General features: G+C 39.5%; 1 protein-coding gene across 1 annotated transcript; it reads left to right on the forward strand.

Moving 5' to 3' along the window:
* The first annotated feature begins 19883 nt into the window (after positions 1–19883).
* Positions 19884–34416, forward strand: LOC131255796 (uncharacterized). Its single transcript, XM_058256670.1, has 9 exons — positions 19884–20324; positions 21087–21273; positions 22733–22866; positions 24640–24752; positions 25493–25739; positions 31166–31321; positions 32835–32914; positions 33133–33182; positions 34014–34416. The coding sequence occupies exons 1-9, from the start codon at positions 19923–19925 to the stop codon at positions 34157–34159; spliced, it is 1515 nt and encodes a 504-aa protein (XP_058112653.1). The 5' UTR covers positions 19884–19922; the 3' UTR covers positions 34160–34416.
* Positions 34417–72089: the final 37673 nt, after the last annotated feature.

A 72089-nucleotide genomic window follows, 5' to 3' on the forward strand; every position in this document is an offset into this window, starting at 1 on the left:
ACCATAAAAATGGCCGAAGATATTTCCAAAGCTCAGGCCTCGATCGTGCTTTCTGAACCTGCGGCTATCCCGACCGGCATCAAGTTAGATGGTTCCAATGGATGGTTCTAACTATGCTTTATGGTCTCAAGTTGTCGAGATGTACATCTCTAGCAAAGACAAGTTGGGCTACACCAATGGTGAATTACCTCTGCCATCTCCGACGGATCTGTCCTTCCACAAATGGCGTACTGACAGCGCCATTGTTAAGGGATGAGTGATTAACTCCATGGATCCGACATTAATTGACAATTTCATTCGATTTCCCATGGCCAAAAAGGTTTGGGATTCAGTTGCTAGCACCTATTTTGATGGTGGCGATACCTCTCAAGTCTATGATCTCCGGCGCCGCGTCTCACGTCTCTGCCAAGCGGGTGGCTCCCTGAAAAAATACTACATCAATTTGCAAGGACTCTGACATGAGATTGATTTTCGACGTCCCAATCCAATTGAGTGCCCTGCCGATATTGAACGTTATAATAATCTTCTTCAAGAAGATCAGGTCTATATATTCTTGGATGGTCTTGATGACAGGTTGGATAATATTCGCAGCGACGTGTTGTATATGCACACATTTCTCACCATAGAGCAAGCATATGCCCATGTCCGTAGGGAGGCTCTTCGCCAGGTAGTGATGAACGCCGATGACCACGAACCACTTCCAAGGGCGGTGCTTGCTTTAAAAGGCCTCAAGCTTAGCCTATCTAGATCGGCTTCTCAGCATACTGGGAAACGTTCTGATGGTCTCAAATGCTCTCATTGTGGCAATACGAAGCATACACGTGAAAACTGCTTCCAGTTGCATGGGTACCCCGATTGGTGGCACGAGCTTCAATCTAAAAAAATGAGACGGTACGGCTAAAGGCGCGGGAAAGACTGCTGTGTCTGCAGCCGAACCTTATCTCTCTCTCTCTCTCTCTCTCTCTCTCTCTCTTTCTCTCTCTCGTCCTGCCCACTGCCTCACCTAAACCAGATTTCTCTCCTGTGGATCTAGTAACCTCTGTCATGCCCTGCTTAGTCGTCGCCACGATGTGGACAGTAGTGATTGGCTCCTCGACTATGGGGGCATGGATCATATGACGTTTGATCCCATAGATTTCTCTCATCACTCACCTCCAAGGCGCACCAGCATTGCGAATGCTAATAAAGTGACCTCACCTGTCATAATGGTCGGATCTATAACCCTCTCTTCATTTACCCAACACTCTGCTTATTCCCTCTTTGTCTCACAAACTAGTATCTGTCAGCCAAGTTACAACAGATGTAAATTGTGCGGTGCTGATGTTTTTCGATTTTTGTCTTATTAAGGATATTCTCACCAAGGAGATAATTGGGCGTGGTACTAAGAGGAGGGGATTATACTACATGGAAGATTTTAGTTTGGGTTGTGCGCATCACGTGTCTTCTTCACTTGGTTCCAAGGCTCGACAAATTTGGCTGTGGCATCGTCGTTTGGGACATCCGTCATTTGGGTACTTACGAAATTTATTTCTTGATTTATTCTCTAATGTGGAGACTTTTGAATTTCACTGTGATATTTGCATTTTAACCAAAAGTCATCGTGCCATTTATCCATTAAGTATGAATAAAAGTGACACACCTTTTGCTTTAATTCATTCTAATGTATGGGGACCCTCTCCTTTATCTACTATATCTGGTGTACGGTGGTTTGTGATATTTATTGATGATTACACCTAGATGACCTGGTTATATTTGATAAAAAATAAGGATGAAGTGTTTAGTATCTTTCAGTCATTTCATGTAATGGTTCAGACCCAGTTTTTCGCTTCGATTCGGATTCTCTGCTCTGACAATGGTGGTGAATATGTTAATCACCACTTTCATTCATATTTTCAACAACATGGTCTTATTCACAAGACCTCATGTCCTCAGACCCCTCAACAAAATAGAGTCGTTGAACGGAAGAATTGTCATATTCTTGAGACTGCCCAGGCTCTTCTTTTAGGCGCTCATGTCCCCACACAACATTAGCTCGATGCTATTACCACTGTCGTACATTTAATCAATCGTCTTCCTTCCAAAATATTAAAATTTAAGACCCCATTACAGTCTCTGTCAGCCTCGGTCTCTCTACTTACGGCCTTAATGCTCCCTCCTCGCATATTTGGGTGTGTGACGTATGTGCACCTTCATAAGAACCAGTGCACCAAACTTGACCCATGTGCCCTTCGGTGCCACTTCTTGGGCTATGCTACACATAAAAAGGGCTACCGCTACTATGATCCTTCTACCAAGCGTACCTATGTGACTATGGATGTCACCTTTTTGGAATCCGAATTGTTCTATCCTTCTCTGGCATCCACTTCTTCTCTTTAGGGGGAGACACTAGATGAAGAGTTGAATTGGCTGAGTTTTGACTGGCTTGAAGATCAGAATGACACACCAATAATTGGCGAGAAATCAATAAATACATCCTCAGGACCTGACATATCCTCTGAATCTAGAGAGTCTTCGGCAACTGAGCTCACATCATTAGGAGAAGAACTCGAATCCCCCATCTCTCACTGCTTGCAGATCTATCTCCTGAAAATATTCTTGAGGTAAGCAATTTCATTACACCCTCATTTATGAATAACATAGATACGTCAGCTGGGTATACCTTACCTTTCAAGCACCAAAAAGATTCTCTCTAGACATTGAGGAAAGAAGGTCGAGGTATCCAATTGCCAACTATGTTTCCACTGAAAAGCTACCTGAACCTCTCAAGACATTCTCACACGAGCTGTCCGTATGTCATATTCCCACTACAGTTCAGGAAGCTTTAGCAGATCCCAAGTGGACACAAGCAATTGAGGAAGAAATGGGAGCACTACTAAAGAATCAAACATGGACCTTAGTTCTATTGCCTAAAAGGAAAAAAAACAGTCGGGTGCAAATGGGTCTTCTCTATTAAAAACAAGGCAAATAGATCTATAGAACGATACAAGGAAAGGCTAGTTGTAAAGGGATACACTCAGATACATGGCGTAAATTATCAAGAAATTTTTTCGCCGGTAGCTAAGTTAAATACAATCAGGGTCTTGTTATCTCTCGCAGCCAACTTGGACTGGCCACTGCACCAGTTTGATGTAAAGAACGCATTTCTCCATGGTGACCTTGAAGAGGAAGTCTACATGGATACTCCTCTAGGCTACACAACATCATCAAAAGCTGAAGTTGTGTGCAAATTGCAGCAAGCACTGTATGGATTAAAACAATCACTACGAGCATGATTTGGGAGGTTCAGTCTGGAAATGTGTTCACTCCCCAAGTATAGGGTTGTGATGTAGTAATAAACTCGGTAAGACCGAGGTCGAATCCACAGGGACTGATACCTGTACGTTATCTGAAACCAAGTAGAACTAGAACTAGACTAACATGTGATCTAAACCAAATAGAGTTTAAGGAATAATTGTGGAATAATTATCTAAAACTTTAAGGAATTCAGAGGAAGAAACTAGGGATTCAGAGGATCCACTTGTAGAGATCAGGGAGATCTTATGCTTGCATCAGGAATCATGGAAATCAAACTGAACTTACTTGATTTAGGCTTTACGAGATGAATGGTATATGAATTAGAATGGATTCCATCACCAAACCATATCCAGGAGACAAAGTTAACAACAGAATTAAACTAATCACCAACCAATCAACATGTTATGAAGGTTAGGAAGGGTACTGTCATCCAACCATGCCCAGGAGACGATGGTGAACAACAGGGCCTCCTGACGTCATAAGCATCAAAAGAGAAAAAGAAATATTCAAAGCCATTGCAAACCCATTGTAATTTCAGTCACAACAGACCATTAAAGACTGCGAAAATATTCTTTTAATAATCAATTTAAAACCAAGTTCAGTTCAGAAATTTAAATTAAATGCATGAAATAGTGTCTCCCATCTCGCTACAGGCTCCACCTCTTAGCCCTAGCTAAGGGGTTTAGCCACACACAGGCATGATGCGGCTAGAAAACAAAGTAAAATAAAACAAAAAGAAAAAGAAATAAACAGAAAAAGAATGCCAAACTCCACTGCTCGTCCAAGCTCCTGTTGCTCACGTCCAGCCTTCCAAATTGAATGCCCCATCTCTCTCCCGCACCTTCCTTTTTAAAGATGGAAAGCTCCCTCCACAGCTGCTGTGGAGTCCTGAAAGGATTAGGCTACGGAAACAGTCCTTCCGCAGCCAGGAACGCCCGTCCCTCTGCTGCGAAGAACCTCACGCAGTCTGGAATACCGCGTCTCCACGCTTCTTCTTCTTTGTTTTTTTTCAAAAGGACAACGTCCTCTGGGAGTTTTCGTGCAGTCCTACATGATGAACGGTTCAGATTGTCCGTCCGATCGTTCCCACGAGTGCACAATCCGCCGCAAAAATCGGACGGCTTCCGGTTGCGAAACAGAGTAGCGTCATTGACGCTGTGACGATGGTGGGCCCCACTTCACTGTCTTTTTGGAAAATCCAAGCCGTCCACTGCGTTCTACTAGAAAAACCAGGTGGGAATCACTATTTTTGGACCAAATTCTATGTGGCCCACAGTACCTTCTACTCCGTCGTCCATCATGCCTCTAACGGTTAGGATTCTGCAATATTTTACATGGTCTCTAAAGGCCGCCTTGGTGAGGTATATACCCCACCTACGCACACAATAGACGGTCCCGATTGATGCTATGCATGATGTGTGGGGCCCACTAACGAAAAACGGACGGACAGCGTAAAGACGCTATCTGTTTTTTCCGCAGAAGAGAGAGGGAGACGGGTCGCAGTCGGTTTGACCAGACCGGCTGGTCCGGTGCTCAGCGCATGTACACTCGCTGTGTACAGCCATCACGTGGAGTGGGGTCTTCCTTGATGTTTGCGGGAAATCAGATCCGCTCATCCCTTTTCTCATCTCATTTAATGGATAAGGCCCACATTTGAAGCATATATGAATATCAGGTGGGCCTCAGCTCAGTAATTCATGGGCTGATCTGACCATTGGACTACTTCCATAGGGATCCAACTACTGAAATTTGACGTGTACGGTTTATTTAGGGTCTTCAGGCCATGTATGAAGTTTCGAGCCGAGTGGATGGTGGAAACCCTGTGATCTTGCATTCTGACTAACTTTCAGGCCACTTATTACATTGATTTCGGTCCCCTGGAGTCCATTCCTTGCTCTGGTAACTTCGGAGCGTTAAATCCATGCTTTTAATACTCTTTTTCAATCAAAACTCCTTATTACATCCTGCAACAAAAACACGATTAAATTATAATATTAGGCATTATCGTGTACGTAAAATCAGGCAGTAATCGGGTTCTGATATGCAATATTCGACCCCCAACACAACCCCCAACCAGCATTTTGCTAGTCCCGAGCAAAGTATGCGAAAAGTAAGTTGAGAATTATAGAACAATTTCTACAAACTTGAGAGATTTATGAAAAACAATTCAGATATTTGAATTCTAAGATTCATGAATGTTGGCATTACTTTCTCCTAGAATCAAACTCACGGTACTTCATAATCAAGCTCAAATATTAATCCATTAATTAGAACGATTCTAAATATTGAATTCCATGGATGTATAGTCTAATCTCGACTTGTCAACATCAAGATTCACCTTGATATTTAAGGATATCATTGGTAACAACTAAGATAATTCACGATAACCCAACTTGGCTTACACATTATCTTTTTATTCTTTTAATTTTTGATTTTTTCATTAGAAGGAACGCCAAGAAGAGGGATCAGATCCTCACCTATAGGGAGCAAACCTAAGGTAAAGACTGTACACCCAACTTTTTCACATATCATTCATGGGGAATCGAATCCTCACCTATAAGGAGCAAACCTATGGTAAAGACTGTTCGCCCAATCCATTCGATTTCTCAAGTTGGTTCCTTTCATGTTTAGTGATTACCAAGTTAATCCTTTAATATCGAACTGAAACCTTAATATGCAAGCGAGATGTGTCCTGCGAATTCATGACTCAATCAATGTTTACAAATTCTAATAATGGATTAACAATTCAAACTTAGCTTCGAAATTTAATAGATAACTGAATCCAAGAGTCATGAAGTACCAACATCACGCATCTTGAAATTCTAAGTGTAACACCCCATACTTTCAGTACTCGGGTGTCACCACGTAGATCCAAATTAGCTTACATATATGCAATTACCCACATAATTTACCTTACACGTCACTATCCAACAACTCTCAATCTATATATCCATCTTAAACCCTTAGATTTTAGACTATGACAACTCACAACATCATAATAAGATTTAGAATCAATCTGTCCATTTGACTATCACAAGTTAAACTGTATTTAAATAAATAAAAATCTTATTTGTATAATCTTAAGTGTGATGACATCTCATCATACACCTATTTAGTACAATCGATCTGTATGAAACCAATGTAGGGATCAAAATCACAAGATCCACCATTCATCAGTTTACAACGCTCCGTAGAAAGATCCTTTCTATTCAACTCCCAAATCTCACCTAAAACATTCATTAGGACCCCTAGGGTTATCAATAATAAAATACTAGGCAATCCAATCGTTGGATTGGTTTATAATGGTCCTAACTCCTAATGACCTACAGTGTGGCCCACATCATGAATTATATATATAGTGTGCAGACAATAATAATAATAAATATAAAAATGATATAAATACATGTATACACATAACAAAATAAATGAAATAAAATAAAATTATAAGTATTATATGGGCAGTAAGAAATCTTGAAGAGGTAGACAACTCATAGGGCCACTTTAACTGTTGACGATTGATATGGGGTAAATCTGACCACCAGAACAATTATAATCATCCGTTAAGGGTCAAGATCTGGTTGGCACGGCCCACCTGGGTCTCACCATTGACCTGAAATAGGCCAGGGTCACTATGAAGGGTTCCCAATGAGAATGGACGGTATGGATTATTATACTGACATCTCAGCGGGCCCCTACATGGTGCATGTGCACTAAGGACGTTGGTACACGAGCCACACTGGGACCAAGCCCTTTTGCAAATAAGAAATATCTCCCGCCTTTCTCTCTCTGTTTTAAACCGACCTACTTCAACCCTATAAGTGGGCCACCCTGATCGCTTTCCGAGCTTTGTAAACCGTTCAAATCCTTCATGGGACCCACACGATTAAAACGGTATAGCCGTTTGACCATTTGTAAACGGACGAAGGAGATTGAACGCCACCGTCCATTTGAGCCTATAAATCGCCCGACCAAGAACCTGCAGTGAGAGAGAGAGAGAGAAACCGACTTCCCCTTTGGGAAGGGCTAAGCTCGGCCGTCCACGATAAGGACGATCACAGCCGTCCATCTCTCTCTCGCTGACTATAAAATGAGGTTAGTGTAGCCCTTGAATTCGCACCAAGTGAGAAGGAGAGAGTGTAGGAGAAACAGGGAGTTGGGAGCTGAGAATGTGAGAAGGTGAGATAGGCTACAACCATTCCGGGGGGAAAACATTTTTGTCTTGTCCATTTCTCATTTCCTGATAGCTTTTCCTTAGGTTGTTTCTCATTTTTTTCTCCTTTGTAGCATTAGCTAGTAGTGGTGCACACCTGGAATCGAACGATGGCTGTAACTCGGGTCAGAGATTAGCCAAGTAATGGCTAAAATCAGACCAAGAGATAGACTAGAAGACAACCCAGTCTCAGACCCTGATCAAGCCAATCAATGGCTGTGTAACGGTCTGAGGAAATAGTGATGTTGGGTCTCTGTTTTGAACTAGGAACTGAGCCAACCCACGGCCCTGTTCCGGGCTGAAATCCAACCCAACTGAAACCCTGTTTCAAGCAGGAACTAGGCCAATCAATGGCCTTGGTTCTGAGCTAAAACCAGGACCAAATGTTAGTCATGCGGAGCTCTGTTTTGGAACAGGAAGCGTGCTTCAAACAGGTCCATTTGTAGCTTTATTTTGAGCTCTCTGTAGAGCTTCGAAACTAGCTCGGGTTCGGGTTGGAGACCAGCCATTCAATGGTTGTGAAACAGTTAAGAAAAACAATAGGATTGGTCTCTGCTTTGGGCTGAAGACAGGCCTCATGGCGACCCTGTTCGGGAGCTGAAAACGGCCAAACAATGGTTGGGTTTCAGACAGACTACGGGCCTTGATGGCAGTGGAGAATGAAGCCTAGCAAGAGCCCTGGTTGTGTGAAGACAAGCCAAGCAATGGTTGTCTTCCCAATTGAGCAATCATGGCTCGTCAATGGTGGTGAAGATGGACTGGAACCAGCTCTTTCAGCTGCTGCCGAGTTGCATTCCAGATAAGGTTTTCATCAGGCCCTGCTTAAGGTCGATCCACGACCCAAATGGTCCCAGCTTGGGATTAAATAACGGTCAAGATCGGACCACGTTCATGCTGAAAATCAGGGCTAGGAACCACTCCAACAACATGCAGTTGGAAGACGGTTTCCACGTCTGAAGGCTGTTGGGCTGTCTGGCGTTGGGCCCTGCAAATTGCAGGTGGGCCTCACCCAAAATGACAGTGGGCTGCACCAACCAGGGGCCCTATGCTGACTGTAGGCCCCACCAATGTACTGATGGCTTGCACTGGTCATAAACCCACCCTGAGGTCAGGATCCACCCCAACCGTCCATCAAGGGCATTGCAAAGATCCCTGGGCTGGACGTCCCTCAAAAAGCCCACCTGTGAAGTGCATAAGTGGTGTGCGTGCCCCAGAACGTGGAAGCAGAGGACGCCGAACGCTCCTCTGCCAATCAGTTCACCTAAACTGATTTGCAAAAAGTTGAGATCTCATCAGCTATGATGAGTCTGGGAAATCCGAATGGTCCACATGAAGCAGCACCTCATAAAACCCCTTGGTTTCAAATTTTACTTTAAACCGAAACTTCGGTGGGCCGCAAGGAATAAAAACAGTTTCTTCCTTTAAATTGAAATTATTCTTGCTATGGCCCACCAGAATCTTAGATCAGGATGAAAATTTACCTCCCAGGGTTTCTTGGGATTCCACATCTTATGGACCGTTCGGATTCAGAACCCATGTCACAAGTGTGAAGGAACGCACGTATATTTATATTTGCATGGTGAGTCTTACATGTGTGGGACCCACTTTTGTGCACGCTGGATACAGACCGTCCCGGGGTCTGAATGTGGTGTGCCTGGACACACATCCACACCGTCCACATAGAACTCGTGTGATACATGTATAATACACATATATATGTACGTACGTACTGTAGGTTTCAATATCAAATACATAACGGATATAGGGATACATTGTGTGATGCATATGTACTGTATACAGTGTGTACATGTATACCACGTGAGATGTTATGTATGTGGTGTATACATTATATGCCATCGATACATACCTCGGATATATAAGGTATGTATATATATATATATATATATATATATATATATATATATGTATATATATGCTATGTGCTACGTATGTAATGTATACATGTATAATGCATGATGCAAATATATTGTACATAATGTATACACAGATATACTATGGGATGTATATAGTGGGCAAGCTCATCTATATGGCAGTGGGCCACATATGGGGGTCCCTCCATGATATAAATGTTTATCTGCCCGTCTTGAAATGGACCCCACCAACTAGGTAACTGTATCTTGTGCCCACTTATTGGGACAAGTATTATTAGGCTTGTACCCTCCCAAATAAAACACCAAACCATCATGATTTGGGCCATTCGACCAACTAGGGCGTCCTAGAATCTTAGAACTTATTAGCTAATGCAAGGGATTTCTCTAGGAATCTGTTCAAGTGACGCAGAAACGCTAGCTTCTCGAGAGGGCTCACACCAAAGGATGCCCTACAACTTGTCTGGTGATGATTCTTCCCTTTGAGCTTTCCATCTTCTCATTAGCTTAAATTATAGTTGTTATTTAAGTTCATAATTAATATCTCTCTTTATAATCACATGTGTTAGCTAGTTAAAATTGAATTGTTGTATTATATGCTTTATGATTATCCTGTATAGCTGTTCATGCTTGTGGATTGCTTATGGAACTTAAACTGGTACATTAGTGGGAAATTCTCACATATGAATGTACACCCATACTTGGGATGTAACTTGACAAGTTGTGATCGTAATGGACCTTCGACTTGGTGGTTATTGGGCGGTGGTCTAGATGGACCGTTGATGTGGGCCTACCATCTAAGGTTGTTGTGTCCAATGGCTTTCAAGGATGGTCTTTTATCGCACAGTTCTGATACTCGCCCTATGTGGCCTACTTTGATATCGCCCTATGTGGCTTTGTTCTAGTATTTCCCTATATGGGTTCGATGTTTTATTCTGTGCAACCATGCGATGGTAAGCCCCATATATTGTAATGTGATTGGTCACTAGTCGATGGGGTTCCATTAAACATCCTAAGGTGGTAGTCTCATGGGCCGGGGATGGTGGCAATGGGACACTATGCCCGAGCCGTCGGCCTACGCTGGGCCATGTGCTCCCCGTAGTGACCTTTGAGCTTACCTAAATTGGCTGGTTATAAATGGATTAATAATGACTTGGCTAATCATGCATACATGGCATATTTCGATGACTTGGATCACTCTGCCCTGCGATTACGCTGAATGTTGCGCTTATGACCAGTCATTCGATGACGATATTGACTTGGATCACTTTGCCCTACGATTACGCTGAATGTTGCGCTTATGACCAGTCATTCGTTGATGATATTGACTCGGATTATCATGCCCTGCGATTACGCTGAATGTTGCGCTGATGACCAGTCTTATCCCTGGGTGACGACCCCAATGTCCGTCCGGATGTTTTTCCCGGGACATTGCCTGTCTGGATGTTTTACCCGGGGCACAGACCGTCTGGATGTTTTACCCGGGTCGATCATTACATTCATGCATCCATGCATCTAACAAGACTGCATTTACTCTGTTTTGGTTGTCTGTATGTTTTATACTATTTCTTACCTAATGCGGCGGTGTGTAATCTTGAGGGGAATTCACACTGAGTTGGCCACTCATCCATCAAATATAAAACCGTACAGGTAGTACAGGTGGCTTAAGTGATATGCATGTTCAGACTTGATAAGGAGCAGGGTACGATCACCAGGAATGCATGACTGTATGCTTGGAGGAGTTGTGTGATCTTGCGGCTTATATTTATATGCTTTCTATTATTTCTCATGTATTAGATCATGTAATTCTTGTATTTGTTAATTTTGGAGACATTGGTTTGTATAAGTCATTTTGGGCAGCACTTGTATATTCTAAATGAAATTTGAAATTTCCCTTTATGCTACTTGTCCACTCTACGTTCATCTACTTACTCTGATAAAAGAAAATTATTATACCTGACCATCCTTTAAGGTTAACACTCGGGTTTTCGGGACACGGGTCATGTACTCGGGTCTTGAAAAGTCGGGGTGTTACACTAAGTGCCCTAGATGGCCTGTCAAAATCACTTCGACTTCATCAGAAATCCTGAAAAATTAAAAATTTTCACAACTTTTGCTCAAGACCAAGAAAACACTGATTAAGAAACCTAATCTCCCACCCCCAACCTAAAGTCTACATTGTCCTCAATGTAAAAAGAAGTAGACATGCAATGCACATGAGACAACAAAAAAATTGGAGTGATGGAAAGATAGTACCTGGACGAAAGAATCAAGAGGCTTTCCAAAGATATCTACGTAAGAGCGGGTCAGCACAAGAGAGAAACCAACAAAAATAAAATAAAAATAACAATAGCACAAATGAAATCCTACCTACACCACTTTCGCAGGTACTCTCGATTGCATTTAGCATATGCAACAAGCCTTTAAACCCCTAGGTTGCCCCTAGTGGACGAGTTGTAGTCTCGTGAGGGTTTGCAGTAATGTTACCCACAAACATTGAACTAACTAATGATAAAAACGAAATGAAATGAAGAGCTGGGTTGCCTTCCAGGAGCGCTAAGTTTACCGTCTTCAGCCAGACAAATAAAGCAACTACCCTAGTCCTAAGAAAGCAAGGAAAAACTACTGAGTCAAGCCGCATGGTTCCTCTTTCGGCCAGTATCTTGATAAGTTTCTTAGTAAGTTCCTCAACAAGATCATCCAAAAGCCCTTTTTGCAATAGGCTTGGACGCCTTGGAACTTGACTTTCCAGAGAAACTTATGTACCTCATTAAAATTTTGCTGTTGATTCGCTTGAGGTATCCAAAGTATATATGATTCACCTGTGTCAGAAAAAGTTACAAAGTTAGTATCCCATGGTGAATCAGAGACTACAGGTAGATCAAATTGAGAAAAATTTTCAGGAAGTGTAGTCTCATCACATTCCGAAGTAGCAAACTTCAGTTCAATTTTCAGCTCCTCCTCCTCTAATGGTAAACATTCAGGATCTGTGGAAGAAAGGGCTTCAGAGTAAGGGTTCTCTCGGTCAGTGATGACTACCGAGATGTTGTCTTGCAAGGCATTCACTATGTCTCTTATCATGGGATCATTTGAATCTGCAAAGTGTGCCAAACAATCATCAAAAGAGTTGGGACATTCAGCTGAGGGTGACTCATTTTCCACATTAAAGCTTGTGATGATCTGCCCAAGGAATCCATTGTCTTTAAAGGTAAACGGAGGTGTGCTCTCTTGCTCCAGCCCTACACAGATAGATTGAAAATCAATAGGGGAAGCATCAATGTGATCACTTTGTTCATTGAAACTACTCAATCAAGGTGTTGAATTGTCAAACGTGTACAACTCAGATGGTGGCCTCAACTTAGTGGTTTCAATTTCCAAGGTCGTAGCGAGCAACTTGTCCTTCTCCCGAATCACATCATCATTTAATTCAGAGGAGTGGTCCAAACATGTTTCACAAGAGTTAGAAGGGTCGATTGTAAGGGGCTTATCTTCCACCTTAAAATCAGACATGTCAGGTGAGGGGAGTAGCTCATTATGACCGACCACTTCATGTACATCTTGATCATTGACCTGGACCAAACTTGAGATTGATTCTAGGGGACTTTGGGCTGTATATTCATGATGATCATCCCAATAAGCATCATCGTCTAATTTCGTGCAGTACACACTTGGGATGTGGTCGCTCTCCTCACATTCTACACCTAAGTTTGGTTGAGGTTTGAAAAAACTAACCTCTACATCATCATTGAGATCCTGTGTGTCATGTGAGGAAAGTGTGTCATCATCACTGTATTTGAAAGATACCCACGCATCTTGACCATTCCTTTGAACAGTCATCGAGATCAACTCATCGAAAAATTGAACCATATGCTCATTGATAGAATCCAACTCCTCATTTGTAATTCCAGAGTTCTTCCAAAACGAGTTAGGATCACTTTTCTCGCATTGTATTTCTGGAATGAATTGTGGTTGAGATAACCGAGCCTCCTCTATCTTATCAAGGCGCGAATTAAGCGCTTCCAACGATTTTCTCATTTCCGTGAGATAGGCCAGGCTATGCTGAGCTAAATCCTCTTGGATTGTTTCTGGTTGGATATCAATGGTAGGGTATCCAAGAGGATAATCATTATAACATATAGTTGGTTCATCTTCCAAATTTTGATGTTTCCCCTGGTAATAGTCATACTGATCATACATGGGAGAATATAATGGTTGATAATAATCCTCGTTTCCATAATTACGATCATATACGGCCCTATTAACCGATGGAACATAACGTTCTAGTCGGTTCTCAATGTCTGTTCTTGATGGAGAAGAATCTTGAGGTATACGTTGAATTCCACAACCCTCAGGCATTCCCCAATATCTCTTATCCATCTCGGCATATGCACATACCCACGCTTCCATGGTAGAACCCTAACTCTGAGTCTAATCCTAGAAAAAAGAAAAATCCTACAGCAATACATAAAGTAAGAGGAGAAGTTAGAAAGATGTTACCAGACTAAAGATTCTTATATTAAGATCCTGCAAAAGAAAACAACAAAAATTAGTTTCTAAATCTAAAAATTCTAAAGTAATGTTAGTTTTTAAAAAAGTCTACAAGTAGAAATTTCTAAAAATAAATTAGGAAACAAAGTTAGATTCTAAAAGAGTTAGAATTAGAAAGTTAATAAAAATAGAAAGTTAGTTTCTAAAATTAGAAAAAATCTCTAAAAGAAATGAAATAACTAACCAAGTTTCTAAAAACAATAGAGGAAAGTTTCTAAAAATAAACTATTTCCTAAAAAATAATAAAAATACTAGAATTAAATTTTTCAAAATTTAAACCCTAATTCTAAAAGGTAGAAAAAGTAAAGAGATTAGGAAGGAATTACCAATTTATGGACTTATGTTAGGATCCTACAAAATATGGAAACAAGTTAGTTTCTAAGAATAAAATAAAATAAAAACTTTTAGCCTAAAGTTAGTAAAATCCTAATCCTAACCTAATTCTAAAACTAATTAATTTTAGAAAACGTAACCGTCAATCCCCGGCAACGGCGCCAAAAACTTATTCACTCCCCAAGTATAGGGTTGTGATGTAGTAATAAACTCAGTAAGACCGAGGTCGAATCCACAGGGACTGATACCTGTACGTTATCTGAAACCAAGTAGAACTAGAACTAGACTAACATGTGATCTAAACCAAATAGAGTTTAAGGAATAATTGTGGAATAATTATCTAAAACTTTAAGGAATTCAGAGGAAGAAACTAGGGATTCAGAGGATCCACTTGTAGAGATCAGGGAGATCTTATGCTTGCATCAGGAATCATGGAAATCAAACTGAACTTACTTGATTTAGGCTTTACGAGATGAATGGTATATGAATTAGAATGGATTCCATCACCAAACCATACCCAGGAGACAAAGTTAACAACAGAATTAAACTAATCACCAACCAATCAATATGTTATGAAGGTTAGGAAGGGTACTGTCATCCAACCATGCCCAGGAGACGATGGTGAACAACAGGGCCTCCTGACGTCATAAGCATCAAAAGAGAAAAAGAAATATTCAAAGCCATTGCAAACCCATTGTAATTTCAGTCACAACAGACCATTAAAGACTGCGAAAATATTCTTTTAATAATCAATTTAAAACCAAGTTCAGTTCAAAAATTTAAATTAAATGCATGAAATAGTGTCTCCCATCTCGCTACAGGCTCCACCTCTTAGCCCTAGCTAAGGGGTTTAGCCACACACAGGCATGATGCGGCTAGAAAACAAAGTAAAATAAAACAAAAAGAAAAAGAAATAAACAGAAAAAGAATGCCAAACTCCACTGCTCGTCCAAGCTCCTGTTGCTCACGTCCAGCCTTCCAAATTGAATGCCCCATCTCTCTCCCGCACCTTCCTTTTTAAAGATGGAAAGCTCCCTCCACAGCTGCTGTGGAGTCCTGAAAGGATTAGGCTGTGGAAACAGTCCTTCCGCAGCCAGGAACGCCCGTCCCTCTGCTGCGAAGAACCTCACGCAGTCTGGAATACCGCGTCTCCACGCTTCTTCTTCTTTGTTTTTTTTCAAAAGGACAACGTCCTCTGGGAGTTTTCGTGCAGTCCTACATGATGAACGGTTCAGATCGTCCGTCCGATCGTTCCCACGAGTGCACAATCCGCCGCAAAAACCGGACGGCTTCCGGTTGCGAAACAGAGTAGCGTCATTGACGCTGTGACGATGGTGGGCCCCACTTCACTGTCTTTTTGGAAAATCCAAGCCATCCACTGAGTTCTACTCGAAAAACCAGGTGGGAATCACTATTTTTGGACCAAATTCTATGTGGTCCACAGTACCTTCTACTCCGCCGTCCATCATGCTTTTAACGGTTAGGATTCTGCAATATTTTACATGGTCTCTAAAGGCCGCCTTGGTGAGGTAAATACCCCACCTATGCACACAATAGACGGTCCCGATTGATGCTATGCATGATGTGTGGGGCCCACTAACGAAAAACGGACGGACAGCGTAAAGACACTGTCCGTTTTTTCCGCAGAAGAGAGAGGGAGACGGGTCGCAGTCGGTTTGACCAGACCGGCTGGTCCGGTGCTCAGCGCATGTACACTCGCTGTGTACAGCCATCACGTGGAGTGGGGTCTTCCTTGATGTTTGCGGGAAATCAGATCCGCTCATCCCTTTTCTCATCTCATTTAATGGATAAGGCCCACATTTGAAACATATATGAATATCAGGTGGGCCTCAGCTCAGTAATTCATGGGCTGATCTGACCATTGGACTACTTCCATAGGGATCCAACTACTGAAATTTGACGTGTACGGTTTATTTAGGGTCTTCAGGCCATGTATGAAGTTTCGAGCCAAGTGGATGGTGAAAACCCTGTGATCTTGCATTCTGACTAACTTTCAGGCCACTTATTACATTGATCTCGGTCCCCTGGAGTCCATTCCTTGCTCTGGTAACTTCGGAGCGTTAAATCCATGCTTTTAATACTCTTTTTCAATCAAAGCTCCTTATTACATCCTGCAACAAAAACACAATTAAATTATAATATTAGGCATTATCGTGTACGTAAAATCAGGCAGTAATCGGGGTCTGATATGCAATATTCGACCCTCAACACAATGAAGAAGTATGGCTTCCACCAAAGTAATTCAGATCATATATTATTTCTGAAGCACCAACGAGGCAAGGTAACAACTTTAATTGTATATGTCAATGATATGATCATCACAGGGGATGATAAGGAGGAAATCGCTACGCTTCAGAAACAATTGGCGATCGAGTTCGAGATGAGAAATCTAGGAGGACTCAAATATTTCCTGGGAATAGAGGTTGCTAGATCAAGGTGAGGTATATTTCTTTCTCAACAAAAATATATATTAGACTTACTATATGAGGTTGAAATGTTAGATTGTAAGCCAGCAGACACTCCAATCATTCAGAACCACAAGCTCGGAGAATATCCAAGCCAAATGCCAATGGACAAAGGAAGGTACCCGAGATTAGTTGGTAAACTTATTTACCTCTCCCATACCCATCCAGATATTGCCTACATAGTGAGTGTAGTAAATCAATTCATGCATCAACATAGTAAGGATCATATAGAGGCGGTGATCAGGATTTTACGATACTTAAAATCCTCTCCGGAAAAAGGGCTTAGTTTTTTTAAAAAAAATAACCATCTTAGAGTTAATGGTTATACTGATGTAGATTGGGCGGAGAATACCACAGACAGAAGATCCATCTCAGGATACTTCATGTTTGTTGGAAGGAATCTTGTTACATGGAGAAGTAAGAAGCAAAAATTGGTGGCATTATCAAGTGCTGAAGCAAAGTTTCATGGAATTGCTAAAGGACTTTGTGAACTTCTGTGGCTCAAAAGACTTCTAACTGAAATTAGGTTTGCTCCTACATCCAAGATGGACCCCTTTTGTGATAACAAGGCAGCTATCGCCATTGTTAACAATCCGATCTAGCATGATCGTACTAAACACATGGAGGTTGACAGACACTTTATCAAAGAAAATCTCGAAGTTAAAATAATTTGGTTTCCACTCGTGAAGTCCGAAGACCAACTGACGGATATTCTTATAAAGGCCGTATCAAGCAAGGATTTCTACAACTCACTAAATAAGTTGCGCATTGAAGATTTGAATGCTTCTACTTGAGAGGGAGTGTTGGTGTGAGTTGTCAAATCAATTAATGAGTTGTCAATTAAAAAAAAATCAAAAAGATTATATTTGTGATTGTACAATATCTATGTATAGCCAAGAATAGGGTTGCTAATCTCCCTATATATTTGTACAATATTTTTGTAAAAAAAAAAAAAAAAATCAGAAAAAAGAAATACAATAATAGAAAATCTGACATATATAACATTTAAACCATCTAACAATGCCCACAAACACTATTACTAGGCCAACAAAAATACGGTAAATTCAAATGTAAGGTAGTCCAATTCATAAAAGAAAATGTACACCATCCAAAATATCCTAACTCAAGTGTAGCCAATCTGACAATCTGATTGAGCGGATGTTTTGTGAGTATTATCATCATGGTGTCAACCACACAACTATTATTATTAGAATAACCACAAATATGGCCGATTCAGTTATAAGGTAGCCCATCTGATGATCGGATTGAGCTGATGTTTTGTTCTTATTATCGCCATGGTGTGATGCATACGTACAGCTGGTTGGATGTGAGATACATACCAGTGGACCCCACAACTTTAAGTAATGTAATTTTCCTTCTTAGAAATTCTGTCCTTCAATAGAATCCAATTACTTGAGGAATTTTAGCGTAAAAAAAATTCTCTACTCTTGGAAGGCAGGATATTATTTGGGACGCAAGTGTTAATTTAAAAGGTCAAAGTGCTTATCGAGTACCTCTCTTTTCGATGGAGTCTATGCTGGAATAGTTTCCCACATCTGTTTTACACGCACAAGGGCGTAGAACACAAGCCATGTGGGACCTACCCTATTGTAGTTTTAAAATGTATTCCGCTAATCATATGGAACACTTATTTGAACCATAAATTATAAAAATATTAGTCCTCTAGAAAGCTTATGAGGCCCACCTCAACTGGAACAATATAAAATCTCCTAAAACCTCTAAGTTTATGTAGTGTGGCCTGTTTGATATTTGGATCAGGTTAACTCTTATTTATTTATTTTAAATTTTAAAATCTTCTCTTCATCCAGCTGAGTTACACAAGATTAATGGGTTTGATGAAGAATACACACCATGGTAACTCCAGGCACAAACCTGTGGTTAGCATCCTATCCTCATTGGTCCCTGTGGTGTGGCCCATATGACTTACATATCTAGCTTATTTTTATTCCCAAAAGGATAACATAAAGGATATAACCTGATGAATGGAGCCGATTTGATATATACAACGTGATGGCCCCAAAGCACGTGTCATAAAACAGGTGCTGTAGAGGATTCCGGTCTTTTGTTCTTTATATGCGCCGGCCATTTGATTGGGAATATAGAATACGAGAAGAGAAGAGACACCAAAACTGAAGCAAGGACGTCATGAAGCTGAAGACAAGGACACGGGCTAAGATACAAGGAGCTTGCGATAAGACATCAGCCTTTGGATATGAGGCCATATTTCAATGATCTGAACCGTTCATATGATGGGCCACACATTGGATTTTCCAAAAACAAAAACTCTTAGATTAGAATATTTTAGCTCTCTGATCATCATTTGATTTCCTTCCTTTAGATATGAACCCTCCCTTTAAGCATTGAATTATCAAAGGGTTGAAATATTTCAGCATTATAATGTTTTTTCCCCTTCATCTCTGAAGACCATTACACGAACAGTTCTGTCCATTTTATAAAGACCCGCATTCAATGGCCCCAATGTATCTAACCGCAATACAAGAAGCGTGCCAACCCCACACGAGTGTAGCCCATCCATTCACAGATAATCAAAAGTGCCGATGAATCGTGTGTGCTAGATCCAACATTCCCATTAGGTGGGCCACAACATACAAAACAAACTAACCGTTTACTTTCTAGCCATCCATTTGTTCTGTACACTGTGGCCCACTTGAAGTATGAAAAAGCCTGATAATTAGCTTAGAAGACAACAATCAATAATTAAGCTTTGCTAAGCCCACATGCGTGTACAAGTCAGGTAATGCACGCGCCAACGTGGCAAACAAGTGGAATATCATATCCAAGCCATCCATCACAAGCACACCACCATGAAAATTCCCCATCCTAACAATCAGGTCCGTTCAAGGGTCAGGTGGGCCACAATTCTTCCCCATCATCTAATCCAACAAATGTACGGTTGTGAAAAAATCGCCCAAAGTTTTCTAACCAGGCCATTTATTTCTAATATCATGGCACACTTACTGAGTGGACCACCTTTATCTTTCCACAGTAGCACTTACATGGTGAGGTCCACATGATGGATGGCTTGGATGTTTCAGCTATCTGTCGCTCAACAAAGCTCGCAATACATATAAGCCTGCTATTCCCAAGCTTAAAACTCCATTGTATTCCCCGCCTGCAAACATGGCCAGTACAAGCACTTCTCCAACATCTTCAAAGCTAGTGCTTGCATGGACTCTTGTATTTCTCTCACTAACCCTACCTACAACACCCTTGAAGATTCCGAAGCTCGGCGTCGTCCCAAGAACCTCCCGCAGCTCCTATGACGCTGAATCTCTTGCTGCGGACGGCTTTGAAACGTTGTACTACACACAAACGCTAGACCATTTTAACTACAGGCCTGAAAGTTACACCACCTTCCAACAACGATATGTAGTGAACTCCCGATACTGGGGCGGCCCCAACGTTAGTGCTCCGATCTTCGTTTACACCGGAGACGAGTCGGGTTTGTTTAATGATATTAATGCTGCAGGATTTCTCACCGATAACGCGCCCCACTACAAATCTCTCCTTGTTTATATAGAGGTGAGAATGGTTGCTCAAGCTTTTTGGGTGAATTTCTTGAAAAATCATACTAGTTTTCTTGAGCTTTTCGGTATTGTTTAATCTTTAGAAAGCAGAGATAACATATTTAGTAAAAATAATTTCGATTGATGCTGAATGTGTTTTTTTAAAAAAAAAAAAAAAAAACCAGTTTTTCTCAAGTTTTTAGTTTTTCTTGAGTGTTGATGAAATCTGATCAAGTCGAGTTGAGTAGGCTCGGGCAAGTCGAGTTTAATATTTTGTAATGGCTTTGGAGGATCCTATTATGGTTTTGCATAGATTTGCTTGTGGGACTCATGTATGGAGATGTTCGGGAGATTAGAACAGTTCATCTTTTGGAAGAGTTGGGCGGGCCATAATTCAAAGGTAGTGCAAGACGGATGATCTTGACCATTGATTCTTTTTAATTTGCATGTGGACCTTTGGAAAGAACATTTTCGCTGGTTGGAGTTCGGAAATACAATTTGATGGTGAGTATCATCCATGAGACGTGATTATTGAATTGCCGTAAATCCAAACAAGTGAAAAGATGAGAACTCTCCTACCCTGATTAAGATAGGGATCTTTGAATTTATAGAGAAATGAAAAGGTACATCATAGACATGGGATGAATCCTATAATAGAAATATTCTTACAATCATCTAATCATCTCTACATGTGCATGGCACATATAGAGTGGAGTTTCTTTTTTTTCCTCTAATCTTTCTCATTGATGTCCTTTTTCTTTTTCTTTTTTTGTAACAGCACCGATACTATGGAGAATCCACACCGTTTGGGTCAATGGACGAAGCATTTCGGAATGCCAGCACCCTCGGATATTTCAGCTCGGCCCAAGCTCTAGCCGACTATGCAGAGCTGATCATCGACCTGAAGAAGAACTTATCTGCAGAGAATTGCCCGGTGATCGCCTATGGAGGATCATACGGTGGAAGTAGGCCACTACAAAACCATGACCATTAACTAAATACATTAAGGGTGCATTTGGATGACTGGTCAGACCAAATTGCAAGAATTCAATGGATGAAGTGGAATGACCAAAATGGAAGAGCGGGTGATGTTCAAAAACTCAGTGAGTTGACTCGGTGATCGACTGGATCCCTTATGGGATTACAATTTAACTTACAATCATTAGATTGGATTTTTGAGTTTGAGTCAATCACTTGGCTGAGTCTTTCATTTCGTGATGACATCCTGCCACATTTTTGTGTCCTCGTTTTAGATTCCCTCCTTTGAATATCTCCTAAGGAGTCGAATTTGGATATCAATTTTGAATTTTGCATTATTTCGGTTGTCTTTGGAACTTTGATTTTCAATTATGTGAAATTTGGAAATTATGTTTGGTTGCCTAAATATTGACTTGAGCCGACTATTAAGACAGTCGAAGAAATTTCAAAATTCATAAAAGTGATTCAAATCGTCGTTGACCACTTGATACGAACAAAGCCATCACTCAAACAATCTACCATAAAAAATCAAGTACTTTTTTATTCCAATGACACACGAAATATGTAAGAATCACAAATAATAAATAAAAAGAATATAATAGAGAAAAAACCAAAACACAAAATATATGTGATTCACCACTTGGTTACATTTACAGGCAATTACACAAAGAAAAATCCACTAGATTAAGAAGATATTACAAATAATAAGGAATGAGGTACGTCAAGAATACAAGTTTCTTGAAAAAGCTTTAGAGAAAACCCTACACCATTAAAATGTTAGTAATAGATCTTCTTATCTTGAAAACCTTTAAAAGAAAACCTTACAGCATCACTTGTAAAGCCTTGGAGCTTTGAATTTGGCCTTCAAAAAGTTAATCCCTTTCTTAAAACCCGCTTATACAAAAAGAAATCCCTATCTCTAAGATTCATAACTCTCTTAACCCTTGCATAACTTATCTTAAAAGCCTCATTTTAATAATGAAAATGTCAAAAATACCACTCCAAGGGTTTAGCACCACTTAGGCCTTGTTAGCATGTGAAACATAGGTCATATGAACTAAAAAAGTGAATAAACCCGTACTGATTTTGGTATCACAAAATTTAATAAGAATTTTACACACCATCTTTTCGCTTGGGTTTTAAAAGGGAAATCGTTTTTGAATATTTTAAATTGAAGTTTAAATAATTTGTAATTTTAAGAGGATGCTTTTTTTTTTTTTTAAATGATTTTCAATTCAAGTTAGATTTGAAATTCATAGTTTTGGTAGGTGATGAACAATATTTGAATTGAAAATGCAAGATTCCAATTCCTAAGTGCTCAAAATCCATGCTATCAAATGACCCCCTTAATTGAATTGAATTATTGCAATTCACATAAATGGAGCACCCAAACGCACCTTAAGTATAAATTTATTTATTTGGCTGATGATAACCTTGTTTTTGCAGTGCTTGCGTCATGGTTTAGATTGAAATACCCACACATTGCAATTGGGGCAGTAGCATCATCAGCACCCATTCTCTACTTCGATGATATCACCCCAGAAAACGGATATTTTTCGGTTGTAACTAAGGACTACAGAGTAAGCTATTCTGCATGGATATTCCTCTCTTACGTAGAGCTGATGTTAGTTTGGAATCATTTAAAAATGGTGGTAGCTTATCCTCTAACACGTGGCATTGGTTTTTGAGACCATTCAAATTGTGTGGGTCCCATTGTGGATGGGGCATATTAGATGGACGTGGATTGCCTACTGACATTGCCAATAGCCGGACGGTGCGTTGTGGGCCCCACCATAATGTAGGTCTTTTACCAATGCTTTCCATCAATTTTTTCAGCTCATTTTAAGGCATGAGACAAATAAGAGCTGGTAGATCAAAATCTAAGGTAGATCACACCGCAGTAAACAATGCCTACAACTAAAACTCTATGGGGGCCACAAAAGTTATGGATAGAGATGATATATATATATATATATATATATATATATATATATATATAGTCATCCAAGTCTCTGTGACCTAATCAACTGGTTGGATGGAGAATAAATAGTATATTGAGCTGTATGAAGTTTTTAATGGTGGTGTTCAATAACTACTGGTTTTCTGTGGTGTGGTTCATCTGAGATTTGGGTCTGCGTCATTTTTTAACTCATGCCTGAAAATAATGGTCCAAAATGGATGGATGGTGTGGATAAAACACATATATCATTATGGGCCCACTCCAGTAGTAATGAGGCCACCGAGAGGATACAATCCACGTCCATATTAGATGCAATTTCATGAAATCCACATTGTCTGCCCGGTCATTGTAAGCCGAGAGTCTAAAAGTGAGGTAGATGGAAGACTCAAGTGGGCCACCATATTTTAAATGGTGCAAAAGTAACTGGTGATGGCTGATGCTCTTGACATACATCCAGCGCGATGTATGGCTATCCAGATCCCATACCATCCAAACTATAGCACAAGACGAGGATGTAGCATAGATAAGAAATCAGACTGATCCAGTGATCCTAACCATCTAATAGGTGATGTCAAATGGATGGTTTAAACTAAAATATTATCTTGTCCAAAATAAACGGGTAAAAATCTGATCTTACTATCATCTGCTCAGTATGATGCTAGGGTCCTGTTCATCAGCAAACGTGTAATTGCCAGGGTGGGCCTTGATCCAAACCGCTCATCTAATGTCCACCACCTTAGATGTGGGAACCAGAGGCTAATCAAATTGGATGACCCCAATCTTAGATATGGTGACCTACGGATAGACGGTTAAGAGAAAATATAACATTTAAAGGTTTAGGATATGGAAGGCTTTATAGGATCTTCCATTCTGAGAATCTTTCGGGACATACCCCATCCAAGTTGGGTAACATCAGATAAACGGTTTGGTCCACCTAACTTTAGTCTCACATGTACATAATCTTTTGATGACTCACCAGCCTCCTTAATAATGGTGAACTCACATGCCAGATAATGCAACAGGCAACCAAGTCTGTCCTGTGTGGCCCCAATCCCGAACATGTGAGGCCCAATGATCAGTGATCTAGACCATTGATCTGACTGTCCTCACTAACAAACGGTAATGATTCCAAAAATTTCCCAGTTTGACGAAATCCAACGGTTAGTCTTTGACCCTATTTTTTCCATTGAACTATAACCTTGGTATACCTTTTTTCTTCACCACCAACAAACCAATTTCTCATCCATGGCCAAAGTGCTAGGATCAACCAATGTGGGAGATTGTCAGTGAACCCACATCAATGTGGGGAACATCAGATCAACGGTCTGGATTGCCGAACATTTGCATAGGCTTGCAGAATAACAAATAGCCCATCTTTTTATTGTGGGTGCAGGAAACTAGCGAGAGCTGCTACAGTACCATAAGGCAGTCATGGTTTGAAATCGACACAATCGCCTCCCAATCCAATGGCCTTACTCTCTTGTCTCAAAAATTCCACACCTGCAGGTAAATTACAAGTATGGTTTCCCCATCCCACGCGTGTGTATAGATCCACCTGTACCACACCTCTAAACGAGACAATGCGACACACGCACGTGGCATCTGAACCATCCATTAATGATATGCAAATGTGTAGATGGCGTGGTACATCAAGTTTCTCAACAGGTGGGCCACATGTGCACATTGAATATTGATATTTGGGTGATCCTCCTTTACCATCTGCTTCACACACTGAAGACTGACTGTCGAGTGTAATGGCCTTAGAAATCTCGAAGCATTAGAGCCTCAAAAATCTAAGCATGGGGCCGATCCAATGATTGGCACGTGTGGGAGGATGCAATGATTCTGGGATGCACATGCACGTGCAATTAGCCAAGCTCTTACACGTTCATTTGCTATCAACTATAAACATATGGTACAACCAGCTGCATTGGAGATGTGGACAGTCCAACCCACAATCCGAAGATTCCCTTATTCTATCAAACTCTTATCATGCCACCATGCAAAAATCACAGTGATTCGATATCCTAACAATCTTAAACACTAGTCACTGTGATAAACATCTCCAATCCATGGATCCAATGGTTAACATCATCTGATCCATCAGTGTGATTTTTGCATCAGATCCTCTCAAGAGCTCCTTGAAATGAATGGACAGTCTAACTTGATAATCGTACACTCCATGTTAAGTAATGAGTATTCCTCGAAACTTACATATATGTTTCCATCTTTGTTGAAATTTTAAGCCCTTTGAACGACACTCAAGAGCTGAAAGATTACATAGGAATATTATTTGTTGCGGCGGCTCAATACAATTATCCACCGAAATATCCAGTTAATGTGATATGTAATGCGATCGACGGAGCACCACAAGGGACAGATATCCTCGGTCGGATATTTGCAGCCGTTGTTGCCAGAGAGGGACGGCAGCGTTGCTATTCTGTCACTGAATCTGACCATACAGGAGGAACGATTGGACCATGGACATATCAGGTATATTCTTCATATGTGCAACAGATTCTTGTATGTAGGTATGAGTTGTGATTTACTATCGTTTTTAACACTACTATTGATTTGCGTATGCCCATTTTTCATTCTTGACTTTAAAATGGTATGATTATGTTTAATTGTTTTATTACATTTTAATTGTACCATTTCAATTATCCGAATGCCAAACAAGTGGATGCAAATCAATAGGGTGGGGAAGATAATCTTCCCTTTTAAGGCCGTTATATGTTCAAACATAACCTCCCACCATCTTTCAAGTGTTGTGCACAATGCCTTGCATCTTGCAGGGTGTAGAGTAAATGTTAGGGTTGACAAGAACTCACCGTGATTTTCACAGTCGATTAGGAAATTCTGAGGTCAACCGTGACTTGCTATGATGATTCACAGTCGATTGTCGGTCGACCATGGTACGAACGTCGCCTTTTTGCAGATTTGCATAAATAAGGGTATTTAAATTCGTTTTTAGATTATGACTTTAATAATATGAGTGTTTTCTCTTAAGGGAAAAGGGTTTTGCTAAGGGATATGGTTTTTACACTTATAAAGGCTTGAGAAGGGATTTCTCAATGGATCTAGGGTTTCCTATAGGTGTCATCATAAGGGGAGAATAAGAGATCCTATAATCGAAGAAGGTGAATGGTGTATGAAATTGCACGTGGTAAGGGGCCACAAGCTATACGTGAAAGCTTGACGGAACTAAAAAAAATGAAGGTTATATTAAAAAGAGGTTGATTAAGACCAAATAAAATTTTAGCCAATTAATACATAATTGCTTACTTAAATTAATATATAAATTAAATTAAATAATTTAACACACTATTGCTTACTTAAACTAATATACAAATTTAACTAAGTAAAGTAATTTAACACTAAAGCTTCCAAGCCAATAGTAGGTCCAATCACATAGATTATAAATCATATTCCAATGAAACAACTAGTTCATATATGATAGTTTACATGTGTGTGGGATGTGCTAACTATCAATTCATAATATTCATCTAATCATTCAAACATATAATTCATTAATCAATCACATAAGTGTTCACAACCCCAAGTGTAAGGTTGTGATGTAATAATAACTCAGTAAGACCGAGGTCAAATCCACAGAGACTAAACTTATACGTATTCTGAAAATAGTTACAGCTAGAACTAAAAAAAGATCTAAATTGAAATTTGAATAATTGAGAGTAATGGTGAATAATGTTGATTAATAATTATGAATTTAAAGGTGGGAACTTGGGTGTCGAGGATCCACTTGTAGCTATCAAGATGCTACCTTACTTGATTCAAGGAATATAATTGGAATTGGAGTCCTGTCTTATCCAATTGGAAGATAAAGCAATTTAGATCAAATCTAAACTTTTTATTGACCTAATTATCAATGAAGGAGAATTGTGATGATTGGAAGAGATTCCATCACCCTACCATGCCCAGGAAACGATAGTAAACAACGGGATTTACTAATCTCACTATCTCAAAACAGGAAAAAAATATATCCAAAGCTATGACAACATCTATTGTAACTTGAGTAATAATAAATCATAAAAAACTAAAAATATTCCATTAATATCAAACTAGAAATCAATGAAGTTCAATAAGAACAAGAATCAAAGCAAAATAAACATCCAAACACGCTACAAGCTGCTTCACCTCTTAGCCCTACCTAAGAGATTTAGCCAACCATATACATAATTGAAACTAAATCTCTTAAAGAAAGTATTAAAAATAAACTAGGGAAGAAGAAAAAACTCTTTCGCGGCTCCTCCTCCCTTGTGTATGCTCCTTGAGACCTTTCCAAACCCTATAACATGCTTTGAAACATCCTAGGAGGTCATATTTATAGTTGTGGAACTCCAACTTTCACACTGAGTTGGAAAAATCTAGAAACCGCCTCAAATATACGCACTCTGTGCAATTTTTCGAAATATACTTGGAGTTTCAGAATATGCTTTTTGAGGACAATTTCAGGAATATATTTGTTTTCAAGACAATTCAAGAATTTATTTTCTTCACTTCAAATTTTTGATTCTCTTTATTCCTCACTTGGTTTTCTTCGATCTTTAGCATGTGAATTCTTCATTAATAACTTCCAAATTTTCAAATCTTCATTTGCTAATCTTTTGAGCATAAATCTTCCTTTTGGCATCAATTTTACCTTAAGCTCTCGAAAACACCTCGCACATGAAAACAAGCATAATTAAATTGATTAAGCACTATCATGTTTATAAAACTAATGTATAAATAGGAGGAAATATGCAATATTTCATACTCAACACTCAACAATAAGCATAATTAAAAAAGTACTCAGATGATAATTCCAAACAAAAACATATATAGAGATTTGGTTTCTCTAATCCACTTCCAACAGGCACACTCAACCCATGAGTGTACCAGATTTCACTATTAGAAGTTTTAAATCAAGTTCACCTCCAACCTTTAGAAGTGTACACTTTCGCCAAATGCTAATACAAGGACTTGCCCACGTACTCACCTGTATCGGTGGCCTACACAAGGACTTACCATGTACACATCTGTGTTGGTAGCCTACTCAAAGACTTACCCACATACACACTCCTGTCGGTTTCCTACACAAGGACTTAAAAACGTACTCACCCGTATCGGTGGCGATACGATCCTATATAAGAACCTACGTGAGTTTGGTTTTGTAACTCTACACTCAATTCTACATTTAAAAAAAAAAAAAAAGAGTAAGCAGACTATTACAATTTGACAACTTGTTTGTTGAGTCTCTTTTATAATCCCTTCTTGAGTTGCTTAATCGATGATCTCTCGTACTTCAATCAGTTTCCCTTGTGCTCCCCCGATCGTTGATGCCGTTGCTTTGCCAAAGCTTCAACTCTAAGATTAATCACCTTGCATACAATTCTTCATTGAGATGACTAAGGTGATAAAAGTTGGGTAGAATCTCCTTCAACTAATGGGAAGTTGAATTCCTATGAAGATTATCCTTGATGAACACTCAAGAGGTTAATAGACACGAGGATTTGCAAATGGAATTGGTGTAGTATGACGAAAGGTCATTGATTAGCCAGACTCGGTTATACTAGAACAGCAATCGATCGATTCCAAATTACATATTTGCGTAGGGAAGATCCCGTGACAGCTACACCAAGTTTTTAGAACTATAAACATGCACTTGAATACTTATCCGCCGATAGTATCGAGTTTTTTATAGACTTTTGTGAACGATATCCTTTCTTAAAATTGTGTGTGTGTGTGTGTGTGTGTGTGTGTGTGCGCGTATATATATATAAGTATTGCTTTAAATTATTTGAAGTCGAAGTTTGTGAAAACTGACTTTTCAAAATAACTCGATAAGTTGGATAATTGTGTATGTTGGCCGAGTACTCTAGACCACGAGTTAATTCCATCCGGTGTGGTCATGCAGACTAGAACGTGCATTGTAAAGCTTGAGTTATTGAATACTAGTTAGGTGGTCACTTAATATTAAAACACCTGTGAGAAGATTACGGTGATTCAGCTGGTCTCACGTTTCTGATTCTTTTAATCATGATATTTGGACATAGGCTAGTGGGGCCCACTGGTGGGCAATCACTAGTGGGTGGGTCCCATGAGGTTTGGCCTATTTTTTTGTTAATCATTTTTCTTTCTTCCGTTTGAAGTTGAATTACAATTTTAAATAAAGATTTAGATGAGGAGATAAGGATAAGACTAGATAATTTCTGATCTCATCCAAACTCCCGATAATTCCCTATAAATGGGAAAAGTCTCTCTCATGAATAATACATTAAGCAACAACGAGAATAAAAAGAGAAAAATTGAGAGATTGATATTTATCCATCTAGCTTGCCCTTAAAACAATCTAAGCAATAGATTGTGATCTGAGGCCATCAATACGGTAGAATCAGATGGGTGATTAGACCCATCTACTGATGGACCGCTAAATTTAAACCGTTCATTTTTAGCTTTGTGGAAGTCCCATATCATGTAGACCGTCAGATCTTGAGGGCTCACTTTTCTACACAAACTTTACAAGCAGGTGAATAAATGAATATGACACATAAATTGCTTACTCTGCTTTTTAATTGGTCCATGCCAACTCCAGTCTATATATCAATATGCAGGCCCTAGCATAGATGGTTAATGTCTACAAAAACATTACTCCTAGATAATGTTATCCATACGTCAATGTGACTGCAATTTCATTGGCACTTGATGAAGTGCGTCAATGACTAACAACATAAGGTGTTTGGCTTGTCCCTTTTGGATATAAATCATGCAAAAAAGGAAAATTTTTCTTTATATGCATGTACTGTACCCACTTGATCATTTAAGGCCTGTTTGGCCGGACGGATCCCATGGGCTTAGGAGGGATGGGTTGGATTTTAAGGTAATGATGGTAGTGTCAGTGGATTGGTTTAAGAGCCATGGGATTACTATATCCCGGGACAAGTTCACGAGTCTATTTAGCACGCCCGGCATATCCCGGGATTTTACTTTCTAATCCCTTCCAATCCATCCAACCAAACATGACCCAGGCATGATTGAACGGGATTAAGAGGGATGGGATCAATTTTAAGGTAATGATGGTGATGCTAGTGGATTGGTTTAAGGGCCCGTTTGGCCAGGTGGACTGGAAGGGATTGAATGATATTAGGGTGGATGGCCCAAATTTCAAGGTAATGATGGCTGCGTCAGTGGATTGGTGCAAGATCCATGGGAATGTTATATCCTGGGATTGCTACATCGAGTCTGTTTGGCACGCTTGAGATTAAACCTTCCCATCCCTTCCAATCCCTCAAACCAAACACGTCCCAGGCAAATATGAACAGATTAGGGTGGATTGGATGGGATTTAAAGGTAATGATGACGTTGTCTGTGGATTGTCTTAAGATCCATGTGATTGCTATATCCTGGGATCAGATCACCTAGTTTGTTTGGCACGCCCGGCCAGACCTGGGATTTAACTTCCAATCCCTTCTAATACCATCCAATCCCTTCTAATCTGCCTGGCCAAACGGGCCCTAAGATCCATGGGTTTGCTATATCCCGGGACAAGTTCATCGGGTCTATTTGGCTCGTTTGGCATATCCCAGGATTTTACCATCGCATCCCTCTTAATCCCTCTTAATCTGCCCAGCCAAATTAGGCTCTTAGAGTCTGCTTGTGCAACTCACGTAAAACCTTCTCCTTTAATCCATGGATAGATGTATGATTTACAATAAACTCACGTAAGAATTATGAAATTAATAACATATCCACATGGACCTTTAATCATCCTGATCAATGGTCAAAATCATATTATTATTGTCTTTTCAACGCCTAAAACTAACACGAGTACGTACCACCATCCACAGTACTTCTAAAACACCAGGTTGTATTTTATTTTCATATAAACACTTTTTAATTATTGTTTTCCCGCTATGCAGAGATGTACGGAGATGGTAATGCCCATTGGCTGCGGGAGCAATGATACGATGTTCCAAGCGCAACCCTTCGATCTAAAAAACTACACAGACGAGTGTAGGAATATGTCTGGCGTCACTCCAAGGCCTCATTGGATAACCACAGAATTTGGTGGGCATGTAAGTCTCTCCCAAACACTTACAACTCTATGTTTGGATGCAAAAGAAAATCGGATTGGGAACATTCAGTTTAAGAATCTTTCCTAGCATTCAAAACTTAGGAGCAATCCCCGTAATGCTAAGAAATGATATTTTAGCATGCTAATAATTGCATTTCAATCTAGTTTTCCATCCGAACACTTCTATTGTCCTTCTCCAGCTCCTGAGGAGAGCTTGGTAGAGACAAATCTCACAAGGGATGATTTGGGTTTCTAGTCCTACTCACTTATCATGCCTGGGAGGTTCCATCTTCCAAGACACTTTCATGGCAAAGATGGAACAGAGAAAGCCCAATTGCAGTCGTATCTCGCAAAATGGGATGAGCTTTTTGACATGTTTTATATGATTTTGGGCAAGGAGAACCTACTTAAGCCAACCAACCCGCTATGACGAGTTGCCCATGCTGGATTTGCAAGATTCCATCAGATCGACGGTCAAAAGTCTTGTTTAGTTTCATTTTTACTATAAATAGTAAGTTTTAGTTCGAGTTTAACATTTGATCCTTTGAGTTGTAGAAATTGTGCTGAATATAAAAAGGGCTTTAAAAAGTTAGGGAAATAACATGGTTGGGCCAAATTAGATGCTTATTATTTTTTGCCCGAAACTAAGAAGTGTAGTAGGAATATAGGTAATCTATAAATAATAAGTTTACTTTTTATAATAAGTCACGTTTTTAGGGTGTTTGAGTTGGAGTCTAAGTATAAAACTTTGTTCTAAGTTTGAGCACCTTATTTAAATAATTGTCATTTCATTTTTTTAATCATTAATTAATTTATTTTTAATTTATAAAAAATTATTCCTGCTTATCTCACATGGATTCGAGGAGTCTATGCGTCGAGTCCCGAGAGCTCCATGAATTCAGAGTAATTATCCCTTAAGGAAGACAGTGATCAACCTCATCACATCTCTACCTGCACCAGCTACATAAAAAAAAAAAAAAAAATGATTGTGACAACTTGGTGAGAAGATGGTACAACTTGAGAAATTGTCCCCAGATTTCCATTTAATTCCTGTTTTGCATGTGCAAATCATGGTAACTTGACAAATTGACTGGAAACCAGTTGGGTCAGGTTGAGTTGAGGCAACTTGAAAATTCAGGCGAGTTTCTCAGACGGGGATGTTTAATATTTTAAAAGTATAAATAATCTATATATAATGCAGAGCTAGTTGACTTTAAATGAGTTTTGTTGGGTATGCAGAGTAGGCTTTTTTTGTTTCCCAATGTTGAGTTAGAGTTTTTCTTGAGCTTTGACCGAGTCATGATCAGATTTGAGTTTTTTTCCGAGTCCTCGCGGAATCTTAGTTGAGTAAACTCACAACTCATGTGAGTTTTTTTTTTTTTTTTTCTTTCGAGTTTCTAATACTATTCTCAATCAAGTCCTAATAAACATACGAATGCTTTCCTTCATGCAATTCTATCATTTAAAATTTAGAATTAGAATTGAAAATAACTGGGCTTTGGTGTCAACTACAGGATATAAAATCGGTGCTACAGAGATTTAGCAGCAACATCATATTTTCCAATGGGCTCAGGGACCCTTATAGTGTGGGAGGGTATAAAAATCCGCTTCTATATTTCATATGGTCTGTTTGGTTGCATCAATTATCATGATATTTCACAATTAATCAGTCTAATTTGGTGCAAATTTTCTCGATTTTTTATTAACTCTGGTGCAACCAAACATACCCTTAGCATCTTTTTATTTTATTTTACTTGTTGATTTCAAATGGCCAAGTGAGAATTTATTTATTATTATTTTTTCCGTAAACAGGGTACTACAGAACATATCGGATAGTGTTGTAGCTATATATACCACTCAAGGTACTTCCTCCATCCTTTTATTTGTTGTGATCTACTGCACATCAGGTGGGCCCCACGAATCTCGTTGTGAGTTAAGATTTAACCTACAATGCAATTGATAGGGCTTAATGATGGATGAGCCCCCTCTCATGTTCTCCTCAGTGCATGCCCCAAAAATCCGGCCGGTCCAAACTCGTGTGGGCCGCAGCACAGGGATCGGAGTTGGGATGCCTCGCATAATGTTAGAGGCTTTTCAGAGTGTGTGGGGCCCACTCATCTTGTACACGCTATCAAATCCATAAAAAGGTTTTCCCTACCAGGATAAATGGACACCCCAAATATCAGGCCATTCCAAGATCCAGGTTAACCACACTACGTAATTGTAGAGGTTTTAGTACATGGTTTGGCCCACCTAAGTTCTGCACAGGCATGATTTTTCGATGCCAAGGAGATATCATACCAAGGGTACAGATTGGATGGCATTCACACATCATGGTGGCCCCTACACATCCCATTATGGGTTAAGCTTAACCTCAAAGCTTTTCTGTGGATCCCGCCTCGTGAAGTTAATGGTACTGCCCTTATAGCTTATGAGATCCGTGCATGCCTTTAATCTAAACTGAACGGTTGATCAGCTTTCTGATGGATGGCCCATTGCTGAAAAAATAAATAAAAGAAAAATGTACTAATGGAGTGGTCAGAATGATTTTTTCTAGCTATGGCCCATCCAAGAGTTCGCCCAATGACTGGATGGTCTCTATCAATCATCATGTGAACGAAGATGAATGGTAAGGATCTCATGTGCATATGCCATGCCAGGAGAACTTGTACTGATCGAAAATTCATGTTCAGGGGCCCACTGCATGGATATATATTCTACAAGGCCAGATGATCCCGAGTGGGTAATCTGGCAACGGAACGAGGAGATCAATATCATCGACGGATGGATTGCACACTACTATGCCGATCTTGCTGCTAGGACTACAAACCAAGCTTGAGTGGTTTAAGAGAAATTGCACCGATGCCGTGATTGATGTGTGAACACCTGGACGCTTACTTTTCTTTTTCTTTTTTTCTTTTTTTTTGGTTAAAACAAATCTCTGCAAGATTTCTCTTGGATTCTGTGTGAGAACACTCACGCTGTTCATGTTTTATATCAAACTGAGGTCCATACATGGTGTTATGTAAATCTGATCCGCTTATTGTGTTTCCCATCATCTATTACGTATATAATAAATAAGTTGTTTTCAAATGTTACATAAGATCTCATTTATGAATCTGGAAAGGTGATTCCTTTCTGTAATATGTATTTGACTTACAGTTGATATAAGCGTCTAAAAAGGGAAGTCCTGGACTTAGGGCAATAGATGAGCAGTTTGGATTACTGAACATGAGTCCAGTCCACCTAATTTCATAGATCCGAGACCCTTTGCAGGGAGGCACGGCCCGGCCTGGGCATGCTCTCTCTCTCTCTCTTAATTTTTAGTAAAATATGGTCCGTAATTCAAGGAGGATTTTTTGATGTAGTGTACTCAGAAACATATCGCCATACTACACTCGTGCCATATCCAAACTTAGGCCCAAACGCGTGAATCAATGATCTAAACTGTTGATCTTGCTTAATGAACATAATAACATTTAGGAAAAATATTTTGCATAGTTAATGGATTTCTATTTGCAGGAAGTGATGAGTATTTGTGATGGAACCCATGATCCATCATTCTTACGTTGATCTACACGTAATAGTTCCTATCAACACTAGACCATATGCTAGATATATATACACATACACCAATTCTATATAGAATTGATGTTTAATGTCAACGTTCATAATTTAATCAATTTGTGATCATCAAGACCCACCAAATTCAATGAGCAGGGTCCCAATAAAAGTAGTGCTTTTATAGTTGTGGTCCATCACTGATAGTGTTCTACATCCAATGGTCCATCCCACTCTGATATGATGGTGGGATAAATCTATCTACTCCACATCAGAGTGTGTGGCCCACCTGATCAAATTTGGAGAGGTGTAGACGTTCAAATGTACCACATGTGGAAAAATGGATGTCCATATCTCTACCCTAGGGATGAGGTATTACATATATCTCTCATTCATGTGCGTACTCAATATCTGACCTTGATCCAAAGGATGCCTGGCCCACCGTCAGTGTATAGTTCACTATTCTTATTAAGATTGTGATTATACTACTTGCTTAGAAATATCAAAATTTGAGACATACAATATTGAGATAGAAAGGAAGTGATTGGATGGTATGGATACGGGTTCAGGATGTGGAGCCTATTTAGATCTGAGTTTGTTTGTAAAGAGATAAATGGTACGTGATACGGGGAGAAGATTGGATACCGAACACTTCAGTAGCCAAAACGCTACTGTAGCCCAAAGAGGTTTTAATGGTGGGCATTCAATCTCCATTATTTTCTATAGCGGGGTGCACTAGAAATTTAGATCTTTCTCACTCTTTGAATTATGCCCTAAAACGATATCAAGAAAAGGATGAACAGTGTCGATACAATACATACATTATAGTGGCACCCATGAAAAGTGCTGACGTCACTTCAACAGGAGAGTAAAGAAAAATATGATTTGCAAAAACGGTTTACGGTCGAGTGCGTGCATCGGGAAACTGAGAGAGCCGTGTAACGGAACTCTAAGGAAAAGAGCTTTAATTATAAGGAAACATGCTATTAATATTTAATCAATTGTATTTCACTACGTCACAAAAGCTTTCGATCAAGTTAATATTAATACTTTACCTTATTCCATGTCTTTTTTAACTTATAAAAAGGTTGGATCTCAAATAAACTTCATGGTCGGCTCTAGGAAGGTTTCGATGGTGGCCATCACCTCCCATTTTTTTCTGTGGTGGGGTCCACTTAAACTTTGCATCTACCTAATTCTTTTACTTACTCCCTAAAATGATCTTTCCAAATGGATGGATGGTGTAGATACAACACATACATCATGGTGGGCCCAAAAAACTTGGTGACGTAACATTCATCTAGCTTAGAAGCTAACCTGCTTCCGTTTCCAATTGCGGCTAAAGCCATCCGCATAAACTTCCTTCGACGGCAAGCTAGGTGCGGGCACACTGATATTTGTGAGAAATCCACTCTGTCCAATTTTTTCATATCATCTGCTAATGTAGCCTAAAAAATGAGACAAATTTAAAACTCAGTAGGCCGTACGGCTTGGAAACACGCTCGTAGCATTCAACCAATTAATTTCACCACGTCAATTCAGTAGCGTTTTGGCTACTGAAGCGTTCAGTATCCAATCCGCTCCCTGTGATACGTGAGGTGCGCACGCCTCTTTTTAAAGATTTCATACGTGTTTTCTATTTCACCGAGGAAAATATCTCATGGTACTTCTAGGATGTGAACTTACACTGCCAACGTGGCCCCACATTCACCAATCACGCAATCTTTTTTGGTTAATCTCTACAAATGATGACTTTATGGTTTCTAAAATTAGTTTCTCAATAATTACTAGATTATATTAGATTAATCTTAACCCTTCATAGGTCTGAGGGTGTATTTAGGTACTCCACGGTTATCCAGAATAAGGGTGCACACATGTTTTTTTTTTTTTTACACACGCACATACACCCCCACACACTCACGCCGTAGTGGGATTTCACCACTTGTGGATACTTGAACCCTTAACCGGGTGTTGAAACTCCTAAGAGTCTACCACCCGAGCAAGAGTGTAGATGCCATGCGTGTGTATATCACAAATGGCTACGAACTACGAAATTCTAACCATATAGAATCATAGGCCATGATGTACATGTATAGGGAGCATTAGTGTCGGTGTTCAAATATTCATGATAAATGAGATAATGGATGGTCATAATGATGTCTTATACACATGCACATGATCTAATAAGATCAAAGTTTATATGATATGATCAAATCATATAACATGATAAATCTACTCAAGATGAATCATACGAAAGCACTTTGACATAAATTAGATTGCCAGATCGATCAATATCTTCAATAAACCGCGATCATCTATTCATTCAGCCTCACACCGAAAATTCTACTCAGGTAAAAATTATTATACTTATACTATTTTGAAGGTTAAAGCATGATTAACAAGATAGCCAGCACACATTAGGTGAATCATTTACTAAGATGATCAATTTGATGGATTTTACCCACCCGTCCATCATTCAAACCAATTATAATATTTGAACTGGCGATCTGAAGGTAAGTTTACGTTTAATATGTCATGGACATATTGACTTATATGATCCACTTAATGTTCAATTCTATCTCAATTTTTTGACCAAAAAAAAAAAAAGAATTGTACTCTTAAAATTTGTTCGAAGTATTATAGGTTTGCTACCTCTGCTAGGAGTTGAGGTTCAAGGAGCGACCCAACCTGGACTATCCAGGATGGGTCGGTCTCAGAGAGTTGCACTGAGATGAGGTCTTCTACGGGCGATCCCCTCTCAATAGTCTCCTCTCTAGGATCGAGGGAGGTGGCATCCATCGTTTGTTGTTGCTGCGACCTTCCTCGGAGAGCTATCAAATAACATTGTCAGGACTCGAGCTGGTCACTCCAAACTCTACTGACCATATGCTCAGTCGGAATCTTCATAGCGAGGTGATAGGTAGATACTATGACTCGCATGATGTTTAAGGATAGTCTACCTATAATTACATTATATACCGTGGGACAATCTACCACAAGAAAATCTACCATAGTGGTGAACTGGTTCGAGCCCTCTCCCGTTGTCACTAGTAGAAGGATGCTTCCTTTCGATGTCACCTTCTCTCCTACATAGCCGAGTAGAGGGATACGCACAGGTTGCAGTCTTGATCTCTCAACTCCCATTTTGCGAAAGCGATTGCGAATAGGATGTATGTCTAACTATATGTGTCGACCAACATCCAATGTACCTTGTGGTTAGCAATGGTTATGCTGACCACAAATGCATCATCGTGGGGGTGCTGAATCTCCCAAGCATCTTCCTCTGTAAAGAGAATCGTGCACGAGTCTATCTTAGGCTCTTTCCCGAATCAGCCAGTGACATTTACCTAATGGCCTTCATCAGTGGTTCTTGCATTCCAAGCATGGGCTCGGCGTGCTAGGTTTGAGTCACCGTCCCTGGTGGGTCCGCCAAAAATGGTGCATATTTTCCTAATTGGTTAGTTGTTGTTCTCCCCACGATGTTCCTGCTGAGGAGATGGTTGATCTTCTCTGCGTATAGCAACAAATTCGCCCAAGTATCCCCTCCGAATAAGTGATTTAATCTTTTCCTTGAGATCGGAGTATTCAGTTGTGTTGTGGCTGTGGTCTCAGTGGAAGTGACAATATTTCATCTTGTCTTCTTCTTTTTTCGGGTTGGCCCTCATCTTTTTTGGCCACCTCAAGATCATTTTTTCTTTAACCGCCATGAGCACCTGCTCTGGCATGGTGTTCAGTGGAGTGTACTAGCAAAACTGGCTCTCTATGACCCAATTGGCTCGGGGAGCACTGCTCTGGTCATCATTTCTTCTTATTTTGGAGCTCGTGCTAGATCATTCCTTATTTTCCTTCCCCATCTTATCTCTTATCGAGATGTATAGGTGTACATCGAGTCGAACCAAGTCGAGCTGGCCTCAACTCGACACAGCTCGGCCACTAGCTGACCTCAGCTCGAACTCCACTCGACTCGGTCCTCGACCATGACTAGCCAGCTCGACTCGGTTTGATCAGCAGCTCGAGCCAGTTCGAGCCAAGATTGAGCCAAGTTTACCTATGTAGCATTTTCACAAACACCTGGATTTCACCTTCCAAATCTCACTGTATTTAAGATAGGAACAATGGTTTTACAGGTATTTTATCAAACACCTTCTAAGCACCATAAAAATCAAGAAAAAAAGGGTATTGGTTTCATATACATACCTTCCTTGCCACCAGCTAGACTTCGTTGGGTCATTTCATCAAACACTTGTTGAGCAACATCAATATCAAAGTAACCGAGTCACCGAACTGGTTCGATCCGAGTTTGATTCAAGCTGGGTTTGATCTGAGTCGAGTCGAGCTAGGGCCAGCTCAAAATCGTCTTGGACTTATTTTTGAGCTAAAAAAATCAGCTCGACTCGGTTCGAACTCAGCTTCAAACCAAGTCAAATCGAGCTTTTTCGAGTCGAGTCGAGCGAGCTAACCGAGCTAACTTGGTTCGTGTACACCTCAATCAAGATGCCCTCACCTCGGGCGTCTCTACGGGCGCTGAATAACTCATCGACATTAGAATATTTCTGATCTCGATTAAAGAGATCGGCGAGAGTTATCAAGGGATTTTTCTGAGCAAAAAGAGGAACTTTCCTCACTTAAGCCCAACCATCATTGTTGTGAGAACCACTTGGTCAGCGTAGCTATCTATGTAGACAGCCTCAACATTAAATCGGGCGATATAATCTTTCAATAGTTCGTTCTCCTTATAGGTTACTATGAGGAGGTGAGTTGATGGTTTCCTTATATCCTTACCTCCAATAAATTGCGTGGTAAAAGCCCTGCTGAGTTGGGTGAAAGAGCCAATGGATTTTGATTTCATGTGTTTATACCACTTATGAGTTGCCCCGGTCCGTATTAGGGAGAATGCCCTGCACATCACAGGTCTAGAAGCGCTATGAAGTTCTATCCATGCTCTAAATGATTCCATGTGCTCCGTCTGGTCTCTTGAACCGGAGTAGGGCGATACTTAGGGCATCCGAAACCCAAGCGGTAGTTGGGCTTACATGATGTCATCTGTAAACGATGATTCAGTCTGTTCGAGAAGGGCATCAACAGAAGTTGGGGCCTTCGCTCGGTAAACATCACCAAGCTAGCCCCTAATCTCGAAAGGCTTTCTTCGAACTTGTCGCCTCTGATCCAAAGTATGATGCATGCTTAACTCAGCAAGCTTGGTGGTTTCTGGGGTCTGCATTTGGGTGAGAATGCTCCCCTATGTCAGGATTTCCCCTAGTGCGGCTCAGGACACGACTGTATTGGGCGGGATTACTTGGTCACTGTCTCCGCCTCTTCTCGTTGATTGGTTGGGAATTCGTACTACCTCTCCAACAGTCTCATGATACGGTCCATGTTACCGATCAAGGCTCCCACCTGGTTCTCGAGGGAGATAAGTAGGCTACCTCAGTTGCGAGACTCCTGTACCACTACTTATGAGGGTGGTTGGGACTAGGTAGTGACAGGGACGCCTAAGCTCGATGGGCGGATTCGGCTAAAGTGGGGACTTTCCATCAGAAGGAGGGCTGGTGTGGGTTTAGAGATGGTGAAAAGTTGACTTTGTTGTCATTCCCATAGACAACGCCAATATGTTGTCACCGATTGTGGGCCGATAGATATAATCGGTAGTGGATGTATGCCCACCGATGGACCTACAAGAACAAGGGAGATATAGATAGCAAGGGGTGCCGGTAACTGGCTATAGACCCTTTGATGCATAAGGCTGATAATGAAAAGGCCTAGCTATATGTCCTAGAGGGGGTGAATAGGACAATGCCAAATAAAACTTATAACAGCGGAATTAAAAAGAATATGATAGCCAAAGTAAATCACAATGCAGGAAAGTAAAACAGCCTCAAATTTTAGATCTTGAGAGGTTGATACAAATGTTGTTCTAAGGACAACCTTTCCCCAAAAACCAGAGTTTATGGTAGGACAACCTTATTTCTAGAAAGATCTTTGTATCAAATCTGAAACTAAAGAGGAATACAGAAATAAATACAAACTGAATTGAAATAAATTGTAATCACAAATGTATTGTTCTAGGGACAGCCATACACCACAAAAATGGCAGGGCAACCTTGCTGGAACAACTTTTAAAAGAAATTGAATATCAAGCTGATAAAGGAATAACAGAAAATAAATTCTAAACTATTACAAAATTCTCACAATGCTTGAATTAAATGATTACAACATTCACCACCATACATACATCCCATAAAAGAATAATTAAAGATCAGAAGAATAAATCATTCGACCACAACACAAGGGATTATAGTGGTTCGCCTGTGTGTTCACCAACTGTTAAACAACAGCCACACAGAATGCTACTCCACTCCTAATATCCTCACTCAGGGGATATTAGCGTTCACTAACAAAATAGGTTTTCCCAGGTTCACCCAAAACCTTTACAATTGTGTCTTTGTCTGTGGGCTTACACAATTAAAAAAAACCCCACTTCTGAGTTTTCCTAGCTCTCCTCAGATAACCAATATAATAAGATTTTTCTGGCAAATCTTGAAAGAAACCAGAACAGAAAGGAATTTACAATTAAATATAAAATACCTGATTATCTCCTTCGTTGTAGCAGCCCGGTAGAACCAAATCAGAGTAGATGATTGAATGTCCAATACTCAATTACAATGGTTCTAATTCTAATAGATTTTAAATTAAACCAAATAGGGCTTGCCTTAATTGATTTTGATTCCAAAGAAAGGGAATAACAATTCCTCTTATCAAATTAGATTGGAATAGCAGAAACAAAATTAATTAAATAAAGCTAAGGAAAGAGAATATTAAATAAGCACACTTAGCTTAGATGGAGCACAGAATTATCTCTCAGAAGTTCGACGAAGATTGGCTTGAACGGATTAATTAATTCGATGATTTCTTCTGAGATTCGTGCACTATTTATACGTGAGCAGATCGCGTCTTCGACTGGTCTAGGGAGCTCTTCGACTAGTCGAAGCAATAACAGATATTTGAAAAATCTGGCGCAATAAGCTTTGACCGTTTTACGACTGGTCGAAGGTCTCCTTCGACTAGTCGTAGGTCACCTTCGACTGGTCGAAGAACCTGAAAAACATCGCTGGATTTTGAGTCGAAGATTTTCGACTGGTCGAAGATGCAGTCGACACTGTTCCTTCGACTGGTCGAACAGATTCCTGGACTATTCGAAGCCTAACAGATTTTATCCGATTTTTGTAACAAACTCACGACTGATCGAGGAATTTCTTAGACTGGTCGAAGCAACTCTAGGACTAGTCGAAGAAGGCCTAGGACTAGTCGAAGAACAGACCAAACTTATGTAAAATAAACATTCGATTTATGTATCCAAAGTGACCTACTTCTAAGGTCAACCTAAGGTCAGTCAAACCTCAACCATGAAGTAAGGACGTTGAAACATTAGGAACTAGTGACCTTGAAGTATGAGCCTTAAAGTCTTGATGTAGTTGAAATCTTGATGTAGCTCAATCTTGAAAGTGTCTTGAGTTCTTTACAAACTGCCTTGTACTCTTCTTGAAGTCTTGCAGCTTGAGTCTTGTCTTGTGAGCAGTTCTTGCATTCAAGATTGATCCTTGTACTTGTGAGCTTTGCTTGTTGTGAGCTTAACTTGTTTATGAATGTTGATCCTTGAGAGAGCTTCACTTATGCAAGTTATATATAACAGTGATTTTGGCACCACAAATTTGACAACAGACAGGGATATAAACTATAACACTTACAATCTCCCCCTTTGTCAAATTAGTGACAAAACACATAACCAAAACATAAAGTAAAACAACTGGTTAAAGAGTTATGAATCAGGTCATATAAACTGGCTTTCCTGCAAATTAATATTTAATATTCAACATTCAACCAGTTTCAATATTCAACATTCAACCAGTTTCATTCAACTAGTTCGCTTCGACTAGTCCAGGAATCTGTTCGACCAGCCGAAGGAACAGTGTCGACTGCATCTTCGACCAGTCGAAAATCTTCGACCTGAGTAACATAACCAATGCTACTCCTCTCACAATCACATCGTTAAGAACAAACCATTCTCCCCCCTTTTGTCATAATATGACAAAGAAAACAACAATAACGAGAACTAAATAAAGAGATATATGAGAGTAAACATGAGGAGTTATGAGAGTATAGCAAAATAGTGATAGAGATACTCAGTATAGCTTCACATAGAATAAATATCCAGCATAAAATATAGATAGTATCCAACTCAAAATCAGTCAACCAAGTGCTAAGTTATAAAGTTATTACAGACCAGAAGTCTCATATAAACTAGTCAGAACCAGAACCAAATGACGGAGCAGGAATAGAGGGATCAAGTTGGTGCATGCCTTTGTTCAAACGCCTAAGATATTTGCGCATGTACTTGAATTGTAAATCATGAGCAACAGACATGTTTTCCATCTTTATATTTAAATTCTCAACTTTATCCTCTAATGCACTAAGACGAGCATCAACATCAGATGGTTCAAAATATGGATCATTTGTTGAGTCAGAATCCAGTTCCTAAAAAATGTCATCCATATTAATGTCATCACCAGCTTCTTCATGACCACCACCACCTTGTTCAGGAAGTAGATCCAACTTCATTTTATTGAAATTAGTATTGTTGAAGATCAGATGATGGATAGGTGCCTCATCAATCGGCATATCGACTAACATATGTGTAGCCAATATAGTCATTAAATAGGCAAAAGGAATGTCACTATAACAAGGATGGAGTCTAAACTGAAGAATAAAATGACAGATTAAGGATGGTAAACAAATCTGAGTACCATTAGAAATAGCATGGATAACACAAACCATAAACGAAGTCAAGTCAGTTTTATTACCCGAACGAGGATACAGATTAGACACAAAGATTTTGTGGAGAATTCTGTATTTGGGTAACAAATACCTTACGGGAAGCGCATTCCCTTTTTGTGTCCATTGAACATTCATGTTGCACAAATCTCTAGTGAGCATGCGTTTGTCAGACATTGAGGGTTTATCAGTTAAGTTATGGATAGGAATACCCTCATCATTCACAGGAATGTCCATAAGGGCTGAAATTAAATGACGATCAATGTCAAAAGGCCTTTCTCTAGTAGATATTTTAAAAGTTAAATTATCATGTGAGAAAGTACTAATACATGTAAACATGGATTGGGCAATGGACCGGTATGCAGGCCCACCCCAATGTAATAAGTTAACCCAACCTACAGCTTCAAGCATAGGAAGGATGTCAAAAGGTGCAATATGATTAACATCAACAGGATGTTCAACAATAACATTACGTAATCTAATGTCCCTAACATATGATGGATCATCATTGGGAACAAGAAGATGACGCTTAGAGATAATGGACGGTCTGGAGGAAGAAGAAGGACCACAGGAAGTAGTTTTTCTACCTCTAGAAGCCATTTGCAACAAGGATATCAAGGAAATAAGAAGTTGCAAAGGATTGAGAAGTGGGTTTACTCAAAACAGATTTTTCAAAATCCAAACTCCAAATCTCAACGAAATCTAAAATAGAAAGCTTCAAGCTAGAAAAGTAAACAATCTAGACACAAATCTGCAAGAAAAACGTGATTTGGAACACTAACCTTGAAGAACATAAAAGATGGGTTTGACAAGTCGAAGCACGGCTCCTTAGAGAAGAAAAACGAAATGAGGAAGAAAATAAAAATCCCCAAATTTTAAGAGATTCCCGAGTTCTACGACTGATCGTGGATATCTACGACCGGTCGAAGGTCGATTGGTCAAGTATACTCACGACAGGTCGAAGAATGACAAAAAAATTCATATTTCTTGTAAATTATACAAAAATTGGAATTCAATCTAGCAAATATATACATTATAATACAAGTAGGCATAAATAAGCATTTTAAAATGCACATGCCAAGATCAAATTTCATCTTTTTGAACCTGCTTTTATCGAGAGGTTTTGTGAAAATGTCAGCTCGTTGATCTTCGGTAGGAATATATTCTAGAGATATAACTTTTTCTTCTACTAATTCCCTTATATAATGAAATCTAATGTTAATGTGCTTAGTACGAGAATGCTGAATAGGATTTTTTGAAATATTTATCGCATTGGAATTATCACAATGTAATAACATAGAATCCTGTTTAATTTCATAATCACTTAGCATTCGTTGCATCCAAACAAGCTGTGTACATGCATTACCAGCTATAAACTCCAGTTGTTGAAAGTGATATAGAATTTTGTTTCTTACTAAACCAGAAACTAGACAATTTCCAATGTAAAAATAACCACCACCGGTTGATTTTCTATCATCTAGATTACCGGCCCAGTCGAGTACCCAGCTAATTGGACATTGGTCTCATGAGGATACCGAGACCGAGATTAAAGTATTTGCGACATATCTAATAATTCGCTTGACAAAGAATCAAGTGAGATTCTTTTGGATCGATTGATATCTTGCGCAAATACCAACACTTAGAGAAATATCGGGTCTTCGTACTTAAATATAACAAACTACCAATCATACTCTGATAAAGTTTTGAGTCAACATTTTTACCATTAGAGTCTTTTGAGAGTTTCAGGGTAGTACTCATAGGAGTATCGAAATTCTTGCCATTCTCAAATCCAAATCTCTTGATTAGATTCAAAGCATACTTAGATTGAGAAATGAATATTCCTTCAGGTTGTTGCTTTACTTGCAATCTAAGAAAATAAGTCAATTCCTCAACCATGCTCATTTCTGTGATTTCATCAAATCTGCAAACTCAGTAGTCAAGTCAGTACAAGTTTATCCATAAATGATATCATCAACATAAATCTGCACCATTAAGATATGATCATTATGTTTTTTAACAAACAGAGTTTTATCAATAGATCCCATTTGAAAATTATGACTTAAAAGAAATTTCGTTAGTTTCTCATACCATGCCCTAGGTGCTTGTTTTAATCCATAAAGTGCCTTTTTAAGCCGATACACATAATCAGTATTTTTGGAATCTTCAAAACCCATTGGCTGTTCAATATAGACTTCTTCATGTAAATCGCCATTTAGAAAAGCACTTTTCACATCCATCTGATAGATCTTTATCTTTCTAAAACATGCAATGGATATAAATAGTCTGATAGATTCAAGACGTGCTACTAGTGCAAAAGTTTCATCAAAATCAATCCCTTCAATTTGAGTATAACCTTGTACCACTAGTCTAGCCTTGTTTCTAATTATATTTCCACACTCATCAGACTTATTTTTAAAAATCCATTTTGTTCCAATGATGTGTTTATCTTTAGGTCTTGGTACGAGATACCAAACATCATTTCTTACGAATTGGTTGAGTTCTTCTTGCATCGCAACAATCCAGTTCTCATCAGCAAGAGCTTCTTTTACGTTAGATGGTTCTATTTGGGATGTAAAACATACATAATTACGTATATCCTCAAGTTGTCTATGGGTGCGAACATCGGTGAAAGGGTTTTCAAGAATTTGTGTGGTTGGATGATCTTTAACAGTCCTCAACTCAGAATCAGTCTGATTCGATGAAGTATCGGGTTTATCAATGATTAGTACTTCATCATTATCTGAATTAGAAATTGGCGTGTTTAAGTGATCATCAATGACAACATTAATGGATTCTTGAATCACACCAGTCCTTTTGTTCAGAACCCTATAAGCTCGACTGTTTAAGGAATATCCTAGAAAAATACTTTCATCACTTTTTGTATCGAATTTTCTCAAATTTTCACGATCATGTAAAATATAGCACTTGCTGCCAAAAACTCGAAAGTATTTAACAGTGGGCATTTTATTAAACCACAATTCGTAAGCCGTTTTATTATTATCTTTGCTAGTGTAGACTCGATTAATAATAAAGTAAGCTGTGTTGACTGCTTCAGCCCAAAGATTTTTAGAGAGCTTCATGCTATTCAACATGACATTAGCCATTTCTTGAAGCACCCTATTCTTTCTTTCTACAATTTCATTTTGTTGTAGAGTTTTGGGAACAGAGAATTCATGTAATATTCCTTGGTCGGTATAGAACTTCTCAAAATTTCTATTCTCAAATTCAGATCCATGATCACTACGAATTTTACTGATTTGAGAAGATTTTTCAGTTTGAATCCTTTTGAAAACTTTTCTTACTTCTTCAAAGGTTTCAGATTTATCCCTTAAGAAGACTACCCAAGTGAATCTGGTAAAGTCATCAACTATTACCAGGATATACTTTTTCCCACCACGACTTTTTGTTCTGGTAGGTCCTATTAGATCCATGTGGAGAAGTTCGAGTGGTCTTGATGTGGTATTTGAATTCACTTTTTTGTGTGAGTTCTTTGTTTGTTTGCCTATCTGGCACTCACCACATATTTTATCTAATTTCTGAAGTTTGGGTAAACCTCTTATAAGTTCTCGTTTGCTCAATCTATATAAATTTCGATAATGTACATGTCCAAGACGTTTGTGCCATAAATCAGTCTCGTCTGTATGGACCATGTAACATGTTTGATTAGATGAGCTGGATTCGCTAATAATATAGCAATTTTCAGACGTTCTACGTCCAGTTAATATTACAGAACCCTTATTGTTTAGTATCTCACAGCTTTGATTAGAAAACTGAACATTATGGTTATTATCACATATTTGAGATATACTAAGCAAGTTATGTTTTAAGCCTTCAACATATAAAACATTTTTAAACACAAGAAGATTAAAAAGTTGAACCGTACCTTGGCCTATAATCTTGCAGTTGCTACCATCACCAAATGTGACTGAACCATCAGTCATATCTTTCAGATCCGTGAATAAAGCTCTGTCACCTGTCATATGCCTGGAGCATCCACTGTCTAGGTACCACTTTGAATGACTTGTTGCTTTAAAAGCAGTGTGAGCAACCAAGCAGGTAACTTTAGGAACCCATTTCATAACTGTTTTGGGTTTAGGAACATATTTGGTCTTCTTTTGTGTATATTTGTAGGAATGACCTATAGAGTTAGATTTTAAGAGCTCCTTAAGTAAATCAACTATCTTTTCAGCCAGTGGATTTCACCACAAATTTGACAACAGACAGGGATATAAACTATAGCACGTACAGATAAAGTTGGATTAATGAGTAGACAGTGGGTTTTCTTGCTTACCTCTTCTCGTTTGGGGTAGTGGTATTTATAGGGTCCTTGGATGATTCTGAAACCGTCATGTTTAAATGGGATACGCTGGAGTCCTTATTTGGACAGGAAACTATTGTCAGGCCTTGTAACACCCCGGTTCCCGGAACCTGAGTACACTGCTCGTTTTCCAAAAACCTGAGCGTTAACCTTTAACGATGGCTCAAATATCACGTACATTTTTTTTCTTTTATTGTCAGAGTTAATAAACTAGCGAGATAAGAGCAAATCAAGTATAAGAGGGAGTCCAAATATACATAACCAAATAATTCAAGTGGTTACCCAAAACCTTATACAAACCAATGTCTCATAACTAAAGATTGAACAGTCAAATAATAAAAGTAGACTAGAAATTAGAGCCGCATAATTATTGATCTCTCCATGCGACGCACTGGAATCAACCCATACGTCACCCACGTATTCTGCAACCTGAATACGGTTTGATAACGTCAATAACTATCCTAGTGAGGTATAACCCCCAAGATTTGTCATATCACCAAGATAATTAAGCATGGTTATTAGAGACAGTGTATAACAAATATTACACACTGATTATAATGGAGATCAGATAAGGTTCATCAGATACACATTCATTAAATAAATTTCAGAGAGATAAATCTTGTTTAAATGCATGATTGCATGTATATGCTCACAGACCTGGGGATGTACATCCAGCTGGCAAAAGTCGCCCAAGGAGAACTAGTCACCTGGAAAAGACTATGCAACAAGGATGCCCAAGGTGGACTAGGCACCCAGAACTAGGCACCTAGAAAAGTACTCAAAGGTACGCCCAAGGAGGACTAGGCACCTAGAAAAGTCCATGCAACAGGGATGCCCATAGTGGCACGAATGCACGAAATAATGATTTAGGATCACCTGGTAAAATATTCTACAGTACAGCCCATAGTGATATAAGAAAACCCCCGTGTCTTACATCGACCGCCCGGTAAAGTCCGCATGCCATGAAAATGCATGATTAGCCCAACCATTATTATTCCAATTTCAAACAATCATTTTAAGGAAGCTTAAAGGTCTCTATGGGGGGTTTGTCACCCAGTATAGGCCGACAGCTCAGGCATAATGTCTCATTCTACCATCCCTGTCTCATGAGACTTATAAATAGGATGTTTAAAGGTAACCTACCCAACTAGTGGCCAATTATAGTTCTACAAATGGAACCTAGCATCGCAAGGTTATACGAAGACGGTTTATTAAAGCCACATATGACAAATAATACATCAAGCCGCATAGGTAAACAATCCATCCCAAGGATGTGATAAAAATGGATTTTCCCAAAAGCCACATAGGCAACAATTGGTCCCTAAGATGGTAAATCCACAACAAAAACTCCATTTAATTTATTAGACTTTAATGACTACTAGTTCGAGGACCTCCAAGCAATCTAACAAGTATGCACATTGACCAATTAAATTACGTGTAATATCGATATTGCACATGAATATCTAAAGTGTTCATTTTAAGTCAGAGTAAAGGTATTTAAATTGAATCGCATATTCAAATAATTGAATTTAAATTCAATCCATCAATCATCTATAAAGGACTCAGATCAATAAGAGCAACTCGCCATATTAAGCAATCAATGAGATAAATGAACATAAATGTATAAATAAAGCTAACTATCAAGATGTAGAAAAGCTTAAAGGGTGATCCTCACCTTTCAATGGTTGACTTTGTTTCCAACGTTGTTAAATATTCGTATGTAATCTTTAAGATTAGCTTCACTAACAAATTAGTACACATATTATGGTAAGATTGGTACGATACTTCATTTATCGGGTTAGATAAAAATATTGTTTAATGGTGTAGATCTCAAGTTTCTAACTTAGGGTGTGTGTGTGTGTGTGTGTGTGTGTGTGTGTGTGTGTGTGTGTGTAAACTATAGACTAGTTAAGACTAATTCGAGATGCACAAATATGAGATAACTCACCTCTACTAGTTGTTCCGACTTAATCAAATTCCGAATCACTTTGGCTTTGAATAAGGTAACCTACACGAGAATCTCAATATTTTAGTAGTAATCAACCCTGTTCAAGGGAATTGAGTTAAATTCCTACAATTCCCAAGATCACTATCATTAAACTTAAATTTTCATAAAAATACCTAAACATGAAAATCTTCATATATAATGAAGGTTTAAGGGCTAATAGACCCAATTCAAATGCAATTGCAGTGAAGATTAGCTCACCTTCGATGGATCGACTCAGTAGCTTGACTCGGCAATTCGACTCACCCCGAACTCAATGGAACTAGGCAAATTACTGAGTTGACTCAGCAGTTTGACTCAGCTCTCATTCTCCTACCTTTTCTTTCTTTCTTCTTTCTTTCCTTTCCCTTCCTTTCTCTTTCTTTCCCTTCCTTTTCCTCCTTCCTCTTTCCTTTCTCCAAGAGGCATCCAGCGAGGTAGCTAAATAGTCAGCCCTTCATCTGGCTCGCAACTTATGGTGTCGACTCAGACAGCGACTCGGTGCGGCACCCCATGAAGGACAATCATCCTTCCCTCCTTCTCATTTCTCTCCTTTCTTCTTCATTTCCTTTCTTCTCCTTCATTTTCTTCTTCTTCCCTTATTTTCTCATCTTCCTCTATTCCTTCCAGCAATGACTGGCCCAAAAAGGGTGGAGGCCTAGTGACTGAAAGGCTATCAAAATGTGACATCTTAAATAGCTTAAATCGTTAGCTCAGGAATTAAATTCAAGAATAAAAAAGAGCTATTAGGCTTTGATACCACTTGAAAAGGCCTAGCTATATGTCCTAGAGGGGGGGTGAATAGGACAATCTCAAATAAAACTTATAACAGCGGAATTAAAAAGAATATGATAGCTAAAGTAAATCACAATGCAGGAAAGTAAAACAGCCTCAAAATTTAGATCTTGAGAGGTTGATACAAATGTTGTTCTAAGGACAACCTTTAACCAAAAACCAGAGTTTATGGTAGGACAACCTCATTTCTAGAAAGATCTTTATATCAAATCTCAAACCAAAGAGGAATACAGAAATAAATACAAACTGAATTGAAATAAATTGTAATCACAAATGTATTGTTCTAGGGACAGCCATACACCATAAAAATGATAGGGCAACCTTGCTGGAACAACTTTTAAAGGAAATTGAATATCAAGCTGATAAAGGAATAGCAGAAAATAAATTCTAAACTATTACAAAATTCTCACAATGCTTGAATTAAATGATTACAATATTCACTACCATACATACATCCCACAAAAGAATAATTAAAGATCAGAAGAATAAATCATTCAACCACAACACAAGGGATTATAGTGGTTCGCCTGTGTGTTCACCAACTGTTAAACAACAGCCACACAGAATGCTACTCCACTCTTAATATCCTCAGTCAGGGGATATTAGCGTTCACTAACAAAATAGGTTTTCCCAGGTTCACCCAAAACCTTTACAATTGTGTCTTTGTCTGTGGGCTTACACAATTAAAAAAACTCCACTTCTGAGTTTTCCTGGCTCTCCTCAGATAACCAATACAACAAGATTTTTCTGGCAAATCTTGAAAGAAACCAGAACAGAAAGGAATTTACAATTAAATGTAAAATACCTGATTATCTCCTTCGTTGTAGTAGCCCGGTAGAACCAAATCAGAGTAGATGATTGAATGTCCAATACTCAATTACAATGGTTCTAATTCTAATAGATTTTAAATTAAACCAAATAGGGCTTGCCTTAATTGATTTTGATTCCAAAGAAAGGGAATAACAATTCCTCTTATCAAGTTACATTGGAATAGCAGAAACAAAATCAATTAAATAAAGCTAAGGAAAGAGAATATTAAATAAGCACACTTAGCTTAGATGGAGCACAGAATTATCTCTCAGAAGTTCGACGAAGATTGGCTTGAACGGATTAATTAATTCGATGATTTCTTCTGAGATTCGTGCACTATTTATAGGTGAGCAGATCGCGCAGATCGTCTAGGGAGCTCTTCGACTAGTCGAAGCAATAATGAATATTTGAAAAATCAGGCACAATAAGCTTTGACCATTCTACGATCGGGTCGAAGGTCTCCTTCGATCGTCGAAGAACCTGAAAAACATCGCTGGATTTTGAGTCGAAGCTTTTCGGTCGAAGATGCGATCGACATGTTCTTCGATCGGTCGAATGCATTCTGAACTATTCGAAGCCTAACAGATTTTATCCGATTTTTGTAACAAACTCACGACTAATCGAGGAATTTCTTAGACTGGTCGAAGCAACTCTAGGACTAGTCGAGGAAGGCCTAGGGCTAGTCGAAGAACAGACCAAACTTATGTAAAATAAACATTCGATTTATGTATCCAAAGTGACCTACTTCTAAGGTCAACCTAAGGTCAGTCAAACCTCAACCTTGAAGTAAGGACGTTGAAACATTAGGAACTAGTGACCTTGAAGTATGAGCCTTGAAGTCTTTATGTAGTTGAAATCTTGATGTAGCTCAATCTTGAAAGTGTCTTGAGTTCTTTACAAACTGCCTTATACTCTTCTTGAAGTCTTGCAACTTGAGTCTTGTCTTGTGAGCAGTTCTTGCATTCAAGATTGATCCTTGTACTTGTGAGCTTAGCTTGTTGTGAGCTTAGCTTGTTTATGAATGTTGATCCTTGAGAGAGCTTCACTTATGCAAGTTATATATAACAGTGATTTTGGCACCACAAATTTGACAACAGACAGGGATATAAACTATAGCACGTACAGATAAAGTTAGATTAATGAGTAGACAGTGGGTTTTCTTGCTTACCTCTTCTCATTTGGGGTAGCGGTATTTATAGGGTCCTTGGATGATTCTAAAACCGTCATGTTTAAATGGAATACACTAGAGTCCTTATTTGGATAAGAAACTATTGTCGGGCCTTGTAACACCCCGGTTCCCGGAACCCGAGTACATTGCTTGTTTTCCAAAAACCTGCGCGTTAACCTTTAACGGTGGCTCAAATATCACGTACATTTTTTTTCTTTTATTATCAGAGTTAATAAACAAGCGGTATAGGAGCAAATCAAGTATAAGAGGGAGTCCAAATATACATAATCATATATTTCAAGTGCTTACCCCAAAACTCATACAAACCAATGTCTCATAACTAAAGATTGAACAGTCAAATAATAAAAGTAGAGTAGAAATTAGAGCCGCATAACTATCGATCTCTCCATGCGACGCACCGGAATCAACCCATACGTCATCCACGTATCCTACAACCTAATACGGTTTGATAGCGTCAATGGCTATCCCAGTGAAGTATAACCCTCAAGATTTGTCATAACACCAAGATAATTAAGCATAGTTATCAGAGACAGTGTATGATAAATATTACACACTGATTATAATGGAGATTAGATAAGGTTCATCAGATACACATTCATTAAATAAATTTCACAAAGATGAATCTTGTTTAAATGCATGATTGCATGTATATGTTCACAGACCTGGGGATGCACATCCAGCTAGCAAAAGTCACCCAGGGAGAACTAGCCACCTGAAAAAAACTATGCAATGAGGACGCCCAAGGTGGACTAGTCTCCTAAAAAAGTACTCAAAGGTACGCCTAAGGAGGACTAGGCACCCTGAAAAGTCCATGCAACAGGGATGCCCATAGTGGTACGAATGCACGAAATAATGATTTAGGATCACTTGGTAAAATACTCTACGGTACAGCCCATAGTAATCCAAGAAAACCCCCGTGTCTTACATCGACCGCCCGGTAAAGTTCACATGCATGAAAATACATGATTAGCCAAACCATTATTATTCAAATTTCAAACAATCATTTTAAGGAAGCTTAAAGGTCTCTATGGGGGGTTTGTCAACCAGTATAGGCCGACAACTCAGGCATAGTGTCTCATTCCACCATCCTTGGCTCATGAGACTAACACATAAGATATTTAAAGGTAACCTACCCAACTAGTGGCCAATTATAGTTCTACAAGTGGAACTTACCATCAGAAGGTTATACGAAGACGGATCATTAAAGCCACATAGGGCGAATGTTACATTAAGCCGCATAGGCAAACAATCCATCCCAAGGATGTAATAAAAATGGATTTTCCCAAAAGCCACATGGGCAACAATTAGTCCCTAAGATGGTAAATCCACAACAAAAACTCCATTTAATTTATTAGACTTTAATGACCACTAGTTTGAGGACCTCCAAGCAATCCAACAAGTATGCACATATGACCAATTAAATTACGTGTAATATCGATATCGCACATGCATATCTAAAATGTTCATTTTAAGTCAAAAATAGAGGCATCTAAATTGAATCGCATATTCAAATAATTGAATTTAAATCCAATCTATCAATCATCTATAAAGGACTAAGATCAATAAGAGCAACTCACCATATTAAGTAATCAATGAGATAAATGAACATAAATGGATAAATAAAGCTAACTATCAAGATGTAGAAAAGTTTAAAGGGTGATCCTCACCTTTTAATGGTTGACTTGGTTTCCAATGTTGTTAAATATTCATATGTAATCTTTAAGATTAGCTTCACTAACAAATCAGTACACATAGTGTGGTTAGATTGGTATGATACTTCATTTATCGGGTTAGATAAAAATATTGTTTAATGGTGTAGATCTCAAGTTTCTAACTTAAGGTGTGTGTGTGTGTGTGTGTGTGTGTGTGTGTGTGTGTGTGTGTGTGTGTGTGTGTGTGTATAGACTAGTTAAGACTAACTCGAGATGGGCAAATTTGAGATAACTCACCTCTACTAGTTGTTACAACTTAATCAAATCCCGAATCGCTTAGGGTATGAATAAGGTTACCTACACGAGAATTTGAATATTTTAATAATAATCAACCCTGTTCAAGGGAACTGAGTTAAATTCCCACAATTCCCAAGATCACTATCGTTAAACTTAAATTTTCATAAAAATATCTAAACATGAAAATCTTCATATATCAATGAAGGTTTAAGGGCTAATAGACCCAATTCAAATGCAATTGTAGTGAAGATTAGCTCACCTTCGATGGATCGACTCAGTAGCTCGACTCGGCAATTCGACTCACCTCGAACTCAATGGAACTTGGCAAATTACTGAGTTGACTCAGTAGTTCAACTCAACTCTCATCCTCCTACACCTTTTCTTTACTTCTTCTTTCTTTCCATTCCCTTCCTTTCTCTTCCTTTCTCTTCCTTTTCCTCCTTCCTCTTTCCTTTCTCCAAGAGGCATCTAGCGAGGTAGCTAAACAGTCAGCCCTTCATCTGGCTTGCAACTCGTCGAGTCGACTCAGACAGCGACTCGGTGCGGCATCCCATGAAGGACAATTGTCCTTCCCTCCTCCTTTCTCTCCTTTCTTCTTCCTTTCCTTTCTTCTCCTTCTTTTTCTTCTTCTTCCCTTATTTTCTCCTCTTCCTCTGTTGCTTCCATCAATGACTGGCCCAAACTCTCAGCCCGAGTCGAGCTGGTGCGGCAGCAGGTCGGTAGTAGCAGCTGCCCATTTTCTCTCCAGCATTCTCTCTCTCTCTTCTTCTTCCTTCTTAAAGCTTCTTTTCTGCCTTCCTTCTTTCTTCTTGCTCTATTAGGAAGATCGGAACCGACGCTGGACTCGGCCCAAATTCGACAGACTCGGATCGAGTCACAGTGTGGCACGACTGCAGTGAGCTACGGCTCATCCTCCACGTCTCTATCCCATTTTCTCCTTCTTTTCTTCTTCTCCTGCTTCTTCTCTCCTTCATTTCTTTCTACTAGGAGAACTCGAGGCATGGAACTCGGCTCAGACTCAGACTGAGTCGACTAATGCGGAAAGGAGGAACGACGCTCCTTTCCAATCTTTAAGGCTTCCCATTTTCGAGAAGTGTAGCCATAAAACAATCTTTTTAAAGGCTCTGCTAATCACTTTCTAGATGTTTCGAAAGCAACATTAATCGCCGATTAGTTACAAGTTATCGGCTTAAAAGCACAAGAATTCAGGGTAGTATCTCCAAACTTTGGTTGCACGGTTAAAATCTGATGTCGCGGATGGATTTCTGACACCATGATCCATCAGGTGAATGGCTCTGATCAAGAGATGGGGCCCACTGCAGATGGTGGGTGTTTTCGGTTTAACGAGGAAGATTATGGCCATAATCATGGCGGGTTTTGATCGGGTGGCCCATCCCTCGATCTGAGGCACTTGGATGGTGTGGATAGGTCCCAGGGTCATTGTGGGACCCACCGAACGGATGCCTATTAATGTTTTCAATTAGTGGATTTGGTTTCAACTCCCAGCGCTGGCGGGTGAGAAAAGTTAAGCCATAGCTGGGGAAACCCTAAAGAGGTAGGGCTTGGATGCTTCCAAATGGAGGGCTGAGATGCGTGGATTCAACTTCACGTGGATCGCCAGCGTGGAAAGTGGAAGGAAACAGTATATTTCCATTTTCAGAAAATCAACGGACCTTGTACTCGATGTTATGTGCGCGGATGTGCGATCCAATAGGTGAAACCGGGTAGGATTGGACGGATTCGTGTTCTATACACGATGAACAGTTCAGATGATTGATATGATCTCAGATGGTGGGTCACAGATCACGCCTATAAATGGCATCCGTTTGAATTCTACTCGGGTTGGGGGCATGTGGTCTAGCCATCACGCGATACCTTGATAGGGTTTTGGTTAACTCCACCTGTGCAATACGATGGACGGCTTGGATATGTCACGTGATCACGTGTGGTGGGCCAAAATTTAAATCAATGGACCTTGTCCATTCGCTGGAGGGAATACGAAAGAAAGGAGAGAGAAAGCTCTCTTTTTCGGGGAGGGATCGGGTCAACCCTTGTCGACCGGGCTCCCTGGTCGGGTGCACAGCGAGTGCACGGGACCTTAGTGCACGTGCACCACATTTATGGGGCCTATAGTACTTCTTGATGAGATCTGCACCATCAATCAGGTTCTACCAGTCTTGTTGCGACCTTTGACCAAAGATTAAGGGGGTTAGAAGCTCAGGTGGGCCACACTACTTACTTTTGTGATTTTTATTAACATTTTCTAACAGTTTTAACAGTCAGATCGACCTAAAGCTAAACATCAATGGTCCAAGGTATTTTAAGCTCCGTTTTTAGTGATAGTCTATAGTGATTTAGGGGCCATATGACTCACTGGTGAGGTTCAGGTTTAAGAATTGTTAGATCGATATCAATCCGACGGTTAGGAACGTTTGAACCGTCCAAACTTACTTCCATGTTTACCGACTAGAGGTGGATATTTATAATACGTCTAATTGAGTGGTTAGATCTCCTATAGATGTGGATCGAGTCTCTTTTGAGATCTCTAGTCGCTATGATGTAGAAGCATGGTCCATTCTTCAGATCCATGATTAATTCTACTGGAATTTCCCTTGACATGGCTATAATGAAGGAAAATGTTCAATTAGTCTAGGTTTGTACTTATATTAAGTTAGGTTACAAGGTAACACCCGAGTACTAGAAAGTATGGCGTGTTACAATCTACCCCCCTTAAAGAAAATCTCGTCCTCAAGATTTAGTGCTTCTAATAGAATTAGGGACAATTATAATATCATTTGCAGTGATTCTAAGCATTTGTTATTTTCCTATGAAGGTTGTTTGTGTGTACGAATATATACCACTAGCTGTCAGAACTGGGGTTGTTACAATCTACCCCCCTTAAAGAAAAATCTCGTCATTGAGAGTTGGTAATATTCATCCCAAGTAACATTATTACAAGTAATAAATTCATCCAAATTGCATACTTATATATAATCTATCATAATGCAAAATCACAACTTGTATGGTTCCATTAAAAAAAATAAATTAGAACTCATTTCAGTGCTTTGTAAAACCAAGAATATAGTTCAATGCTTGCTATGTTAGAAATTTCCCTACCATTTATTAGGGGCATAAGTTCATTCAGGTTACAACTAATAGTAATATTATATCTTTCCTTTTATTTCTTATACTTCTAATGGTAGTTCCCCACTATCTAAAGTATAATACAATTTCTCAGTTTTTAGTGTTCGAGCCATTAGGAATAGATGTTCGTAGTAGGTTTGAGCCTGATACATTGATCCTCTGCTTGCGCAGAATAGTGGAATTTGCTAATATCATCTTCCAATCCTAGTAAATCTCGATCTTCTGCTTGATCAAGGCATTGAGATCATTAAGAATTTTCTAGGATATAGAATTTGGATCAAACCGCATATGGTTTGCTTGAAATATGATTCCATCAGTTTGTGGTCCCAATTATTCTAGACACTTGGGAATATCATGAAGTTTTCTATTTTCATAAGAGTCTTGGAATCTAGGCGAAACGGTCCCAAATGACCAACACATTTTTACCACGCACTCTGATCGCGTAATGAGCCACCTGGAAGTTTCAGGACTAGTATAATGTTTGATGTTTGAATTTAAAGTCCGCTAAACTCATCCATATTCTTAAATCTAGTCTTCATGTGCTCAGTCTAGGGCAAAAAATTTACCAAAAATTTATAATTTCACCTTAGTTAACCTAAGTGTTGAAACTTGAGAGAATCATCGCCTTTAACTAATGAGATACATTAGGAAATTCTAATTATAATTCCTCAACTTAAGGGAGCGCTTATGTTCAATCTGATGCACAACATGGTGGTTGAAGAATTTCCTAAGATGTCCAAGTTAGATTCATTTACTAAGTGATGTGACAATGTTAGCTCAACTAAGGGAAATCATAGAAAAAGTTCAAATCCTATACTTCTAAAAATGTTCTCGATGATCTTAATCACATCATAGTGGGTATTTGTTCTCCCATGATCCTAAGTTAAATTTCTAACTTCGATAATTATCAAGGTAGTCTATAGTGGGGACCTAAGTTTTGTTTTTAAGTTCTATGGTTATTCAAACAAATTTTTTATGGAACTTAAAAATTTTGAGTCTCTAAGTTCACAATTTTCCTTACTATAAAGGAATTCTAGATGAATTCAAATGGCTATCCTATCAATTCAAAAGGGAACTTAAGTTTGGATATCTTCATTCTCCAACTTTCCTAATTCTAAGGGAATTCCACATACATCCAAATGGTTAAATAATTTCCAATGGGACCTAAATTTAGGTCTCTACGTTCTCAAAATTTCCCTAAGTTCAGGGGAGATTCACCTAAGTTCCAACATCAAATTCCAACATCCTACCTTAAGACATTAAGGGTTTGTATAAGTTTGTTTCCCAAAGGCAAGGTTTGTCTAGACTTTCTCTGATACCATCCTGTAATACCCTGGTTCCCATAACCCGAGTACACTGTTCGTTTTCCAAAAACCCGAGCGTTAACCTTTAACGGCGGCTCAAATATCATGTACATTTTTTTGTTTTATTATCAGAGTTAATAAAATAGCGGGATAGGAGCAAATCAAGTATAAGAAGGAGTCCAAATATACATAACCAAATATTTCAATCGGTTACCCAAAAACTTATACAAACCAATGTCTCATAACTAAAGATTGAACAGTCGAATAATAAAAATAGACTAGAAATTAGAGCCGCATAGCTATCGATCTCTCCATGCGATGCACCGGAATCAACCCATACGTCATCCACATATCCTGCAACCTGAATATGGTTTAATAGCGTCAATGGCTATCCCAGTGAGGTGTAACCCCCAAGATTTGTCATATCACCAAGATAATTAAGCATAGTTATCAGAGACATTGTATAACAAATATTACACACTGATTATAATGGAGATTAGATAAGGTTCATCAGATACACATTCATTAAATAAATTTCACAGATATAAATCTTGTTTAAATGCATAATTGCATGTATATGCTCACAGACTTGGGGTTGCACATCCAGCTAACAAAAGTCGCCCAAGGAGAACTATTCACCCGAAAAAGACTATGCAATGAGGATGCCTAAGGTGGACTAATCTCCTAGAAAAGTACTCAAAGGTACGCCCAAGGAGGACTAGGCAACCGAAAAAGTCCATGCAACAGGGATGCCCATAACGGTACGAATGTACGAAATAATGATTTAGGATCACCCGATAAAAAACTCTACTGTACAACCCATAGTGATCCAAAAAAACCTCCCGTGTCTTACATCGATCACCCGGTAAAGTCCGCATGCCATGAAAATGCATGATTAACCCAACCATTATTATTCTAATTTCAAACAATCATTTTAAGGAAGCTCAAAGGTCACTATGGGGGGTTTGTCACCCAGCATAGGCCGACAGCTCAGGCATAGTGTCTCATTCCACCATCCCTGGCTCATGAGACTAACAAATAGGATGTTTAAAGGTAACCTACCCAACTAGTGGTCAATTATAGTTCTACAAGTGGAACTTACCATCGCAAGGTTATACGAAGACGGTTCATTAAAGCCACATAGGGCGAATATTACATCAAGCCGCATAGGCAAACAATCCATCCCAAGGATGTGATAAAAATGGATTTTTCCAAAAGCCACATGGGCAACAATTGGCCCCTAAGATGGTAAATCCACAACAAAAACTCCATTTAATTTATTAGACTTTAATGACCACTAGTTCGAGGACCTCCAAGCAATCCAACAAGTATTCACATATGACCAATTAAATTACATGTAATATCGATATCGCACATGCATATCTAAAGTGTTCATTTTAAATCAGAATAGAGGTATTTAAATTGAATCGCATATTCCAATAATTGAATTTAAATCCAATCCATCAATCATCTATAAAGGACTCAGATCAATAAGAGCAACTCGCCATATTAAGCAATCAATGAGATAAATGAACATAAATGGATAAACAAAGCTAACTATTAAGATGTAGAAAAGCTTGAAGGGTGATCCTCACCTTTCAATGGTTGACTTGGGGCCCACTGCAGATGGTTGGTGTTTTCAATTTAACGAGGAAGATGATGGCCATAATCACGGCGAGTTTTGATCGGGTGGCCCATCCCTTGATCTAAGGCACTTGGAAGGTGTGGATAGGTCCCAGGGTCATTGTGTGACCCACTGAACAGATGGCTATTAATGTTTTCAATTAGTGGTTTGGTTTCAACTCCCGGCCGCGGTGGGTGAGAAAAGTTAAGCCATAGCTGGGGAAACCCTATAGACGTAGGGCTTGGATGCTTCCAAATGGAGGGCTGAGATGCGTGGATTCAAATTCATGTGGATCGCTAGCATGGAAAGTGGAAGGAAACAAAATATTTCCATTTTAAGAAAATCAGCCACACATGGTCATTTTGTGCTCGATGTTGTGTGCATGGATGTGCGATCCAATAGGTGAAACCAGGTAGAATTGGACGGATTCGTGTTCTCTACACGATGAACGGTTCAGATGATTGATATGATCTCAGATGGTGGGTCACAGATCATGCCTATAAACAGCGTCCGTTTGAATTCTGCTCGGGTTGGGTGCATGCGGTCGAGCCATCACGCGATACCTTGATATGGTTTGGTTATCTCCACTCGTGCAATACGATGAGCAGCTTGGATCTGTCACGTGATCATGTGAGGCGGTCCAAAATTTAAATCAACGGACCTTGTCCGTTCACTGGCGGGAATACAAAAGAAAGGAGAGCGAAAGCTCTCTTTTTCGGGGAGTGATCGGGTTAGCCCTTGTCGACCGACCTCCCTGGTCAGGTGCATAGCGAGTGCACGAGACCTTAATGCATGTGCACTGCATTTGTGGGGCCCATAGTACTTCTTGATGAGATCTGCACCATCAATCAGGTTCTACCAGTCTTGTTGCGACCTTTAACTAGAGATTAAGGGGGTCAGAAGCTCAGGTGGGCCACACTACTTACTTTTATGATTTTTATTAACATTTACTAACAGTTTTAACAGTCAGATCGACCTAAAGCTAAACATCAATGGTCCAAGGTAATCCTGTCATGCCCCAGACTCGGTAACCGGACTCACAAGGAACCTGATGGCCGGTTCTGGCCGCAACAGCCTCCGTAGTACCCCATTCTCAGCTCCTAAGGTAGGTTCCGATCCTGTGATCCTACAAGGAGTATTTTCATAACAGTATAATTATTCTAATATGAGCATACCTAAGATCACAGTAAGTATATCTGAGAATAACAAAGAGCACACATAAAAAAATCCACTAAGAATTTAAACTTTTACAAATTTACATCAGGCCCAAAAGGACATACATCTGATAATAGGAAAAGAGAGAGAAATCAACAACACTGGAGTCCTCAAGCTTAACTCTACTCCACGCTCTACCTCTACGACGCCTATCTAGGATCACCTGCACGCATTAATCGTGCATAAGCTTATAGAAGCTTAGAGGGTGATGAAAGTGTGTGTCAATGGTGTACAAAAGAATAGTAGGAGTTACAAGGAAAGAACATACTTAATGAGAATATCACTAGCCTTACCAAGGCTTATCATGAATACGATGCAATGAGTACTGAACGCCATACAAGGCAATGTAAGAAGGGGCTTACACAGCCAATACTAATTCGATGCAAGTAATGCCAGTGCTCATATCCAAACCACATATCAAGTACATTTTCAATCATGAGGAAATCACTGGGGTCCAATACACTACTGAATGACTGCCGCTCTACAGACCCCGCACAGTCAAATGAGCGTAAGAGACTTCACTACCCGCCTGTGGACAGCCAATCACCAACAAGGCTCAACAGTAGTGGACCCATTTACGAGCTAGTCGGACTCAGCCTAGCAATGCCCCCTCACACCAGGTAAGTAAGGCCACACCCCTATCCAACCGACTACATAATAGTGAGAGTTGCGGCCTAACGGTATAAGGCTCTCGTGCGGTCATATATTCCACCCGGTCACGACGTTGGAGCAGATCCTTGGTACCATGGAGGTTTTAGAAATTTCACCCATAGGCATCCTATGCACCTAGTATGCTCAAATAATATTTTTGGTGTTCACACATACGGCCATCCACGAACGTCCCTATGGAGGCAAGGCCTTGATGAAGCAAGGGCAGTATCATCATGAAATGCAATGGCAATGCATGAGTCACACACACAAATCATGCACTAGCCGCAGGCACACAATGTGCACGAGGGGAAAAACTCCATCCCTCAATGACCACCACATAATGCAATCAATTCATACAGATGATGTATATGGGTCACGAAATGTAAATGGGCTACTTATAAAAATTATGGAATCCTCCATCCTAAGGAGGGTCAAGGTCTAGGCACGTAGATAAGTATTCTAAGAAGAAGAGAAATCCTCTAGTGGGGGCCTAGTAATTTGGGATGGCCCACATGCTAAGAGAGAGTCATGGCCCTAAAGAGGGACGGTCCTAGCCAACCCAAGGTGGGCCTTTACCACCTATAAAGGCCTCTATGGGCCTATCTTAAAGCCACCAAGGAGGACATCCAACCTCAAATGGGTCCCAAAAAGGTAGCCCGTTACGCATATGATAAGAGATCTAAAGTCTAAGCAATGTATAGTCTAGTGAGCTATACCTTAAGCCCAAATCATAGGCCATGAAGTGGGCCCTCAACTGAAGTTTGGGCCCAACCATAAGGATCATGGGTTCACTCATTGTGGTGGGCCTAATGGATAGCCCATTTTCCTAACATATGGGAAATCCTTATATTTAACACAAGTAAGTTGGGCTTCACATCTCGGCCCAAGTATGGATTTATTATAATGGGCAAGCAAGGGCCCAACTACTTAAGTATTTGTCCCATAAGACCCATCACAATGGCGAGGTAAATATAGGACCAAGGGCCCAACAGGCCTATCAAAAGTTCCAACCCAACCAAGGCTATAAGGCCCATTAACTAGAAGACTAACCCGAGAAGAATCCAACTGGAATGGGCCTTTAATCATGCACTAATTAAGCCCAAAAATAAAATTAAAATTGTAAGATGACTGACTTAAATCTTTCCCAAATCTAGTGGGCCATACTGCCCCAAAACAGACATTTATGGGGTGGCAACATTGGGCCCATTGCTGAATTTCTAGCCCACCCGCTTTCTGGGTTTGTTGGAGTCCAGCAAATAAATTGATTTATAATATTTATTTTTTGATGACCCACACACATCACTGTGGGTCCCACCAGATGAGAGGGGAATGCATAACACATACTAGAAGTGGGCCATGTTGCTAGAATATAGGCCTAGCAACAGCCCAAGGTAGGGGTGTCTCATGGTGGTTAGTCCTACAGGCCTGGGTATATGGCCCAAAACTGACCTAAATTGCAGGCCGCACCACAGTCAGTACAAGGGCCCATTGGCCCTGAAAATTTGCAGGGTGGTCCTTTCATGGGTAGGCCATATTTCAAAAAAATTCATGATTTTTAGATAACTATAAGTATTTTAATTAATTTAAATAAGACAGTCTATCCAGAAAATTGGACAGACCTGGACGTTTCAACGTGGTGGGCCAGTCCGGCCCTTGCCATAGTGTGCATAGGAATCCATTAGCCCAAAAATAGTAGGTGGGTCCCACCATGGGTGGACCAATTCCCTATAAATTTTCATAATTTAGGATACCCAGGAGTATTTTAATTAATTTGAAGAATACAATCTGTCCAGGGTGGAATATTGCTAGAATATAACTGTGCTGAATTTGGGCCATCCAATGGGTGGGTTCTGGGCCTCCAAAATTCCTGAAATTTGGACCCAAGGTCTCTTATCAAGCCTACAACAAGGTAAGACCCAGAAATATTGCCCACCTTTTTAAAAAGTATTTTTAAAACTTTATTTTTCATGGGACTATGCTGCTAGACTACACAACAGAAATTTCTGGCAGTCCAGTATGTTGGCCCACCCTTTTGGATGCCCAAATGGGGTCCATTGGCTTTAAAATTTTACAGGTAGGTCCCAACATGATGGGTGGGACACTCTCTTGCAAAATTTTAGAATTTTTGGAATAGTAAAAATATTTTATTTAACTCCTGCAATTTATGGACAGATAGGTATTCCTGAAGACATCTGCTAAAAAAATGTTGCTAAAAATGTGAATGTCCCTATGTTTGGGACCACATGGGGTGGGCCTGGACCCACACAAACCCTTGGAAAATTGGGTAAAAGGTGGCCCTACATCTAGACAATAAGTGGGGTCCACTGGGGTGGCCCACTTATTCCATAAACTCAGGTAAAAATGCTCATTTCCAACTTATAGTGTTGCTGAACTGTCCAGAAATTTCTGGATAGTTAGCCCACTTTGGCCCATCCCATGAGTCTCAATCATAGGGGAAATGGTGTAGGCCCCATTCCATATCAAAGTGGGGTCCATGCACTGCAAAATCCTCAAGAAAATTTTGGAGAAAAGGGCATGCAAACAGATCCAAATATTAGCTCAAAAGGCATGTTCCAACTGGGTTTGAATTATGGACAGCAACATATGCTGTCCATATTTCGGCCCATATAAATAAATCCAAGGGTTTAATACCTTGATCCATCAAGTGGGGTCTACCTTGATGGGTTAGCAAAGTTTCAGATCCATTAGTGCATTAAAATCTCCATGAAAAATCAAGTTTGGAGGCCACACAACCCATGCATGCATGGTGGGCCTGGACGTCCAACAAGGTAGGCTTGGACGTCCCATTTCCCTGATGGATCTGAGATGTTGCTGACCTTCTTAGGGGCCACACCACATCAGAAATAAATACAAGAAAAAAGAGAGAAGGGGAGAGAGAAGGAGAAAGATCCAGCCATTGGTGGAAGGTCCCTCCACTAATGGACCTTCCATACTACAATCCATGCCATCCTCATGTACATATGTTACATGCAAGCTATTATTCATCAAGAAAAGTTGGTGGAGGGTGGGGACACCTTTCCTTACAATGCATGCAAAGGCCTAAATGGCCTATGAGATACTAGAATGAAGAGAAAGTACATCATGGTGGGTCCATGGAGAATGGCTCGCCATGGAAGGAAAGAGTAAGATCTAGGCCCATGGCCTCCATCTTAGGAGCCATGTAGGACCTCCACCATAGATTAGTGGGTCCTACATACTTTTATGCATGTAGCAAAAGGAAAGGGAGAAAATGAAGAAGAAGAAGCACCCACCATAATGGATCCTACTCTAAAGTTACATCAATCTACTCTTCATGCTCCAAGGGACATGTTTCAATGGATGATATGGATTGTTGAAGGTTAGATGGGAGGGGAGTAGAGGGAGAAGGGGCTGGATAGAAGAAGAAGGTGGGGACATGTGGTGTTGCTAGGAGAAGAGAGAAGAAAGTAGAGAGAAATGAGAGGGAGAGAAGAGAAATCGCTAAAAGAGAGAGAGAGAGAGTCATCATGAGTTCTCTCTCCTAGGATAGGCAAATCCATCATGAAACTAGGGTGATATAAATAATGCTCATAGACTCATAGGCTTGGGATAGGGATGAGTAGTGTGTGGGTAGTGGGTGGTGTAGAGGATGGGGTTTAGGTAGTGTGTGGGTGGTGTGTGTTGGAATTTGCATAAAAGTGGCCATCTTAAAAAATTTACCCTCCACACTAGGTGGGCCACATGATCATGATCAAGGGCTAGATATAAAAAGCTTACATATTATGATCTACACACAAGACGCAGCGTTGGAACCGCAACGACGAAGCGGACAAGATGGTATAGGTCTCAGCTCAATCCGAGTCGGGTCTATGTAACCGAACTCAAGGATGACCGCAAACACAATCCAAGGGTCGCGGGTCGCCGAAATTCAACCTGTAGGACCGCGGGACTACAAGAAATGAAATGCATACTCACACACACACTGCACATATGCGAACTTGGGTCGGGTCTTACATATTCTAAGCTCCATTTTTAACGATAGTCTATAGTGATTTAGGGGCCATATGACTCAATGGTGAGGTTTAGGTTTAAGAATTGTTATATCGATCTCGATCCGACGGTTAGGAATGTTTGAACCGTCCAAACTTACTTCCACGTTTACCGACTTGAGGTGGATATTTATAATACGTCTAATTGAGCAGTTAGATCTCCTATAAATATAGATTGAGTTTCTTTTAAGATCTCTGGTCACTATGATGTAGAAGCATGGTCCATTATTTAGATCCATGATTAATTCTACTGGAATTTCCCTTGACGTGGCTATAATGAAGGGAAATGTTCAATTAATCTAGGTTTGTACTTATATTAAGTTAGGTTACAATGTAACACCTGAGTACTAGAAAGTATGGGGTTTTACAAGCCTGCCTTAGTTGACATGTTCTTCGGCCAAGATCAGGGCAGGCCCTCTTTATCCAAACATGGAATATAATTCCCTCCATGTTACTTATACCGTCTTAGCGTTGGTTGGTTAAGTCAGCTCAGAAGGTGGGGAGACACTACAAGAAATAACACTTTTATCGACGAAATTTTTGCCGACAAAAAAAATTTTGTCGGTAAAAAGGTACTTTTACCGACAATTTTTTTTCATCGATAAAACTGCACTTTTACCGACGAAATCTTTTTCATCGGTAATAATGTTTTTATCGACAAAAATTTTCGTCGGTAAAACTATTTTAATTTTTAAAATAGAAAATTTCTGCGCTATTTTGAAAATTTCACGGTAAGAGTTTAACTGACGAAAATTTTCGTTGGTAAAAAGCAAAAACCACTTTTACCGATGAAAATTTTCGTCAGTAAAAGTGTTATCTTTTTCACTTACAAAATTTTCGCCCTGAGTTTTACCGACGAACTAAAACCGTTGGGAACAAAGTTTTTACTAACGAAAATTTTTATCGGTAAAAGTGTTACGTTTTTCACTCAGAAAATTGTGGCCCTGAGTTTTACTGACGAACTAAAACCATCGAGAATAATGGTTTTACTGACGAACTTCTTCAGGTCTAGGTCTGTGTGAACTTACCAATAAGTTCGATCTCAAATAATCACCATGGTGGGTCCCAGGAAGGAATCAATAGTCGGGGGCACTATCCCCACCATGATGTTTAGTTTTAGGTATTAACTTTAGGTGTATGTTTAGGTTTAGGGTTATACTAGGGTTTGCTCCATCAATTTCAAGCTAATACATAAACACGGGCATGTTCAAATGGCCAGGTCACTCCAATGTTGTCCATAGGAAATAGACAGCTTCATCATAATCATAACAGTGGTTTTCACCTTCCAGGGACCCCTACTCAACATTCGGATAGCTCCGACGCACATCTGGGTTTGCTCTATCAATTCTGAGCTAATACATAAACACGGGCTTGTCCAAATGGCCAGGCCACTCCAATGCTATCCATAGAAAATGGACAACTTCATCACGGTCATAACAGCGGTTCCCACCTTCCAAGGACCCCCGCTCAACATCCGGATAGCTCTGACACACATCCGGGTTTGTCCATAAGGTTTGTAAGGACCATTTTAGGCAATAGAAGGCAATGGAACAATATACACATTTTATTTTCATACTGAGAACAGAAATACAATGCTAAGTAAATAAATTCCGATGACTTTTAGGAAAAAAATGTCTACCCAGTCACAAATGCAATCTTTAAGGCCTAATTTAAAAGAGAAGAGGTTGCATGTGTAAGAGACAAAAAATCCTTCAAAAAAGTGTTAATAGGATCTCCTATGATCCATTGATACAAACAGGGGTTACTAGGAGGAAAGCAAATGGTAGATCACTTCAAAAAGGATACAAACAGGGGTTACTAGCTGATTTCTTTCATTTATTGCCTGTGCCTAGGGTCGGAAGCTATGTGAGGCCCACAGGGTCGGAAACATAAACATTATGATGGATGTAGATTGTGCCCTACCCTTGCCCTCTCTACCATAAACAGGTAGTTGTGTAGGTGAGCCCACCTTGATGTATTCATTTCTTCATGCTGTTTATCACTTCTCTCAAATCATTTTAAGGTATGTGCATAAAAATGAAGTATATCCAATACTCAAGCATACCACACTAAAGATGACTCTTGCATTTAATGCAACCAAGCTTATTATCTAGTATGATAGAGAATAAATGATGTGGATAAGCAGAAACATCATGGCGAGCCTACCTACGGAACTGTCCATTTGTGGCTAGAGACTGGGGTATTATGCAATCCAGTCCCATTGTGATAGCCCTGATAAGACCGTCTCATTTCTAAATAGTTCCCAGTGGGGTATATAACCTAGTGTACTAATGAATTGGTGGATAATTAGTAATGTATGTTTTTTTAATCTACATTATTCATTTACTTTTCCATATCATTTAAGGTACATGTCAAAAAAAATAAGTCAGATTCAAGGCTCAAGTAGACCACACAATTATAAATAAATAGTTACTGTTAAAAACTTCTTAGTAGTGACAAAAGTTTTAAATTTTGCTGATATTTATGTTAGAAGATCAGAATCACTAATATGCTGTGTTCTTGTGGATTGGCATGGTACAAAAATCACACGTAATTGATGCTCCTGATCATTGATAAGTGGAGTTAAATTCTTGAACTTAGATGGTTGTGAACATCGTTAGTCATTGTTCCACATGCTCTTCCCACAATTGAGGGTTAAAAGCATCATTTAAGTCATAAGTGTGGTTTTGGACCATGGCCATCCCCGGTAACCCAGCTGATGAATGGCTTCCAACCATTTGACTCTTCATCTCTGCATGTAGGCCCCATGCAATGCATCCTAAGAGTGAATCATGACTCGTACAGAAACAATTTAACATCCCCATTGTTTCATGTCTTAGCAATTCATTTTCTGGATTTCTTTTTCTATGGTTATACTTTTAATTTATTTACGATTGTTTAGTTTCAGTCCCTCAAAAAGTTATGGCTGAGTAACTATCACAACTTTGACAGCATCATGGTGAATGAATCTAATCAAGACAATGATTTTTTTAAAAAAAAAAATTTTGGAATGGCTAGAATTTATTCATAAAAGGAAAGGATGATACAACAACGCCAACCCTACAAACAAAAAAAAAAAAAACTCAAACAAACAAGTCTAATACCGACAATGATGATGGCAAAATGATTGGATGGTGTGGATAAAACCCACACATCACAGTGGCCCCTCAGAGGCCCTGTCTGCCCCTAGCTAGAGACAGGGAAGTTATAATGGGGATTGAAGGCTCACCATTGGAAACTTTGTGGGGATTAAAAAAAGTTTTAAATTAGGATATTTGTGCCTATAGTTTATCTGAGTAGTAATAACCCTACGAACGGTTTAGATGACATATAAACATCATGTTCGGCATTCAAAATCCCCAAATCCCTAATTTGTAATATCAAAAAATTCCCAATTTGGGGTCCACATTCAAATCTATGAGCCATAAAATCCCCAAATCCCTAAATGGGGGTCCACATCAAATTGGGAATCCACAAATTACTAAATCCTCAAATTCCTAAATCAACATTAAGATTGAGAGAGATTGAAAGAGAGAGATACCTCACGTTCGTGATTGAGTCTTCAACCAAGCTCAGAGAGAGAGAAAAGGGCGAGTGTGGGCAGGGAGGGCATCGTTTTGGCTCCCTCCCTTTTTTGGATCAAACAGAGAGAGAGAGAGAGAGAGAGAGAGAGAGGGAGGGAGGGAGAGAGAGGGAGAGATGATGATGATGGAGAGGATTAGGGCACGCGAGAGAGAGAGGGGATGGAGAGGATTAGAGAGAGAGAGAGAGGATGGAGAGGATTAGGGCACGAGAGAGAGAGAGGGGATGGAGAGGATTAGAGAGAGAGAGGGTCGGAGAGCGCTGATGGTCCTCGAGCTCCGAGTTGTATGAACGGTTTAAAGGATATCAAAGTTAAATGGGCCCCACTATGATGCGCGTCGACCATCAACACTGTGCATTTGATGGGCCCCCTTTAAATTATGGGATATCCCATACCATCCAAAATCATGTGAAGAAATGCCTAAAACATATAAAAGCACTTGGTGGGGCCCACCTGAAATTTTGATGCATATGAAACTTGGTCTGACTCCTCATCCAAGTGGGACACACATAATGGATGGGCTAGATTTGTGAACCACATCTCGGTGGGCCCAACAAATGATTATGAATATTTTAATGGAGGGTAACCCCTCTCAACTTTTGTATGTGGTGTAGCCCAAAAAAGTCACGGATTGGCTTGATTTTTAAGCCCCAGGCCCACCATGGAATGGTGCATCTGACTGATGGGGTAGATGTTCGACACCCATCACGGTGGGGCCCACACAGCTCGACCGTATGAGAAGTTCCCATGAGCTCGACCGTATGGAACCTTTTCCCATACATACATACATACATACATATATATATATATATATATATATATATATATATATAAAATTATTATATATCCATCATTAAAATCCCACAGTGGACCCCAATGGTGGAGATTCAATCACTACTGTTTTCCCATGGTGTGGTCCACCTGATATTTAGATCTACCTCATTTTTAGGAACAACTCCTAAAGTGATCTGTAAAAATAAATGGACAGGATATCAAATAAACATTAAGTGGGCCCTAAGAGGGTTTTAATGGTGAAGATTCAATCACTACTATTTTCCCATGGTGTGGTCCACCTGAGATTTAGATCTGCCTCATTATTGAGATTAACCGCTAAAGTGATCTATAAAAATGAATGGACGGCGTTGATATCAGTAAAAATGGAGATTTAACCCATTAATTAGATGGTTAGGATTGTCCCAAAACTGTACTTTTTTTTCATGCAACTAATTAGACATAAGACAATCGATATCTTTTCAAGACATTGATTAGATGACTGAGATTAAAAGTAAAAACTAAATGATAGATCAAGAGATTGAAATATTCTATCTCATTAAATACCATAAACAATCTCTCTTTTCTTTCATTTCATTTTATCTCCAACAGCATCCTCTGGCAGTGTGTGATGAAATTATGTGAAGACATCCTAAAAAATATAAAAGCACTTGGTGGGGCCCACATGAGTTTTGGATGTGGTTGAAACTTGGTCTGACCCCTCATCCAAGTGGGACACACATAATGAGTGGGTTGGATATGTGAATCATATTTAGTCAAGCCCAATATATGATTATGAATGTTTTAAGGAAACCCTTCTCCACTACGTTTAGGTGAGTTACTCGTTACCCTTACCAGAGTAAACTCTGTGGGATCCACCATTACTTATTTATTTTATCCACTCCATTCATCCATGTTAACAGGTAATTTGAGGTCTAAAGAACAAAAAGGAAGCATATCCAAAGCTCAAGTGGACCACACCACAGGAAATAGTGTGATTGAATCTCTACCCTT

Source organism: Magnolia sinica, chromosome 1 (assembly GCF_029962835.1).
Source record: "Magnolia sinica isolate HGM2019 chromosome 1, MsV1, whole genome shotgun sequence".
In the NCBI taxonomy this organism is placed as follows: domain Eukaryota; kingdom Viridiplantae; phylum Streptophyta; class Magnoliopsida; order Magnoliales; family Magnoliaceae; genus Magnolia; species Magnolia sinica.

Bases quoted from the DNA above. Each gene is read 5' to 3' on its own strand.
- LOC131255796 (XM_058256670.1), top strand. From the start codon at position 19,923: ATGGCCAGTACAAGCACTTCTCCAACATCTTCAAAGCTAGTGCTTGCA. The intron at 20,325-21,086 runs GTGAGAATGGTT...TTTTTGTAACAG, and splicing joins CTCTCCTTGTTTATATAGAG to CACCGATACTATGGAGAATC. The intron at 31,322-32,834 runs GTAAGTCTCTCC...TGTCAACTACAG, and splicing joins CCACAGAATTTGGTGGGCAT to GATATAAAATCGGTGCTACA.